This window comes from Rosa rugosa, chromosome 7, assembly GCF_958449725.1.
Source record: "Rosa rugosa chromosome 7, drRosRugo1.1, whole genome shotgun sequence".
Taxonomy (NCBI): Eukaryota; Viridiplantae; Streptophyta; class Magnoliopsida; order Rosales; family Rosaceae; genus Rosa; species Rosa rugosa.
The window spans coordinates 25,883,955-25,954,394 of NC_084826.1; the positions used below are offsets into that span (position 1 = coordinate 25,883,955).

Genomic DNA, 70,440 nt, shown 5'->3' on the forward strand with positions numbered 1-70,440 from the left:
TGTGTGCAAGTGTCCAGGAAAGAAAAATGTGAATATGATTCAGAAATCTGGATCCGCCAAAACTTTTCTTTAGCGGTTAGATTTGTGTTGTCGTTTTCAACTATTCTATTGGATTTTCCTCTACGTACTTTATAGCATTATGTTGCAAGGTTTTGTCGCATTTGCATGTCTGTAATCATTGTTGCATCTCTTTCTCTTCGTTGTATCAATATTTCCTTCTCTGTGGTTGTTTATTGAATCATCTTCTCTCTTTCCGGTAGTTCTATCTTTGTAGATTTCTGTTGAGCTGTTTGACCTAATTTAGATATTCTCTTGGTGCATGATGGCTGATCTACAATCTGCTTGTTTTTCTTTTCCAGATAGTTGGCAGTTCAGCGTGCCTTCCTGGGAAAAGAAGTTTTGTACGTCGGTGGGCTCAGTTCCATGGAAAAAGCTCTTAGATACAAAGAGGTGTATGTATCTTTATGAAAATATTGTTCAATGGAATGATTCTGCAGGTGAAGAGGCATTCCAAAATGCAAAAAACCGTTTTTGGGCAAAGATTAACGGTCTTCCCTGCAACATATCGTTGCCTGATCCTGATATTTATATTGATGAAATAGACTGGAACTCCAGCATTGATCCTGAACTGATTTTGGACTTGGAAAGGGAACCTAAACCCTCCGATGATGAAACCAAAGGAGAGGGTGTTATTGTTGGTCATCCACTCCTTTTGAATCAGTCATTTTCATGCACTGGATGGGGGGATGCTGAGGATGACTTCAAAAAAGATGCCAGCAGAGATGCTGAACACTGGGGTCCTGGAGGGAATGCAGATAATAAAGAAAACCCTTGGGAACCTGTCTCCGATCAGAATAAAGAAGCAGTAGGAGGATGGGGAAGTGGTTGCAATAAGTGGGAGAATAACGATAACACAAGTGATTGGAATACCCATTTTGATGATCCTCATAAGAAAATGGATTGGAAAAGAGCTGATCGAGTTTATTGGGGAAATGTTGATGCAAGGAACAGAGCGAATAATGGTGGTGCAAGTTGGAACAACTCAAGAAATAGGACCTCGAGATTTCAGGGTGATTATTATCAGAAAGATCGAGGGTGGAGGAATGGAGGAAGAAGGAATAGAGATAATGTTGGTTATCAACGCAGTGGAACTTGGAATGATTGTCAGCAAGTCTGAAAGTTCATGTAGTTGGGCGGAAATTCATGGAGTTGGGAGGAACCGGGTCTGTGAGTGTTGGTTGTCTGAGTTTTGATGGTATGTGTGCTAGTGTTTTTTGTATTCTTTTGCTGTCCTCCGTAGGACAGAAAGTAAATAATAAGGTTTATGACCTTGGCAGAGTCGAACCAATTCAATTGGAATTGGTTCAGTTTGTATGTGTAGCATTACTATAAGTCTATAATAATATATGTTGAACAAGACTTGCCTGAGGCCTCTCTAATTGTGGGAGTGCGAGTATGTTAGTAGAGATGTGTTGTATATAATGATCGGAATATGAAACTTCAAGAGGGACCGTGGTAATGTGTTAGGATATGGACCAGATCAGCTTCTATTTGGAATGGTTCCATCAGATCCAGTTTATGATAGACAACTTCATATCTGACAGATTCTTTTTCTTCTTTGTTTTGGGTTTTTGGGTGAGAAACATGACGCAGTTATCTCTGATCACTAAGAACTAGTACATTCACGGACAATTACAGTAGAAAGAAAAGCTGGAAGGACATCAGTCCAAGAGTATTGCCGAGTATGCACTAAAGCTTGAAGTGCAGCCGAGTGAGAAGTCGTATTTGCTTTGCTGCAATGCATGACGGGAAACTTGAGCCTGGGCAAGTTTGTGGACGAGACAAGATCGTCATATATTCTCAGCAGAGAAGTTTGACGTTGTGAAGCATTGTTTCGCGTAGTGTTGGCAAGGTTAAGGAACCTGTCTAAAAAATAACAAGGTTCAAGGAATGTGGCAGTAACTGAGTAGCCTCCCCTCACGGCCTCACTAAGGCCTCAACATTTTCCGAGTTTGCCATATTTGACATCAGTCATAAAGCTCCACCAACAGAAGAACCAGTGGAATCTCAAATTATGAAGCCTATTCCAGCCTCATCGTGTCTTTATCAAATGTACCATCAAAATTAACCTTCAGCCAACCAGGAGGAGGTGTTTTCCAGTCCATCTCCTCTCCAAAGGATTCTTCTTTTACAATGATGAAATTGGAAATTCTTGAGCATGGCAGACGTCACAAACAGATATATATGATTTTAATCACTGAAACCCTTTGATTCTTTCTTTCCAGACACTCCAATTCAAGAATAGTAGTTTTGCAAGTAGAGAAGATAGCTTCTCTTCACCAAAATGAAGCCAACTTGAGAAGATAGAGCAGTAGCTTGGCCTCTTGGGATCAAAACAGACCTGAGATATGAGGGGTCTTCGTGAATTTACAATCATGGCAGCATTTCCGATTTTCTGATACCATATAATACCAGATTAGGATTCTCAATATGAAATTATGGAGTTCTTGTAGCTAGACGATCCAATGTAGGCAAAATATTAAGGAATGCCTTCCATATCGATAGTTTGCATGTTCTTCCCTAAATGAGTAGTATAACCTTGGTAGTGTGTTAGCATTTTAGCCCCAAATGTAACTCTACCGGAGAGAGTTGTTGAGTTGATTGACCCTAGACACTAGAGGCCTAGAGCCCCTAGACAACTGGATACGCCAGGTAAAACACTGAAGGTAACTATTGGACTCAATAGAGCAGAGAAGCCTATAGCACCAAACAGAAGTAAATAGTGATAATGGGTCTCCCTGACTCCCTTGAAGGAATGACATTCGCTTCAGGTTTTCCTTGCAATAAGAAAAGAATATCGAACTATTAGTTTGTAACAAAATTGATTACCATATCAACCCGCAGAGGCAAACCAGAAACGTTGCAAGACTTTTCACAAGAATGACAACTCCATACGATCACACACTTTTACTCAATTCCAAATTAAGAAGCATAAACTATCTTTTTCTTCCTGTTTATTATGAATGAAATGATCCATCTCATTCACTACTAGAATATTTTCTACCATCAATACACCTCCAACAAATGCCCTTTGAAATGGTGAGAATTACTTGGGAAAAATATACTTTAGTCGTATGTTGTGGATTATTCATCTTAGAGCAAGTTCACCCATTGAATCACCAGGTCACCTATTATTCACTGCTTTTTAGTGTTTATTTCCACTCTCTGGGTCATGGGCACAGTTTCCAATAAAACCTAAGTCACCAGGTCAGCTTGCAGGTCACCAGGGTGACCCAGAAAGTGACCCAGGGTGACACAGAGCGACCCAGGGCACGAAATACACTGTGCTCGTGACCCAGAGAATGAAAATATACATAAAAAGCAGTGAATAGTAGGTGACTTGGTGACCCATGGGTGGACTTGCTCTTAGGGATAATCACCACCAATGTGTCCTAATAAATTTATAGTCACATTCTATTTATAGTCCTACAGATGTGACGGGATACATTTGAAAGATAGCAATCTAAATTTTATTTGAAGAATACGGCGGTGTACAAAGTAAACAGTTCATAGTGGCATCATCTTAGGTCTCATTTGGTTTGCAGAAAGGAAATCAATTCCTTAGAAAATCTCATGAGAAAGAAAAACAAACTTTCCACTAGCTTTCCTTCCGCTGTTTGGAAACATTGGGAAAGCAACGGGAAAACATATGTTTGTTCCATTTTAGTATTTGGTTTGTGTAAGGAAATGAAACTAAATTCCATTTATATCCTCATATATTAAAATGTATAATTACACAAATCATAAACTTTCAAAATAAAATTGTCAATAACAATTTTCAACAAGAATATAAATGTATTTTTATTATGTAATTAATGTACATTTAATGTTGGGAAAGTTGAAGGGAAAATGAATCCTTTAATTTGGCCTTGTTTGGTTCACGGAAAGGAAAGTAATTCCTTTGTCTTTCCCATGGGAAGGGAAATGAAATTTCCCAACAACTTTCCATTCCGATGTTTGGTAACGTAAAGAAAGTTATTAGGAAAGTTGTTAAAAAGTTTGTAAATAATGTAATAAAATAATATGTTGTGAGTAATAAATGCAAGGAAAGAAGGGAGGAAAGTGATTCCTTTGAGATTTGGAAGGAACCACTTTCCCCCTTATTTTCCCTTCCGTCAGGAAACGATTTCCTTTCCTTTTGCATCTCAAACGCAGGAAAGGAACAAGTTTCCTTTCCTGATGCTTTCTTTTCGCGAACCAAACGTGGCCTTAGATGAGGAGAGGATTCACTCCCCCATATTTTCCCTCCTTAAAGGAAATTTGTTTCTTTCCTTGTGCACACCAAACATAGGAAAGGCATAAATTTCATTTCTCAATCCCTTGATTCAGCGAAGCAAACGAGGCCTTAGAAGAAAGAGCTTCCAAAGCAGCAAATAAAGCCTTCGAATAAGTAGGTGAGGCTCTTAACATGTATGATGGCTTATTGGATGTAAGTAAGGTTCATCTATCATCTTTGAAGGTTTTGCTTTAGATTAATAACCTCCAAATGATTTTTAATTTGGTTGAAAATTTTCAAAAGTGATGAACTCATGTAAACTTAGAAGCTGAATTGTCCAATTACCGAGATGTGATCAGAAAAGTGTGTTTCATAAATGATCTTTAATGACCCTTAGTGGAAGGGCTCGTGTGTGTGTGTGTGTGTGTATGACCCGTATATATTACAAGTGATCCCTAAGAGTAATTTTGACATTTACTTTATCACTTAATTATACTTCACTTGTAACTACGTAAAAGTAGAGTTCAAGTGGTGATATACATGTTAAAGGTTAAAGTAGAATGCTAAAATCATCACCCTCTTATATAAGGAAATAGCTCAGAAGTCCAAAATACTAAAAAAATTCCAAAAGGTTAAGAAATTTATGAGTTTTTTGATAAATACGCTTTTGTCGGAGCATTTTTGAATTATTTATTATTATATGAATTGTTTATTATTATATGAACGAAGATATGGAAAACAAGTGCAACCAAAAACCTTAAAGAAATCATGTTGAGGAACTCAATTAAATAGGTTTTGGTATGGAGACACATATCCTAGAATACTTTATGGAAGTCGATTGGTAATATACACAGTCGTGTTAAAGACATCAACCCAAAAATTTGAGGGCATGTGTGCGTGAGCTAATAGAGTAAGCCCAATATCAATGATATGTCGATGTTTACGCTCTGCCAATCCATTTGGTTCATGATGTTTAGGACAAGAAAATCTTTGATATATTCCACGAGTAGATAAATAAGTACGGAAAGCATTACTCATATATTCACCACCTTCATTAGTTTGAAGCAATTTAATTGGACGATTGAATAATTTTTCAACATGGGTACGAAAGGTGATAAATAGATTACACACTTCATGCTTATTTTTCATAGAAAATAACCAAGAGTATCTAGAATAATTATCAACAATTCATTAATAAATAATAATTGAAGCCTTGATTGAATAAAGTTGTAGACGACCAAACAGCAAAATGGATTTATTCCAAAGGAAAATGGGAAACAGACTCAGAAAAAGCAAATGAAAGTTTTGTACTTTTCCCTAATGGACATGAATGACAAAAGACATTTTGTTTGAACCTAATACAGGGAAGCTGTACTAGCCAAGACTTTATTCAAAATGGACGACGATGCATGACCAAGATGCGAATGCCAGACTTGAGCGAAAACACGTGTACCAAGAAAAGCAAATCGACTAGATAGTCTCAACCTCGTTTGATGAAGTCGCAATGGATAGAGCCCATTTTTCACTCTTCCCTTAAAAAAATGTCCTCTTGCTTGTGAGATCATTTACACAAAAAGAATCAGGATATAAGATAAAATAACAATTATTAATATCAATGATAAACTTGTTGATGGAAAGTAAGTTGGCAAAAGCAGATGGACAATGAAGAATATCATGCAAGGGAAAGGTGGATGAATTTGTGTGAAGGAGAGAAGAACCAATGTGTTTAATGGAAAGACTAGAATGATTACCAATACCACCAAGACTGTCGATACCATGATATGCCTTAGGAGAAGCAATGTTACCTATATTGGGAGTCACATGAGCATTGACACCACTATCAGCAAGCCAAGTCACACTATTAGCCGAAGAAGGGGTAGTATAAGCAGCCATTGCAGTGAGATGAGATGAGGGTACACGCCCTTCAAAGGCCATATTCATGCGATTGTAACAATTAAGAGCAGAGTGTCCAGGACGTCCAAAAATTTGGCAATGGATGCGATCTCCAGAATGAAAAATGGATTGACCTCTGTTGGAAGTTGGAGCTGTAGGTGCAGGACCAAGAATAGAAGAGGATCCACGTTGACCGAAACTGTTATTAGTGCCACTAGAACTAGGAAGACCACGACCAGCAAATGAGGACCCACGACCAGTAAAACTATTACCTTGAGAACCATAAGAGCCACCGCAACCAGTCCCAAAGAGTGAGGAAGGACCGCTAGGGCCAAGACCGCAAGACCTTGAAGCATGAAGAGCAGAAGCTTGACCACCAAGATCAAGGAAAGGAAGACTGTGTTCAACATAACGGCGCTCGACATTGAGGAGGAGAGCTTTAAGCGAGTCATAGGTTATTGGTGTGTCTCGGGCATATGCAGAGCTGTCGGTGGTTTCATAAAGAGGACCAACATTGTTCATTATTATGCTAACAAGAAAATTAGCAATAGCATTAATTTTGTCAAGAAAATCATAAATTAACAAATTACCACGAACAGTACGGAGAAGATCACTACGCAACTAAAGGATCCTGTTTTGAGACTTAGAGGCATATATAGAGGCCAAGGAATCCCAAGTAGCAGCTGAAAAAGTAGAATGGGCAACGGTCAAAAGCACGGTTGGGGTCAGAGAGCCATTAATCCAACCTAAGACCATCTGATATTTTTCCATCCATCTTTCATAACATGGATTCACCATATACTCCATATCCGTCAACTCGCCTTATTTGTCTGTCAGAAAGCATGGAGGGCAGGTTTCAATACCATCAACAATACCCATAAGCTTGCGGCCTTTGGAAAAGTGGGGAGATTTGAGCAAGCCATAAGGGATAATTGTTTCGGTCTAGCTTGATGTAGAGGGAATGTGAGATATTGGGAGAGGAGTCAGAGGAGGCCATTGGAAAAGGTGAGGTTTGGTATGTTTTCTTTGTGTTTATGTCGTTAGACGTTTTGTGCTCTTGATACCATGAAGAAGATATGATGGAGCGCAAAACCACACAGATCGAATATTTGTGGGCTATGTGATCCCACTGTACAGAGGTAGATAAGGACAAAGGTGAATAAGATGTTGATGAAGAAGATTGTCTCTTATTAGGTTCTTGGTAACATGCAGAGCGAATGGTGTACTGATTGCCAACGTGCTCAAGGAGACACGGTGCTGTAAAGATCGAGAACCCTCACTGCTACTCATCGATCAGCGAGGCATGATCTTGATTGGTGGTTCCAGTAAATGATCTACAGTGGGATTGAGCTTGGTCAACCTTGCTGTTTGGCTGCAAACATGTAGGGCTAGAGTGGTCTTCCCCCAAAATTTGCACCGATGGAGCGAATGACGACCATCTTTGATTTTGGGTCTTCAGCTTTGATAGCGGTGATGGAGTTGCTATTGACTTGAGCGATGGTGACTGCTCCTCAAATTGACTGGGCAATTTAGGCACAACATTAGTCCTTGGTTCCTTTGTTAGGTTTAGACTGGCTATGTCATAACTCATATTGGGCTGTGGGTTGAGCCATTTTCTCATAACCGAAAGTTGCAGAGTGCTCCAACTCTAAGGTGAATTAAGGAGCTGGTAGCTTCTTAGATGCTTATGGAGCTGGTAGCTTCTTAGATGCTTATGGAGCTGGTAGCTTATTATTTTCTAGCCTATACTAAAGAGAGCTCTTTTATAAATCTTTTTTTTTTTTTGGTTACAAAAGGAGCCCAAAGAGGCCCAAAACCGAAAAGCGAGAAAAGCTTAACAACAGCATTCCCAGTCCTTCTAGGCCTAGAAACACCATCAAAATCATCTAAAAAAACCTGAGCGGCATGAAGCTCTTTTATGAATCTTTGTAAAAGTATTTACTAATTATCGTATCACAATTGCGTGCTCGAAATTGAGTATATATGTATGGGAAATTCGTCCAAACAGTGTCTGAACTTTTCCAGACTATTAATTTTCATACCTATACTTTGAAAAATGTCATAATGGTACCTGAAGTTTTGGCCCCGACCCAATTTCCGTACCTAGCAACAGTAAAGTCGTCAACGGCGTTAAATTTTGAGGGGTAAATCTGGAACTTCAGGTATTCTCAAGAGAAAATCTTCCAAACAGTGTCTGAACTTTTCCAGACTATTAATTTTCATACCTATACTTTGAAAAATATCAAAATGGTACCTGACAATTTAAGCCCGACCCAATATTCATACCTAGGAACAGTAAAACGGTTGACTCCGTTGAACAGTACCAGAAAAGTATGCCAATAACTACCGTTGGGTTCAAACATTGCCCCCCAGACCTCGAAGTCAAAGGTCTTCGTCTTACCTCAGTTGAGAGCCGCAGAACTCAGCTACCTACCTCAGTTTTCTATCAGGAGAAAAAATTGAACTCGGGTTCTTTACTCCTAACAGAAGCTTTGGTACTAGAAGATATGTTGGAATTCGCTATTACAGATCGAATCCACAATGTGAGGCGTCAACCACCCAATTATTCCCTCTCAGTGATGGCTTCGCCGGCAACGCGATCTTCTCCAGCATCTTCTCTGCTTCGATTTCAATCAAAAATCCCAAAACCCACAATCCAAAAAATCAAATTCAATTATTTGCAGCTGAAATCAATTTCAATTTTTCTTTTTTTGATGGGTTTGGGAGAAGACAACAGAGAAGAAGGAAAGAAAAGTCGTGATTAGGTAGATGCATGTGGAAATTTTGGTAGCTATAACAGCAAAAATGGTTTGGTTTGCAAGTGTTTGCTCGGTTTTAAGCCTAGTTCACCAGATAATTGGAATCATGGAGATTATTCGGGTGGATGCACAAGGAAATTTCGATGCTTTAGGTTGGAATCCGACGAGTCTGATAGCAAAGGAATCTGAAATTTTGGTAATTCCACTTTGGGTCAAGTCTGGGTCCGATCTCTGTCGAAAATGGAATGGCGAAGCGATTCCGATCTCTGTCAAAACAGGATGTCGTAGTTTGGGCAATCTGCTAGACAGCCTTGACGCGGGACCCTAAGTCAGGTTCTGGGGTGTCGGAGGACGATTCCGAATTCAGGTCATCGATGTAGATGAAGGTCGGGTTCCGATCAAGTATGGGTCTGAGCACGGCTGTTGGCGGTGGTCTGGCATCGTACACCGATCTTCCTGAGTTCTTCTGGATACGGGTATATGAATATTTAGATCTAGGTATACCATGTTGATATTGGTATTTGAATCTCGTATTGGGCATGGTAGTTATTGGCATACTTTTCTGGTACTGTTCAACGGAGTCAACCGTTTTACTGTTCCTAGGTATGAATATTGGGTCGGGCTTAAATCGTCAGGTACCATTTTGATATTTTTCAAAGTATAGGTATGAAAATTAATAGTCTGGAAAAGTTCAGACACTGTTTAGAAGATTTTCCCTTGAGAATACCTGAAGTTCCAGATTTACCCCTCAAAATTTAACGCCCTTGACGACTTTACTGTTGCTAGGTACAGAAATTAGGTCAGGGCCAAAACTTCAGGTACCATTATGACATTTTTTAAAGTATAGGTATGAAAATTAATAGTCTGGAAAAGTTCAGACACTGTTTGGACGAATTTCCCTATATGTATCTAAATTGTCGATTAAAGTAAATAAAAAGTAAAAAAAAGGGTATATACACGGAGCGTCGTTAAAAGCAGGGGAGGGAGCTAAATTTGCCCGCTCTAGTTTCTTCCCCAAAACCTCTCAAATTTCGAAACCAGGGTTTTCAGTTTCCAAAGAAAAGAGATGACGATGGAGGAGGAGGAGGAGAAGCTTCTCTCCTCTATAGCAGCTTCCGAGCCCCCCCAAAACGGCGAAGCAGCAGCCAGGACGACCGACTCCGACTCCGGTTCCGATGACGACGCCGCCGCCGCAACTCAAGGAGCCTCCTCCGCCGGAGTCGAATACCATATATCCGAAGAGCAAAAAGCGGCGCGAGAGCGACAGGAGAGAGCAATGCAGCAGCTCTTGATGAAGCGCCGCGCTTCCGCCCTCGCCGTCCCCACCAACGACAACGCCGTCCGGACTCGTCTCCGGCGCCTCGGCGAGCCCATGACTCTGTTCGGAGAGCGAGAGATGGAAAGGCGGGACCGGCTCAGGTCGATTCTGGCCAAGCTCGATTCGGCGCAGCTGGAGACGCTGATGAAAGCTCACGACGAGGACGAGGCTTCTGCTGCTGGTGCTCAAGGCCCCGACGATTCTGACTTCGATCAAGAAATTCAGTACCCCTTCTTCACTGAAGCGACCAGGCCCAGGGCTTTGCGTGACGCTAGGGTTCAGATTGCTCACTACTCGATTCCCAGGGCGGCGTTGCGGCTTCAACGTGCGAGGAGGAAGGAGGAGGATCCGGATGAGGATATGGATGCCGAGATCAACTGGGCTTTAGAGCAGGCCTCCAATTTGAAGCTTGATTGCAGTGAGATTGGGGATGATAGGCCACTTTCTGGTTGCTCATTCTCACAAGATGGCAAATTGCTCGCCGCCTGGTATGTTTTCGATTATTTCGGTGTTTACATTGCAAATTTAGTTTGTGCTAGGCTTGCTTTTTCTTGCTGCTATTTGATTTTTGATGATTGTTTTACTCTATGTGACTAGGAGGTGAAAGGGCTCTTTTCTAACTAGGTCTGTGTAGCTTTTCGGGGCTTTGCTATTGTTATGTATGTTGTGTTTGTATACCATTGCAGAAGTGGTGGATTGAATTGTTGTGTTGTTTTTGCTTTTCGCAGCGCTCTAAGTCCAGTTGCCAAGCTGTGGAGCATGCCTCAAGTAACAAAGGTTGCCACCTTGAAGGGACATACAGAGCGCTTAACCGATGTTGCATTTTCTCCTGTGCAAAATCATCTCTTGGCAACTGCGTCTGCGGATAGGACTGCGAGGTTGTGGAACAGCGAAGGAGCACACCTGATGACATTCGGGGGACATTTGGACCGTCTTGCCCGCATTGCCTTCCATCCCTCAGGAAAGTACTTGGGTACAACTAGCTTTGACAAGACTTGGAGGCTGTGGGACGTAGAGACTGGTGAAGAGTTGCTTCTTCAAGAAGGTCACAGTAGGAGTGTCTATGCAATAGACTTCCACCTGGATGGCTCATTGGTTGCAACTGCTGGATTGGATGCGCTTGCTCGTGTTTGGGACCTCCGTAGTGGTAGAAGTATTCTTACATTGGAAGGCCATGTCAAAAAAGTAAGACTCTAATTTCATATTTTATTTATGTTATTGATGATCTGATGAGATGGACAATTATGGTCGTGCTTACTTTCCCATGATTCATTCATTTTTTTCCATTGTATTTTTCAGGTTCTTGCACTCAGTTTTTCACCAAATGGTTATTATCTAGCCACTGGGGGTGAAGACAACACTTGTAGGATATGGGATTTAAGGAAAAAGAAATCCATATACATTATTCCAGCACACTCCAATCTCATATCACAGGTCAAATTTGAACCTCAAGAGGGATATTTCTTGGTAACTGGCTCCTATGATATGACAGCAAAGGTATCAACTACTTCTGAGCACCATTATTTCTACATTAACTGAATTGGAGTTATTATAATTGTTTATACCATTTTATTGGTTGCTATATCTACTGAATACCATATTTTATCTTGTGTGCAATTTACCAGATATGGTCAGCCCGAGATTTTAAGCCTGTCAAGACGCTCTCTGGACACGAATCAAAAGTTACTTCCTTGGATGTTTCAGGAGGTAAGTTTTCATCCAATATGGTTTTGCATTTTGTTTTTATTTTTTCTTTTCATTTCTTGCTTTTACCATTTGTATGCATGACTTTTCGTATATCACTAACAAATAGGATAGTTTAAAGCATAATAAGAAAATGAGATGACCCTTGAAACCATAATATGTTGATATACGGGGCTTTAGTAGCTACAGTTTACCTGCCCAAACTCCTCTCACTTGCGTATAGAGATTTGCGCTTTACATTTGTCATCCCTTTCTACCTATGTGCCTCTATTAGGCTGTAGTCATATTTTCTTAAATAAGTAGATATACTCATTACATTAACTTTCTACTGTTTACAATCTGATGTGCTTGTCTTCCTGCTTTGAGTTCACCAAGTTAAATCTCTTTTTTTTTTTTTTGTGCAACTTTAACTAGCCGCTCTGAGTAGGAAAACCTTGGGTCATTTTTTTATTGGATCCTTGAGGCAAGTTCATTTTTTGTTGTTCTTGATCATTTTCCCAACCAGTAGTATTTTGCCAACCAGAAATTCTGCCCTCAATAATGTGAAACTAGACATATGCTATACAGCTATTTTGGCATTACTAAGGTAGAAAAGTCCCAGTAGAGAGGATATGATGCCAGCAACTTCACTATTACCCAGCAGCACTCATCCAATAGAGACAACTTTTTGACTCTTGACAATTATCGACTTTACAAAGAGATTTGAAGTCACCACTTCAATCTGGACTCATGTTTAATGTAGGAACACAATGCATGATGACTTACCACTGGCATAAACCATGACCGAAACTCCACTAACATCGGACAATTCATGTACAGTAGAATACACATCTTCCAATAGATTCACTTGTCTGGTAGTAAACAACCCAACTTTAATTGTCACACCCAATTTCAAAGCCTGTTTTACCCCAAAACTGTTGTCTCTTTTAGTTAGTCATCTATCATGAAGGATAATAAAGACTGGACCATTGAGATAAAAAGTTGTCTCTTCAAGTATGGTTCAATCTTACTCTCAATTCAAATCAGATCATCTGGAATGATTTTGTACTATCTCACTCACATTTACTATCTCATTCACACCTTTAATCCCTTTCTTCATGACTGGACATCTGAATGTGTATAGTTTAAGCTTCCGATGCAGAAATTTGGCCTCGTATATGTTGCTGGTGCCTGTTCCACTTTCATAACCTTTGTATGAGGACATAATGGCCTTGTTAACTATAAAAATAATTGATTGTCAGCATCCTATATTACCAGCATCCTTAATTCCCCGTGTTAACCATGTAAAAGGGGGATATAATAAAAATTAGAAAATCATTTTGTTGACAATTGTACAGTCTCTGGTGTGTCATTGACATATAACATTCGTGTATGCATTACCAAACACAAAGAAAAATAACATTGGCATGTAGTGGGACTTGTTCATCAAATTTTCTTCTCTACTTTATTCAGCTCCTTTGCTTCAAAGCTAGTTTATGGGGTTAACATCTAATCCAATGTATTGTTGTTGATGGCAGATGGACATCACATTGCTAGTGTATCACATGACCGAACTATCAAACTATGGTCGAGCGGTACCAATGAGAAGGACCAGGAAATGGATGTTGATTAGGACAAGCTGAATTTGGAAAGGGGAATCAAGTCTTGGCTGATTTTGTTTGGCGATAAGTGGATTATACAAAAAGTTTTTCCGAGACACGAATGTTGGAGACTTACAATTAGATAATGGCTGTATTCAGAGGTAATCCTTGCTGACTGACGTATTTGTGTAGTTTGAATATATTTTTAGTTGTGGAAGTGACCAGCTGTTTACTACCTGTGGAAGAGCTTTCTTATGTAATGCAAAAGGCTTTGAATTCTTTTCATGTTAGATTACTGCTGAATGGTTAACTAATACTCATCTGTTATAGGCTCGTCGTTGTGATTAATTCCTTATGCATTAGTGGCTCAGTTTATAAACATGATATTTGTGTTAAGCTTAGATGAGAATGAAACTGGGTCAAAGGCAAGCGGAGATACTGTAGAGACTGTGTGAACGGATTATTATTCAAAAGCTTATCATGAGATTTAAAACCCATGTATTACAAGATCGTGGTGTGGTATTCGTAATGAGCAAATCATGGACGTTTTCCTTTCCATGCCTCAAGTTTGCTATGGTTGACAGCTGAACAACATGATGGCATTTCTGTTTTCTTGATTGGGAAACCGAGAAAGATCATACTACTCAAAAGATTTGGCAAGTACAGCTGCTTGTCCCTAGTTTATCTTCCCTGTCATCCTGCTAATTGTTTTAGGAATAACTTCATAAGATCATCGGTTCAGATTCATGATCGATGTCGTGGCATATGCCTCGGATGTGATGTGAAATTCTAAGCAATCCTTGCAAGATTTTGATTTTCAAGTAGTTTGAAAATTCTGTAACAAGTCATAACTGAAGTTGCAAAATCTTCAACTCCATTCTATAGCTAGCCTTCATATTCGTACTGGTGCCAGCTGTGTGTGCAAGAGCCTAGACAATATATCTGTTGCATAACTTATCATACAACTTGGTGACATACGATTTCATGCTTGATATGCGACACAAAATCCAGTCCATGCTGCAATCCACACACTCAAGTTATATGATGAATATTTGACAGTATTACTACAGAAGGAAATGGGATTACAAGTGATCTGATTCAAGGATGAAAGGCATTCAAAAAAACAAAAATATCAATTGTATAATAATTTGGAATCATTACACTCCATGGTACATGGATATTATCTACAATGAAATTTAGCAAAAAAAAAAAGCCTTGAAAAATGATGCAGAAGGATTATCTCTGATATAAATACTGTTGATAGCAGTCTAAAAGTTAATGATTGTTGGAATAGTGAGCAATCGAATTTAGATTTTCTCAGATCCAATCTAACTTATGAAGTTGTAAGCTCAGTTATTAAAATTCCAAATGGCTATGATGACTGTGGTTCTGATATGTGTTGGAGCTAGCAATGACCATTTCACTGTCACATCAGCCTACCTTACAACTGTGAAAGAAGATAATATTGCTGATTCTCCTTCGTCCTTGTTATGGAAGTTGCCCATTTCTCCTAAAGCAGAATACTTCTTTTGGCATGGCAAGGTTCTTACTAATGTTGAAAGTGTCAAAAGAAGACTGACTTCTAATTCCTTATGTCCTTTATGCCATAATGAGGCTAAAACCTTGCTTCATTTCCTAAGAGATTGTATAGGGGCTGAAGGGGTTTTGACTGGTATCATTTGTTTTGACACTATCGCTAGAACTATGCATCTGGACTGGTATGCTTGGGTTTCTGCTAATGCTCACTGCAGGAAAGATTGTTTTGGTTGTCTTCTTCACATGTTGGTTCTTATGGAAGTGAGGAAATAAAGCTGTTTTTGATGAGATATTTCATTTCCCTTTAATCCAAGCAAGATTATAATTGATGGTGCTAAGTAGTAGAACGCTGCCAGCATGGTCAGACTGGTTGGAGTAAGCCTTCTGTGAACTTCTATAAGCTCAATGTGGGTGGTGCTAGAAAATCAAAACGGGGACATCGGTGCTGGTGCTATTTTGAGGAGCCATTCTGGCAACTGGACTTCCGGTTATGTGGATAAATTGGTGAATGGTACTGTGCTTCATGGAGTGGGTTGATATTGGCCACAGACGCATCCTAACAATGTCTGAACATCCTGATTGAACGTGATTCTGAAATTCTAACTTGATACAAAATGGTGTGGATGGCCTGCAATTGCTGCCAATTGTAATGGAACAAGTCCTGCATTGTGAAACATCATGTGTATCGTTAAATCAACCAGGGAATTTTTTTTTTTGGTATCGTTAAATCAACCAGGTTGCTGATGTGCTTTTCTAAGTCTGGATCGGATGCTGAGCTTCGAGTACGGAGCAACTTCATCCGCAAGTTATTACTGCAATTTTAGATGACTTGTGTGAAAGTCCTAGGTTTAGGACTGAACTTTGAAATGTAACTAGAATGGTCGTCAAGTTCTATTGATTCTGCAAAATAAAGTCCGAGTTGGAGAGCAAAATTTACATACCTACGAATATATAATAATAAAGCAAGTTGTCATGCAGATTCAAAAAATCATAGCTAGCAGAAGAAATAAGAAACTGTATTAATTATTTTGCTCACATAGAAACAAGCCACCAGAAGAGTTCATCAAAATAGAAAGATAAAGCCATCATAGATTTATCACATATTACAAGTTGCTCCCTTTAATTCGGATTACCAGAAGTTTCTAGTCCTAGATGCAAAGGAGATAAAGAAGCTAGCTAGGCAGCGTCGCCAATATCACCAACTATCGAATACATGGGTGTAGAGGCCATCACAACGCATTTATCATCCTCTTCATCTCAGCAGACCTCCTGGAATCGGGTTCTTCAATTGCTCTCTCAGTGAGTACGTGCTTGATACGACACATTGACTTCCTCACCTGAATTTCATGATGACAACAACAAGGAATCAACAATGATGATAGAATTTGCAAGAAGAATAAACAAAGGAAACTATTGTTCATGCAAAGGAGATTTTGAAGTACTTCAAAGTATTTTTCTGTTGATACAAATCAGAAAATGGTTAAAAGAGAGGGTCATACTTTGGGAAGGCGCTCAGGATTAGGAAAACGAAGATTCTGTGCGTGAAGCATCTGACGATGAGTCATCAGCATGTTTTTCTCTTTAAGCAGAACAAACCATAGCTTATTGAGATCATCCCAAGACTTCAGACGCAGTTCAGATGCCTTCCAACTTCGACCTAATAGCAATTGAAGCAGCAAGCATTGAAATAGCTGAAATATCTATCACTGAAGCAATACATAATGCATCAAGCAGTGTTGTGGAAATATATTGAACGGCATGACATCAGAGAGTCAATATTAGCAGTTGAAATTATGCAAAATGTCTTGGATAGTTGCAAATAGAATTTCTTCAAGCTCTAGTAAGACCAAATTTTCAAAGCGAGTTATTAAGTTTAATTAAGAATGAGATCATCCAACTAATACAGAGTTTAATTCCTAGTATCGCTGCAACCAAATTCCTTCTATGGAATCACCTGACTTTTGGTAAACCCATATAGCATTGATATAATAATCACTTAACAATATATAGTAATTGATCTTTTCCTATATATTGCAACTTCGATTTTCTTGGAAGTTGGAAATAATAGAAATATTGATCTTTCTCTGCATTTCAGCTCTAATTGGTATAGAGATTCTTATTAAATAACACTGACCAGAAAACATAATAAACGAAAACAGTGACAAAAGAATCCTTGACATCAACAATGATCAGCAGTTCAACTTCAACCCACATGATATACCTTTCTTCTATAGCTCTAATTCTAGATTATACAGATACCATGTAAATTGTGCAGGTCAGCAAAATGCATACTACCAACCTTACAATGTCTGGATCATTTTGCAACCAAACGACTGAAATTGTAATTCTGCATACCACCAATCTTACAGCATTAAGATTCTTTATAGTCGTGAAACAAATGTAACTGAAAATGCAGTTATTTTCTGATGAACAATTCAACCATAATCCGAGTCATCTTAAGCTCTGCATTCATATACCACCTATGTGAAAAGAGAACCTAATTAACCTCTGCCGAGCACTTTGAATTTCTTTAATTGATTCTCACTAAGTATACAATTAATTGACTCTCACTAAGTATACAATCCAATTACCCCAATTCATAAATGCACTGAACAACAGAAAACAAGGAAAACGAAAAGCATTGTACCATATACAACTGGCTTTTCACATTAAAAGCACACTAAAAGCAAAACTGATTTTAATTTATCTTATGGTCCCTGGAACATGAAGCAAAGCTCCGCCACTCTGAAATGCAAGTTCAATGTTATTTTTATAATCATAGTGTTTACATAAATATCAGGGGATTGAAGACTGCATCAAGTGTTGAGAATGCATTTAGTCATGACAGTGATAGTATGCTTTTTTCATTTCAATATTGTCATGCTTACTGGTGAACTCGTTTTTCCATCAAGCTGATGATTAGTTGACCCCTGTTTTCAAATAAATTCATCTAAAAGCTGGTTTTTTTTTTTTTTTTTTGGCAGAAGAACAAACTGGAAAATAAAAGATAAAATGAAACATTAATAATGGGGATTTAGAGATAGGATCATTGCTGGGTAAAGGAAGGCCCTTAGTCTATCAAGGGTTGGTTTAGTTGGGTGAAGAGGCTCTTCTGAATCTAGGTAGGTCCTACCGTCCTATGCTCCAGTCTTATTTGAGAGTTCACTTGAGCATCTCAAACACAATAGTGGCACTGCTTATAAGTTCAAACCTTTCACACACACAGAGAATAAGAATCACATTTATTTACTTTCACAGACTGAAAGTAAAATAACTCTCAAGAGAAGAAAAAGAAGCAGACTTGCAACCCTTTAATAGATTATTCCTGGGTAATCACAGGAGCAGATGATACCAAACCCAGAAGACTGGTCCTCACAAAAGCCGAACTCTTGCATGGCAGAACCAACCGAGCCATTTCAATTCAAAATCCTAAACAAAGCTACTGTAATCCCAATAAAGATTCCAACTTTAACTTGGAGTTGAATACCCAGATGCCTAAAACCCAATAAGATGCCCTTAAAACCTAGATCAAAAAGACGCAGAGAGAAAAAACAGACCCCATTGCTACTTCTTATAAAAATATATGGATAAGAGAAATACTAAACAGAAATTTAAAAAAAAAAAAATGGGTTCAATAAAATATGCAGAAGATTTGAGAGAGAAATTGGATGGCTTCTTGTTTGATTTGAGGCAAATCATAATCTCTTTCCTGGTAATATTACATGGACTGTATAGGATTTGACATGACAACATAATGTTTTCCATCAACGGTTAAAATACAAATTGAACTCTAATTTCATCTATTATGAATGCTCCCCTTTTGTTAAATTAATTTAAACACATACAAGTTGTAACCCATCTCAAGAATGTCAAAACTTCAAAGTGATGTCTAATCTATGTGTTGCCGATGGTATTGACTCGCTTGCAGGAAATGTATGTTTGTGGACGCTTGCTTGTAGAAGTTGGTTCTTTTTTGCCTCATTTATACCAACCAGCAAGGAAGTATCTCAACAGGAAACAGAAGCAGCATGCTAGAGCCTGTTGCATGTAGATAAACATTCATCAAATGAGACGCTTACACAATTAACAGACGAAAAATGCATAATCATGCAGGACAGGATGTTTAGGCTACTGTCGCAAAACCATGATAGAGATGAAGGACAAAATATTGGATTGAGTTCTAGGAAAGAGACCCAAAAGAAACACATTAATCTGACTTTTTCTGAATATTAAGGATAAAAGTTTACATACCAAGACTCTTCCCAATCTACTTTTAATAAGGATCACAGCAACCTAATATCCAGGCCCTAGAAGAATCCTTCAACACATACTAAATCATACACAGACCTCAAAATACTTAAATCTCACGACTGGTCTGACTTCTAAAAAAGACCTAAATCTCACGACTGGTCTCATGACTTCCAAAAAAGACCAAGACAAGCATTCTTAGGCACAATAGGGAGAAATCAACTAAAAATGCCGGTTTAAAGGCTCTAAATAGGACACATATTGCAGTTATTCACATCTGCCTATTCAGACTCAGGATAACATGCCTTGGAATTTGCAGGTTATACGCACAACTAAAAATGAATAAATCACCTGGAAAACGAGAAGATAAACACAAAGTTTCTTCTCTGTCATCCTGCCAAATTGTCTTAGGAACAAGTTTACAAGCGTCCCATCATTTGTCCCAGTCAGCAGTCCAGTTTCAGGATCGAACCTGAAGAATAACAGATATGGAATATATTTATAAAGATTGTTAACAGAAGATGGCTCCAGCAGTTCTGGCAGTTACAAAAAGCTACCTTGGGAGACGATGGCGCGGACATGGAATGATCCCAGCAAGCTGAAAAAGATAACAGCAGATAAGATGCCTCACATGTCATGAACTGTGAGTTAATCCTACCCATGCGTAATTGTTATATGCATAGAGGGGAGAGAGAGAAGAGAGAACTAGATCAAACCTGGGGCAGCGACAAGAGAAAGTTCAAGACTTGAGGGAGAAAGAAAATCAGGAGCGTTTCACTGAACCAGAAAATTCAAAAGGAGAAGGAAAACAAAGGTCAATAATCAGGCAGATAATAATGGAAAGAAAATATATTGGCAAAGGAACATCCTGATTCCACAAAGGTATTAATGTTATTGGTCTAATTGAAAGAATTTTACTTCTGCACTCTTACATATTTTATGTTTAACTAGAAATCATGATCTACGACGAGCTCCACACTTTTCACACCAGTTGCAGCTCAGTTTATAGTCTGATGTTCACTTATAGGCTCTCTAATGTAAGATTCTAAGGGTGCTTGAGGGACCAATTATTTCTTACGAAATACCGGAAACAGCAGCTTTTAGTTGGATAATAAACAATAAAAAGAACTAGTTGTGGGGAATCAATTCAAACACATAGGTTCCAAATACAGCGCAATGAAGAACAAGGAAATTCCACCAGATTCTTCTACATATGCACGAATGTAAGTTCCATGTATACAGAAAATTCTCTGAGTATGAGAATTGTCTATGGAGGAAGCCATAACTAAAGATGCAAAATTATGGTCCCACATGTGTTATCCATATTACAGTGAAATTGAAAGATAAGAGGAACACACCTAAAATGGCCAAGAATCCCAACTACAGCCATAGTCATCCCAGCAAAGTATGTGTAAGTATCTCCAACAAAAGCTGAAGAAGGATACCTGAATTAAGGCAGAAAAAAAATATATATTAAGGTTCAATACTTCCACAAGTCCAAAGCCATGAGCATAAGAAACTCGGTAACTAAATACAGGAAGAAGCATCACCAGTTGTAAGAGAACAATGCCAAGGAGGTTGCCAGTAAGGGTTGGGCAAGATATATAGAGAATGCGTGTGCCATCTTGTACTCAAAATCTACAGATGCTCCAATTTGCATGATATTGTGTATTAAAATCTGCAGATCAGTAAGAGAGGAATGTCGAGGTATGTTATGTTTCTTGTGTCTTTCAACAAAGATTCTTTCTTATCCAAAACATAAATTTTGCAACTGTATCATAAATCCTTATACTTACAGCAGATGCAATTACAACTGTCTGGCCAACTTCAAGACCATTCAATCCAGCATGAATATTAATTGAGTTTGTACAGAAAACCGCCAAAAGTCCCATATATAGTTTATACATCCATCCTTCACATCCAAGCAAAAAAATAGACCAATAAATTAAGTATGTGGTATTCATTCGTTCAAGTGTAACTGTGGCCAATACTAAAAATTAACAATTTTATTGCATATAACATAGTTATCTACCGACATCTTCAATTTATTACAACTATTTTAATTTATAACAGATAGATGCAGAATTTACATGTTTCCCAATGCCTTGCTTGTGGGTTTCATTCCAGTTACTAATATATTCATCTCAGCGAAAGATGAGTGCTAGTGTGTGTCATGTGTCATGTGTCAAGGAAAAGACTAGGAGACCACGCCCATCCTTTGACATGGCAAAACAAATTAATTACAGTCTGCTCAGATTAAGTAGCAACGTTTAAAAACCTTTTATCTCTTAAATCCATTGGTTGCCATACAATCTCACGTTTACTGGATATTCAGTTTGATATGAAATATAAGATGGACATGGCAACAAGAAATCCGGTCGATGCCAAGTTTATTATAATAAAGCTTACATAATCCTAATTAACAGTGTTAATATAACTATAGATGTGACTACAAGTTATCTGATTCCTTGGGCTTCACTATGGCGAACCTAATATGTCCACACACAAATTAATTAACACCTCACATATGGTTACCTTCAGGTGCACAATTTTTTGTCAGACAATTTGTGTTTATGATACTTCATGAGTCTCAATGTCACATCTTTACATCCTTAAGTGCAAAAATAAATAAATAACATAACTGAAATGTCTTTTATCATTTCAGAGAGAGGGAGGGAAGGAGGGGGAGAGAGAGAGAGAGAGAGAGAGAGAGTACATTATTACAATAATGAGTTTATTATTTACTAAATAATTATACCAACATGTTAGGATGAGCATACCTAGATCCCAGACCTCTAGCCCAACATATGGAACAAGAGGCTTCGGTATGATAATAGTTGTATGTCCAGCATAAGCCATCAGCAGAGGTAAAGCTGCAATTGATGGCAGTATTAATTTCCTGCTCTTCACAAATACAAGAAAGCATACAGGAATGAATATTAGTTTGGAGAGCCATCTGCGATTTCACATATATAAAGCATAAAGGAAATCAAATTTGTATTTATAATCTAGAATAATGACCGGATACTCACACTCTCCACGGTACATCAAGAACATCATCTACAAATCCCAGCAATACCATAAGGCATATGGAGGCTAATGCTGCATTGTACTCAACAAGCCACTGCATGATTGAAATATATGACAGTGAGGTCTTCCACGAATAAGACAAATATCCACAACTTACTGACATGAAATTAGAAACACGAAGCCATGATAGGTGATGCAAAAGGAATATAATCCATCAAGTCAAAGAGTTGTTTACCATGTTAGTTCTCTCATTACAGTTATTGACTCATTCTAACTCTAAATTTAAGAGTATTTGTACTCCGAGTCTATCCTTTATTCATTTTCTACTCCACATCTCAGCATTCACATTCCAGTAATCCTCATCACATGGGCATCATCTTCACCATTTGACAGTGTAACACAAAGCAAGGGTCATGTGACTATCCTACAAAATTCTAGATAAAAAATTCAAGCATTTAATGCCTAATGAAGCATTACCTTACAAACACCAGTTTTGCATGACCATAGCCTCTAATTCAATCCATTACTCTAACACAGCCACATGATCATCAAACAGGGCCAGGTCTTCCCTAGGACCATTGCCTAAATGACCTACGACCCCAAAATATGAAACCCCTATCTATTTATTATTAATAGAGGCTACCTTTCCAATTTCTCTCCATTTATCTCTAACATCCTAAACAACCTCCATGAATACTTCTGTAAAACAATATTTTGAGCTGTTTCAATTACTTTTCTCTCCTATGTCATCACAATATTTTCTTTTAGACTTTCCCCTTGGAGAAGCCACTCAGGCATCACCAAAAGCTACGTGTTTCATCTCATAGCAAGAGTTCCAAATATCAAGGGAAAATGCATATTCCTGCAATCAATATAAATGAAAGAACATACTTACATTTGAATCTGCAGTGAAGTTGAAATACTGAAATAATATCGAAAAGACCAAGAAGACAATTCCAACAACAATGCCCAACGACTCTGGCCTGAGAAGCAAAAGCACTAAAATTAAGTGGGAAGTACGAAACATTGTACGAATACAAAATCACAGTAACCCCATAACAGCAATAGAAATCGATCTTTGTTACTAAAATCAATTCTCAAATACAAAAGTTATCAATCACTGTGCTTTATTTGTCGAAAATACTGAATTCCATATTCACAATGCACCATTCTGCTCCTAGACATTCAGAAAATATTTGCACTGGAATAAAAAGAACAAGTCTAGAATGAAAGACTAAATCTTTGAGATTTTGTAAATCATGAAAAGCAAACACTTGACGACTAAGGACACGAAAAGCAATTGCAACACATACCCAATTCAGTAAGTAGAAGAAAGACTCACACTTTAATAGTACCCTGAGGAGTACCCTTTTTGTTAATATCGTAGCCAAACAGATTGCGCCTGAGAACGTATCTAGAAGCCACAGGGATCAACTTAACGGTGACGAAGAACGCCGCGAGGCTGAGGGCGGCATTGATCAGAATCGAATTTCTGAGCTCCTGCTCAATCTTGTAATGGTACAAGACCAGGTAAAAGTAGGGGACGGAGAACAACGCCGTCAGCTTGAGAATCACACCAGACTTGGGTGCTGAGATTGGCGCTTCTTGGGTTTTGGGTGGCTCGCGATCGCTTGGTTTGGTCTGAGTCGAGGAGGACGAGTTTGTTGAAGCTCGCTTCCGAGCGGCCATGGCTCTCTGAACTGTTAACTCTGATCTGAGTTAGAGTAGTGTCTTTGTCTATTGTTTCTTTTGCTTCAAACTTGCGTTTTGACCCCAGAGAAATCAAATCATGACTCTCTCTGGTGTCCACCTTCTCGTCATGCCGACCAATCCCTTGTGGCCAACTCATCACAGTAAGAAAGAAACTATTTATTTACTTTTGGGGGTGACAATATTTACTTTTGGGGGTAATCAATGAAAAGTGTTCTTTTTAATTTTTTATTGATCCCAATATATATTTTTTGGCATAAATGTCAATTTAGTACCATATGTTTTACATCAATATCAATTTACTACCCTAGTTCTTATTTCAACTAATTTGTTATCTTAGGTATTTAAAATTAGTGCAATTTGATATATTGGGTTTTATTTTAGCTAATTTGCTAGTCTAAAACTTTCAAAATTAACTAATTTTCTTTCTAAATTTTCAAAACTAGCCATTTACTATCTCAGGTTTTCAAAAGTAATCAGTGTTTGTACGGAGAAATGGACGAAGTCAAGTTAATTTGACAGAATAGTAGTAAAGTGGCTAAACTTGAAAACCTAAGGTAGTAAATTGGCAAAAATTGAACATAGATTACCAAGACTATGGTAAAGTAAACCTACAGTAGCAAATATTGGCTATTAAACCTAATTTTTTCATTCTCACTCTTGTATTAGGCTCCAAAAAATTCGAATATTCTTATTGGCCCGAACCACCACATTGCACTGTTACGTAGTAATCCGATACCACAAAATAATTAGTCATTGGGAGAAGGTCTTCCGTAGACCGTAGGGCAATTGTGCCACCTAGATGATATGGTTGTCAGTGAATATCCAACATCTTACATTTATGTACTTACAACTATCTCTAACTTCCCGGACAGAAATGCGAAAACTTTTCACACCCACCTCCTAATACAATTGTCAACTCAAATATGACACGACTCGATGCACAGTTTGAAACCTTCATGAAATAAAATTGGTTAAACCTTTACAATTAAAAAGAGGTCATTTGTCAATGGTCAGGATGCAATCTATGAGGATTCGTGTTAGGTCTGGGAATTCCACACTGAGAAACCGATACCGATCCCATCCGATTCGAGCCGAAACCGATTAGGTCGGTATGAAAAGTCGTTTAGCCGGCATCCGGATCCGAACCGTACCGACATCCATGTAAATGGGTCGGTACCAGTATGGGTCAAAAACATATTGTATTGGTTGATCCGACCCGAATTTTCTAACGACTAAAATTCGACACACGACTTGTCGTATCATTTAGCTCTAAATTCCCTATTCCTTCGCGTTTTCACTTTTCAATTCAAACCCCAATCCTAAAAGGCTAAAGCAACTCAGCCTCCATCCCTAAAACAAAGGCTCTCATACTCTCAGTCCTCTCAGTCCAAATCAGACTTCGAGCGTGAAGAAGTTAAGAGCCTCATTTTGACTCCAAGTCGATTAGCAGTACTGTAGTAGCTTCTCACTCTCTCAGTCTCTCAGATTCTTCACTCCGAATCAATGGGAAAACTGCGAGTAAGTCTCTCACTCTCTCAAATTTTTCTGTTTCCATTCATGGCTCGATTAGCAGTAGCTTTTACTTGTTAATTTCTTTACACTTTACAGAGATATGACCAAGTCGCCATTGTTGAGCAATAACTGCAATAATTTGAAATAGCAGTAGCTTTTAGTCTTTTACTTTTTTTTTTTTTTTAAAGAAGCGGAATAAGAGCGAGCTCTTTACTCTTACCCGAATTTATTGATGTAGGAAAAAAGAAGTACAAAGCAAGGGGGGCTATACCAAAATCTTGCCAAAAGAAAAGAACAAAATAGTAGGATCAACAAAAACAGAAGTACAAAAGTAAACAAAGAAACCAAAACTAAATACAAGTTTTGGAGTCTTTTACTTGTTAATTTCTTATGGAGTTGTCTGCTATGAATTTATGATGGAAAGTTTATGTCATAATAGCAGTAGCTTTTAAAGAGTTGTATGTTCTGATGTAATGTTATATCATAGCTGATTGTTGATTAATTAACTTGTTTCAATTTACTTGTAACATTTTGTTGCTTAATTTACTTGTTTAAGTTTATATCATATCTAATTTTTGCTTAATTTACTTGTGTTTATATCTGATTGTTGCTTAATTTACTTGTTTCAGTTAAAAAACAGTAAGAAGAGATCTCAAGTACATAAAGAAGCATATTCTAGTCTAGTTGTGTCTTCAACTGGTACCTCTCCCTCAATCCCTGAGAAAGCTGAAGAAGATGTCACTCAAGCAGGAGCAAGAGCTCCATCTTCGTCTGACAAGGTTAGTAGCAATCCTCGAGCTAATAGAAAACGTAGTTGGGTGTGGGAGAACTTTGTGGAATACAAAGATTTAAAAGTCACTAAAGTGAAGGGTCGGGAAGATATTGGGTGCGTTTGGGGGGGCTTTTTTGCTCCCCTGCTTATAAGCACCTGACCTGTGTGCGTTTGGTAAACCTGCTTTTGCCCAGCTTTTGGCAGAAGCCACTGCTTCTTTTGGTCGAAAAGCCGAAGCCAGCAATCCCATGCTTTTAGAAGCAGGCACTGGCTTTTCCACTGTAGCGGGAGTTACTGTAGTTTAATGAACATTTTGAAATACCGGGTTGTGTCCTCTCTTCCTTTCAGCAATTACACCACACTGCCATCAAACCCTTCTCTTCCATCAAACACTGCTCTTGCATCTCACTGACTGCCTCCTCTCATTCGTGTTCGAAGCCTCAATCCAATCCCCAGATTTTCGTACCAGGCTCTGAAAATCGAAAGCTCTGCAGGTATTAATAACTCCTCCCTTTTCCATTTCAGTTCCTATTTCATCTTGCATTTCTCAATCTATGATTCCCTATCTGGGTTCTTCTTTGATTCGCTTAATTCTTATTTGGGTCATGCTTCTATATTCAAATCCTTGTTTGCAATTGTTATTGAGTAAGCTTGATGGTTTATAAGTTCACAGTTTCAACCAAGAAGCTGATTACTTTGTAGTTAAAGCTAGAATCTTGTTTGTCAAGAGGTGCTCGCCTCTTGTTTCCTTTGTTTGTCTTTTCAATTACTAATTATCTAGCTGCTACTTTTATTCTGTATTGCTATATGACATTGGGTTTCTGGGCTTTGAAGAAGTGCATGTTTGATCTGGGATTTTGGTTGTTTTTTTTTCAAATTTTGCTAGCTACAGATTGCTTGGTTTTCTTTGAGAAGCATACAACAGTAGAGTTTTGAATTGCTTTAGGAGAGTTGTTTCTGGAATTTGAACTCATTAGTGAGCTGCTGAAAATGTAATTGATCTTTAAACTGTTCTACTTGTGTCCATCTCTACTTCTCCAATTAGGGAAAATTGATTGAGGAATCATAAGTGATGTATTGATGAGAAGAAGAATATGACTGGTTTTGTTTGAATTTGTTGATCAAGGTACTGGTATAACTGATCTTTACCTAGAAATAAAACTTTAGGACACACGCATTACCAAAAGAAAGTATGAATGAACTTTGAGTGAAGTTTGAGTTTGAACTTTGAGTATGCTGCTTAAGTGAAGTTTCCATTCTTTGAGTGAACTTTGAGTTTGGCATTCAGGGCTATTGGATTTTTCCTGAGATGGGCTGCTATTGTTTTTTGCTCCTTTTATTTTACTGAAGACGCCCATTTCTGGAACTTGTTGGCTCCGCGTCCACCATTTCTGGATCACTGACTAACCTTGAGTTTCTTGACCTGTCCAAAAACAACTTGAGCCAGTCAATTCCTAGTAGTCTGGGGAACCTAGTGAAACTGCACCACCTGAACTTGAGCAACAATGAGTTGAGCCATGGAACCCCAACTAAGTTGGGTCAGTTGAAGCAGCTGTCTGTGCTAGATTTGAGTCATAATTTTCTTAGTCAAGAGATACCAAAGGAGTTTTGTAATTTGGAAAGCCTGTTGACACTGAATATGTCCCACAATAACCTCTCTGGTATTGTTCCCTAGACTTTTGCTGACCTTCGTGGCTTGGAGTTCGTTGACATATCATACAATCGATTATGGGGTCCGATTCCAGAAAACAAAGCATTTCAAGAAGCTCCTATAGACGCATTGCAAGGGAATCAAGGTCTGTGTGGCAATGCTACAGGTCTACAGCCCTGCACTAAGAATCCTGGCAAAAAGAAGCACAGCTCGAACATTGGTTACAAAGTCGTGTGCTTGGTAATCCCACCTGTGGTAGGAGTACTTATACTTGTTTTCTATGGAATTTATATCACTTACAGAAGAAAAAAGAATTGTCAAAAAACAGATGAAGAGGACTTGCACCTAAAGAATCCACAGTTTAGGCCTACCATGTATGACGTTTCTCAGTTTATAACAATGCAAATCGATCTCTCAGATAGAGTTGGACTAATACAAGGCTCAATATGTGTTTGATTATTTAGTGAGCAGAATCTGAACAAATGTAGTAAAGTTTCTAGATATGTAATTTTGGTAGACTGTGCTAGTATTAATATGTAGACTGGATTTATATTGTTGACTCCCAATGCTTTGGAGAGTCATTATTTGATTTGTCCTCTTCAAAATAATGAAAAAATTAAACGCCACTAGTGCCTTTCAGTACAAGATATATGGTAGGAATTCTCTATTAATATTGGTTTTTCAACAAAGACAATATCACTAGGTGAAATAAAATGGCTTGCATACAAGTTTAAGCAGCCACTGAAGAAAATAAAGCAGAGGACAAGAATCAAAACATTGAAACAAATAAAACCAAATCGTTTCATCCAACTTGACTGAGAAAATCCACATTTTGCAATTTGAGTTTTGTTCCATATCACTTTTTGATGGCAAATTATATATTGTGATGAGAAAGATCAAGCCTTTCCACCATTGAATGGTTCAAACCGCAGCTAATTAATGCCAATCCAAGAACAATAATATGATTTGTTGCCACCATGACACTTCATAATTATATACGGAGACATGCACATCGTGATAGGCATTTTGTTCACGGTAAAGAAAGAGAAGGTGATGGGTCAAGTCGTGGGATAGAGATGGATGATGATGTAGAAGAAGAATATCATGGTCATGGTGCACAAGAAATGGAAATAATAAGAAATAACATTACTCAAAGTTTGATGAGTGCGCGTAATAACGTGAACATTTGAATATGTTATGATATTTTTTGTGGTTACTTGATGCGAACCAGAAACCAATTGTTATTAATGTTACTAATATATTTGTTCAAGTTATTTTTAAAATTATCCAATAGTAATCATATGCTCACCATAATTTATAAAAATTTAAAGTTGACAAAAATGAATAAGGACGTAATAAAGATTAAAAATAATAACAAAAGCATTTGATCAACATTGTATAACAAAAGCATTTGACCAACATTGTATTACCAAACAATCAAGGCAAAATAATCTCTCATGTCCAATTTGGTCATTCCACAAACAAAAAGCACAAGCCAGTTTGAGTTTACCAAACACTTTGCCACTCCTTTTTGCCACTAACAGCACTTAAAAAAAGCCAGTTTACCAAACACTCAACTGCTTTGCTTTTCAGCTACTTTTTCTCAGAAATAAGCAGAAGCCAGCTTTTCTAAAAAGCACAGCCATACCAAACACACCCATTGTAGAAGAATTTAGGAGGGCTAAGTGTAAATATTGTCCTAAAGGTCCTGTAGGAGACTATGCTTGTGATTCCTACAAAAATGGGACTCAGGGATGATTAGGCACATAAACAAATCATGCAAGTATTATCCAGGAAGGAGAGTGATAGATAAAAATCAGAAAGTGCTTGCTGGTGATAAAAGTAAGGGTAATTCAATGAAAATTGTAACATTTAATCCTGATGAAGTTATGAAACTTGTGTTGAAATTTGTGTTGATGAGCTTCCTTTTAGCTTTGTTGAAAAGCAAGGGTTTAGGCATTTTTGTCATGTTGCAGTGCCGATGTTTAAGGTTCCTTGTAGGAAAACTCTTGTGAAACAGTTGCTGTCATTGTATGATAGGACAAAGAAGAAATTGAAAACTGATTTAGCACACTATAGGGTCTGCCTAACTACTGACACTTGGACAAGTGTTCAGAATTTCAACTACATGGTGCTAACAGCACACTTCATCGATGATGAATGGGAAATGCATAAGAGGATAATCAATTTCTGCACTATTTCTAACCATAGTGGGAATTCCATAGGTCTTTTGATTGAGTCTTGTTTGCTTCAATGGGGGATTAACAAGGTTTTAACCATCACAGTAGATAATGCAACAACCAATAAGTGTGCTATTGAGTTTGTTAGGTCCAAACTTAACAAAAGAGAAAAACCAAAATCAACCTTAGAGGGTCAGTACATGCATGTTAGGTGTACAGCCCATATTTGTAATTTGATTGTTGGAAGTGGGCTGAAGAGATTGAATAGAGCAGTGCTAGCCATTAGAAATGCGGTGAAGTTTGTTAGGTCTTCACCAACAAGGTTGGATAGCTTTAAGGCTTGTGTAGAATAGGAACATATCTCTTGCAGAGGCTTGGTTGTTATGGATGTTCCAATGAGGTGGAATTCAACATTTTTAATGTTGGAAGCTGCCTTGAAGTTCAAAGCAGCCTTTGCAAGGATGAAGTTGCAACCGGACAGCGGCTTTTCAGCCTATTTCAAAGAGCCTAAGGAAGAGTATGATGAGGAAGGAAATTTGGTTCCAAGCTAAAGCAGGAGGCCTAGAGTAGGGCCTCCATCTGATGAAAAATGGGATGAGGAGGAAGTATTTGTTCAGTTTCTTAGGGTGTTCTATGAAGTTACTCTAAGAGTTAATGCTAGTAATCATCCCACAATCCATACCACTTTTCATGATATGTTGTCAATCGAAACTGAGATTAGCAAGCTCTTTATAGAACTTGAAATGGCAATAGGTTCGGAAACCGAGAAGGTTTTGACTGATATGGCAGCAAATATGAGGTTCAAATTCATCGAGTATTATGGTTGCTTTAGGGATTTGAATCCTTTGGTGTTTATAGGGCTGATCCTTAATCCTAGATTCAAGCTAAGGCATGTAACTCATTTGTTGACAAAAGAAGGGTTTGAATTGGAAGATGTGCAAAATAAAACAAGGGAGTTACGCGATGTGTTGATGTCCTTATATGAAGAGTATGCACCAAAGGAGGCCCCTGCAAAGAAGAGAGTTCAAAGAAAGGTTGAAAGCTCATCTTCACAAAGCACTGTATCAAGTACTGCCAGTAGAGGAAGACAATCTTGCATCAATGATTGGAGAAAGGTAGTTTCTGAGCTTGATAAGGCTGTGGTTTCACATGAAGTAGACAAATACTTGCTGAACCCTCTTGAATTCACAAATGAGAAGGAAGGGTTTGAGTTCCCAATTCTGTTATGGTAGAAGATCAATAGACCTAAGTACCTTATACTTGCAGCAATAGCCAAAGATGTATTGGCCGTCCAAGTTTCGACAGTTGCATCGGAGTTCGCTTTTAGTACCTGAGGTAGAGTAATCGACGACTTTAGGAGTTCATTGACTCCTAAATATGTCGAAGCATTAATTTGTCTACAAAGTTGGTTGAGGGGGAATGATATCAGATGCATACAAGATGCACCATGCATCAAAGATTATGAGTTCTATGAAAAGTGTGAGAAAGGTAAAGAATTCTAACTTTTTGTGTTTGTGATTTTACATTGCAGTTTTGCAATTATGGTTTTAGATTCTGATATCAGTTTCTTGTGTTTTGTACTTTGGTATGTAGATCATGTAACCTCAGCCTCTTCAAGCTCTTGTCCTCCTCCAAAAGCTAAGGGAAAGAATTGTACCGAAACTGATGATGAAGTTGTTGAAGTCAGTGAAGATGACTCTGAAGAAACTCTGATGAAACAGAAAACAGTTGACGACTTGATGGTGATCATTTCATAAGAACTTGTTTCTGTTTATGTTTTCTTGTTCCTACAGTAAGCATGGACTACTTAAGCTTTCAGTTTTGTGTTTTCAACTTGATCATTTCATATTTTCATGAACTTATTTAGCCGTTTAGGCATTTGGCTTATGAATTTCAATTTGTGTAAGCTACTGAACTGGTTTGAGTGATTTCAATTTGTCACTGAATTTCAAATTATGTAAGGTATTGAATTGTCTAAGACTCTAAGCTATATGCACCTCGGATTTTATCATGTGAGATTTGTTTGGGTTTGTCATTCACTTGTTTTAGTTATTTGTAATTTGGAAGTTCAGTTTTCTGTTTTCATTTGCATTTTGGACTAAAATGTGCATGAAGTAATTTGCTGCTGAACTTCAATTTGTGTAAGCTATTGAAGTATTGAACTGTCTAAGCTATATGAATATATGCACTTATGATTTTATTTGTGAGATTTGTTTGGGACAGGTTATTCACTTGTTTTAGTCTTTTGTAGTTCCAAGTATTATGTTTTCATTTGCATTTTGGACTTAAATGTGCATGAAGTTCAGTAGTTCACTGGATAACTAATTAGGAAGGCAGCCAAATTTGGCTACTGCTGCATTTTTTTAGGTTACTGAAAACTTTGGTTTACAGTACTATTGAAACTGATTGGTACCGAAACTGTACTGAATTGATCGGTTTCGAGACTGATCGGTATCACTGATGAAAATTCGGCATCCCGAACCGAACGGAGCCAACTATAAACTCTGTATCGGTCTCAGTATAGGCCTATTCTCGAGCTGAGCCAAAACGATCCCAAGTCTAATTCATGTACTAGTACTCGAAGGGTAGGTAATATGTCCCCTTCGCTATACAATCATCCTTCTTATATTAATAATAATAACAGGTGTGGGACTGAGTGATCAGTTATTTTATGCTAACAATTTTCCTACTACCGATTTGAATGTCAATTGTAGAATAAGGAAGTAGTATCTCCCGCAGAGGACTTATGGGACTAATTGTAAGACTTTCTGAGTTTTAAAAGTTGATTATGAAGTTGTGAAAACAATTAAAAGTAAATAACAAATAATGAAATTTCTTAAGGGAGAATCAATAAATGAACAAAAGTCAGGGAATGTATCCACCACAAATCAATCATATATGCAAACCATGTTTAACCTAGTCTTATCTATCCATGGTTAAAGATGCTCAAATTAACCCAACGCAATGCCTGAATTAACCTATTGTTTTTCCTTACTTGTATGCTAGGTGAGAGACGCTCTACACCTAACCTATTTACTAAAATGCAACCTAGGTTGGTGCAACTCTAGACTTAACACATAGAAATCATTAAGAATGAGAAAAATGAAACATCAAAAGACATCATGAGTACGACACATCTCAATTAATCTAGGAACCTAATCACTTGCCTTATAGACAATTTACTACTCTAGAACTTTCAACAAAACATTCTTAAAAGGAACAGGCAATGATCATTCATAGAAATAGAATCCTACTCATGCAATCTAAATTGGCCACCAAAGAAAGCACATAAAGAAATCATCAATTTAAAACTGGAAATTAGATTCTCATCCATTGAATGAACAAAAACTAATTAAATGTCATAGCATGGCATACAATTATGATTGGGGCTTCAACAGCCCCCAACTACTAAGAAATTAGTTGCACAAAGTTTGATTTGAAAGCTCACAAAGGGTCATAAGAAAGAAAACAGAGAAATCCTAAAACCAGAGTTGAAAATTGTCGGAATTCGACTAGTTTAAAAATGGATTCGGCTAGTCTAAAATCGCTCTATTTAGATTCTTGTGCTCGGGTTCTTTGCTTGATTCTCGTGCGTAAAAGTCTTCTCGTTTGCTTTGGTAGCCTTTTTATAGTGCTCTTGAGTCCTCTTTCATTCCTTTTTGGTTTTAGATTCCTTGTGATGTAAAGAAAGCCAACTTCTTGATTCTCTACTTGAATTAGGATTTATTCATATCACATAGTCCAATGTGAATAAGCCATGTCATCACCAATATTTGCTAAGTATTTTCTCCTTGATTGTTGCGGTTTCCATGGATTGGGCTCCTTGATCCATCAAGGTCTCCTATCGGGTCTAGACTCCAAGATTTTCCTTATTTACGCATCTTTCCTCCATATTATCTTCTTTTTGTATATTTGCTCCGAAAAACCTAATAAACATAAAAATAAATAAATAAAGAGAAAATATAAGAAACTAACAAAGATTAATATAGGGATTAACCATATAATGTAGCATAAAATGCTCCTATCATTGAGCCTCCCAGTTAGGCTAGGTTCCAAACCCCTTTAAAAAAAGGATTAAATTATGCTTACTACCTTTTACTTTCAAGGGTTCATCAGTTCAGTTCCTGCACTTCTAATTTAATCAGAAAAGTCCTCGCACTCTCCAATTTCATCAAATCGATTCATTTTGTCACTACTCCGTCAATTTTATCTGTTAAGGTGTTGATGTGGCTGAGGAGCTCTGATCTGTCACTTTTGTGGGACCTTCTCACAGGGAAAATTCCCAGTGAGAATTATCGTTTGATCTGGAGCATCCATTTTAATCACCGTTTGATCTCAGCCGTCGGATTTGAGTATATATAAGTTGAACCAGCTTGAGGAGCACCAGATTATAGCCCAGACAAACCTTGGTCTCCTCTTTCTGGCCATCTCCCGACGTCAGACCTGTGTTGGTCGACTCCTCTCGGCGGCGCGAATCGGAGCCTTGTCTTCCTTGCTCCGAACAACCAGCGACGGAGGCAGGAAGAAGCTCAAAAGGTTTTCGGGTTAGCCGGTGGATTTTCCGATTCTGGCCAAATCGTGGTGGAACACTGGTGTCAGAAGATTCCTCTCGACCTCGCTGACCTATCCATGCGTTGGTTTGTCCAGATGATGAGCCAAGTGAGAGAATCGAAAAGGAGAAGCTTTTAGGTTTTTAAAGCAAGTTTTTTGGTTTTTCTGGCAACTCCGTAGGTTTTAAGGACGATCGAGGTATCATAATTATTCCTCCGGTCGAGCTCTACATACTGGTACTCTTTGTTTTCACTTTCAGTTGGAATTTGCAAGAATTGGAATTTTGGGGTTTATTGCTATTTTGGGTTGCGCCCACCCTTACTGCTTTGATGCAGACTGCAGTTCAGAGCTCTCTAACTCTTTTCTTGCAAGTTTAATTTGGTTCATTTTGATGAAGGGAAGGAGATATAGACGATGGGTATGTTGGGAAATTTCCCCGTGAGAAGGTCACACCAAAACTAACACATCACAGCTCATCCGGCCACGTCAGCCCCATAACAGAGAAAATTGACGGAGTAGTGACAGAATGGATCGATTTGATGAAATTGGAGAGTGCGAGGAATTTTCTGATTAAATTAGAAGTGCAGGGACTGAACTGATGAACCCTTGAAAGTACAAGATAGTAAGCCGATTTTTTTTCTTAAAAAAGAAAAAGAAAAAAAGATCATTTGTCAGTGAACTAGCCAATACATGATTAATAAATAAGTGAGTCTAAAGTTAAACTGCCAACTCGCAAATAACTCACTTAACCCTTTTTTTTTTTGAAAGGCTTAACCCATCTATTTAATTAAATAGTTTTAAAAATCAAGAAATTTCACATGCTAGTATGAATTTTTTTTTTTTTTTTTCATATTTTAAAGAGGATTAAATGATTTCACTCCTATCCCCATGGTGACTCGAACCCAGGACCTGGATCCTAGGTAGTGGGTGTTCTAACCACTGAGCTAACACCACATCGTCAAACATGCTAGTATGATTGTTTGCTAGAATTTTTTTATATGGTCATTTCTTGTGTAAGTCTATAAAAAATGTTTTAAAAAAAAAGAACTAAATTCACTTTTCTCCCTCAAACTTTGGGTCGAAAATCTGTTGGTCCCCGATAATTTTTTTTTTTTTTAAATCATGATGGTCCCTGCACTTTAAATTTCCACCATCCGCGTCCAAAATTCAAATTTGGCTCCGAACATGACGTCATAAGTTGAGTTGATACTGACAACATGACCCACAAGAAGGGAAAAATTGACATTTTCAAGCAAAAAGGAAAAAAAAAACTCGCAGGACAATAAACCAGCCCCCCCCCCCCTCTCTCTCTCTCTCTCTTTGAGCCATCAATCATCTCAAACCACCCCCATCTATACCAAAAAGTTTTGTATCTTCAATATATCACCACCCCCGATGCCAAAGGCGCCGGAGGATGATCTGCCGATATATAGGGTATGTTACTGGTATCAATGGATCTTCCTCAAGTGCCTCTGGCATTGGCGTCGCTTCAGGGGTCTCTGCTGAGGGCCTCTCTCTGAGTAAGGGTATCGGCCAAGCTATTGTTGAGGTATAGATTAATACGTGTTTTCTATTTGAGGTCAGGCTATGGTATGTTAATATTTCTCATATATACATCAACTATTTTTATCACTTTGAGGACTCATTTTACCACATTAAGGACTCATTTTATGCATATCATACATTAACACATTATAGAATTTCCCTTCTATTTGTACCATATTTGGTAGTTAATTTACTTAATTGTGATATTGTGAAAAATTCAAAAAATGATTTTTGTTTTTTTTTTTTAACAATTTTTGGAATGGAAGCTGGATTTGCTTTCGGTTCTCCCAAAAAATAACTTTCATTTTTTGAACCCTTTTAAAGAACTCAAAAGAAAAATTCAAAAAATTGAAAAAGAAATTCTTTCTAATTCTAAGAATTTTTAAAGAAAATACTAAATTATTTCTAAATGTTTCAAGGTAATATTGTTCTGTTCTGGTTTCATAAAAAAAAAAAAAAAGGTAATATTGTTCTGTTGCTGATATCTTTTCTGGGCTACATACAAAAAGAAGCAAAAACAGTTTAATATCCTGCCCCAAGTCAGACTAGAATGTAAATTTCCCACACTAAGAATATCTCTAACAAATGAGATTGAGAAATCAGCGTAACCTTGAAAGTGGGGGACGGTGGACTTTATGGGTAAACATGCAGTTCAGTTCAAATACTAAACTGACTAAATGATCTCCACTTTTCATGATTTGTTTTAGATACTAGTTTTCTTCATGTTAAATGTGCAGCTATGCTTGAGAATAAAAGATCTTGCAGAGATCTTTTGTTATGCCTCATTGAACTTTCAAATTGTAATCATAAGTCATAGACTCTTGAAACTTTTTACTAGTGATAACGTTAACTTTTACTGAGGTAGAAAACGTTGTTTCAAATTGCAATGATTGATAGGAGCATTATATGCGACATTTTAAGTGTTAATCTCTTCACATTTGGCTAAATTAATCTCTTAACGTTATCATTTCTAACTTAATTTAGAGTTTTTAGGTACATTTGAGCTTACAACACAGGAAAGAGCTAACAAGAGCTAGAATTGAAAGAAATGAAGGCAAGGAGGAAATGAGGCGTAGAAATGAATCAGAAATGGGGAAATGAGCTTTCCCAATCCTACTAGGAAAAGGCATCTCAGTTGAAGTAGGAATCTTGAGTCAACTAGGAGTCAAGCTCAGAGAAATGACAGAAATGACAAAAGCAGAATCCCAGTTGAATAAGAAAACCTAATCCTGCCAGGAAAAGGAAACATAATGTGACTAGGAGTCCCTATTGAACAAGGAGAGCTCAAGAAAGTTCCGAAAGGTTCAAGAATATTTAGACAAAAGAGTCTTTATTAGACTAGGGAACATGTTGGCATAAGGAGTCCTAACAATACTAGGATACTTGGGGAAGCTAGAAGATCCCGTGGCTTCAAGATGACTCAAGAATGATCATGAATGTTTTGGAAGACTTTGAGAATTTCAGCAAATGAAGAGACCTACTCCATATAGGTTTTCTTTGACGTCAATCAAAGAGTCCTAATCCAATTCAGAAAACCTTTGTTGTCCATTAGAAGATCATCTAGAAAATTCACGGTATCCTTGAATAAAGGAAAGAAAATAAAATGTTGTTATGGAGACTATTTGAAGAGACTACATTTAAATAAAATCCTAAATGCATCTAGACATGATTGTGGCCAAAGGGAGACTCCTAAAAATGTTATAGGGGACGGCAATGAGAATTTTAAGGAAAGAAAGCCTCTGTTTTTGATGCAGAAAAGATGACATGGCATTGTTTCATTGTTTGTTACAATTATGGACCAATTAGATAATTCCAATGAAGCAAAGTGTGTCCTTGAAGCCAAGCTAGGACGTCTACTACAACAAGCCAACTAGCCGTGACGTTCTCCTATATATAGCCAAGCTTAGACGTTGAAAAATCATCTTTCAATCCTAGAATCAAGTAATGCAACCCTTTCCCTTTACTTTCAAAGTTTCGACCTCCTTCCTTTGAAGCTGTGAAGCAAGCTCCATCATCCCCATCAATATCCTTGCCGTAGCCTCCATCCTATTAAAGCTCATCTTGCGTTTTTGAAAATCTTCAAAAGTATAACCACCATGTCCTTTATATGCTTATGTTCTTTAGGTCTATACTTGAAATTATGAGCAGGTATTTGTATCTAGATTAAGATGCTACAGTTCTAGGTCTTAATTCACAAGTAGAAAACTTATGAACTTAGATAAATCAACAATGATTTTTGCATGCTTGTATGGCATTCCAACATGTGTGTTTCAAACTTCCATATGTTCTTAATGCATTAATTGTTTTTTGTTAGTGAGTAGCGTTCTATGACTAGCAATGTATGGAACCTTCAACTGGGACCTTCTTAAGCTCTCATTGTTCAACAAGGACTCCCAGTCATATTAGGTTTCCTTTTACTGGCAGGTTTAGGTTTCCTTTTTCCTAGCAGGATTAGGTTTCCTTGTCCAACTGGGATTCTGCTTCTGTCATTTTAGTCATTTCTCTGAGCTTGGCTCTTAGTTGACTCAGGATTCCTACTTCAACTAGGATTCATTTTCCTAGTAAGATTGGGAATGCTTCATTTCTTCATATCTTTTCATTTATGCGCATCATTTCGTCCTTGCCTTCAATTCCATAATTTCTAGCTCTTGTTAGCTCATTTCCTACGTTTGTAGCTCAAATGTACCTAAAGACACTAAATTAAGTTAGAAATTATAGTGTTAAGGGAATAACTTAGCAAAATATGAGAAGATAAACATTTAAAACGTCGCATATAATGCTCCTATCAATCATTGCAATTTGAAACAACGTTTTCTACCTTAGAAAAAGTTAACATTATCACTGGTAAAATGTGCTTAAGAGTCTATGACTTATGATTATTCATATGTTAGGGTCATATTTGGGAGAGCCACTTTGGGCTCTCGGCTTTTGTAAGCTCCAGAATGATGCCACGGACTACTATAAGTTAAGAACTTGAGGCAGCAGAGAATAGAGTGCTTTTTTATCAAGGAGAGAGATGTAGAAGCACATATGCTAGGTTTTTTTCTCTGACTACACCCAAATGAGTGCACAAGCTAAAACCCCATCGATGTAGTAAAGATAAGTAGGGTATCGTTCTCATCCGGGGATTACAGGAATTTATTCCTGTAAAAGACATTAGAAGAAACAAGATTATATTAACATTATTTACGAAAGTAAAGAGGGATCGAAGAATTTGAATCTAATATAACAACTAAATATGATACAAGTGACACACCAAATCAAATCATAAATCAAATAGATAAATATGGATGGAAGATGTAGAGATGTAATTAACTACTCACTAACACATTAACGAGTTATCAAATCATCAATTACGGATCAAGCATGTCATAGCAGGAAATCAATTATGAACAGAGATGAACGCATACAAAGTCCCTATTACTTCTCTTAGTTAAATTAACTAAATGAACGCAGCATAGTTAACCCTATTAAGCATGCAATTACTAGTGGTAGCTAATCACTAACAAAAACATAATCAACGGATAAAGCACATATGAAAGTTTGATTGATTTAAGCAAAGACAAAAAGTTAGAAAGCTAATATTATCATGCAAAGCTCATATATTGTTGATTTACCTAAGGAACTATAAGTTTTCCACTTTGATTATTAAGACCCAGAACGCTAGCATATCTTAATATGGATTTAATTATATGCTCATCAATCAAAGTATGCATCCAAAGACCAACAAACACATAAATGATGGGATTGAAGCACAAAATCAGCAAATAAGTTATAACATGTAGAAGTAGCAATTTTCAGATTATCAAGAAACCTAAAACGTTAATATGCTTCATGGTATTTGGAAATTAAACATCAAAACATGCTTTCAATCTCATAAGTAATCTAAACATCCAAATCATCATAACAAAAATTGAAAATGTGAATAAAAGGTGTTGTGCCTCTTTAATTTTAATAACCTTACTGTTGTCAGGTTGAGGTTGCTGCTCCTGTAGCTACTCCGGTTGCTGCACTTGTAGCTGCTCCTGTTGCTGCACTGGTTGCAGTATATGATGCTCTCTCACTACAGACTACTGGGGTAAGTTATACCTCACATTAATTTTTTCTTTCTTTTAAAGTTGTTTGTTTGTTTTTTTATATATATAAAAGAAATTCACTAAAATAACACGTGAATTTTGTCTTAAGGCTTCCGCTTCAGATTGCGCTATCACGTGGGCACTTCTTTTCGTAGCTGGTTGTCACTGAAGATTTCCGGCTGTCGTTTTTTAGTATACAGCAGATGAGGACTATCATATTTTACCACAGCCATATCTTGAGGATAGAGGTATATATTACTACAATATTTACGTTATGCATCTGAACGCTTTTATTCATCAATTGATAAGGTTTTGTTGGTTAATAATTTCATTTATCAGTGTTTCGAGTCTTGGAATTCAATTTTTCATTGCTTTTGTTTTGAATGTCACTTTGTATAGGAACAACCGTTTTCAGTTTATGCTATGATTCCTTGGATTGTTTTGACTGATCAAAGATTAAATACTGTCTGTCTATTATCCAAGTGCTAGACTTTATGTGACATACAAATTTGTCCACATCCACACACAGTAACTTGTTCAAAGTTGGGTATTTCAATTTCTTATAGGGACAAATATTATAAAGAACCTGTTCTTAGAGGTCACTTTTGTACTGCCATATATCCATGAGTTATAGGTTACACCATTCATTTTATTTTCAAGAGCACCTTAGGTGGCGTTCGGTAACGTTTTCAAGTCATCTTTTTCATTTTATAAAATGAAAATGGCTTGAAAATGCGTTCGTTGGTCTGTTTTCAAAAATACAGAAAATAAAAATTGAAAATGATTTTTTATTTCACTCGTAAAACAGGAAAACGACAAATAGACGTTTTCACATTTTCATTCTCATATTTTAGAAAACATGGAGATATATGTATACATTTTCATTGTTTTTTGTATTTTCATACTGTAGTACCGGACTCGTTTTTGCTGTTCTCGTTTTTGAAAATTGTTTTCGAAATAAACTACCGGACACATTTTCGGATCTCAAAAATCCAATCTTGTTTTCTCGTTTTCATTTTCAAAATCGGTTTTTGAAAAATCATTTTTAAAAACGTTACCGGACAGGCCCTTAAGAGTTCAAAATAGATCAGCCATTTGTTTTCGTTTTGCTAATAGAACTATAGAAGAGTGACTATTTCAACATTTTAAAGTATAGTAGTCATCCAATCCTACTAATTATGAATTAGTAATCAATACTTCATAATATTTGGAAAGTCTTGAATTGTTTGATGTTTTCAATGTCAGGGTTATGATTGGAAGAGCCACACTGTACTGGCTTCTTTTGTGAGCTCTAGGATGATGCCAAGGACAGCAATACGCCAAGAACTTGAGGCCGCGAGGAATCGAGTGCTATTCGATCAGGGGGAGAGATGTAGAAGCACATATGCTAGCCTTTTTCTTACGCTGCTGAAGACAGTTGTCCAACTGTGGGTTGAGCTAGAGGTACAAAATTTCACTTTGTCAAGAGTGCTCTCTATTAGGAGGGAGAGTTTGAAGACCTGGGAGAAGATATATGCACCAGTACTCATGCCTGCACCACGGTTGGAAGATGTATAATCACCAAGATGTACTGCCAATATAAACCCAAAAATATAAAGCTTCTATTGGAAAAAAAACACACCCATAGATATTGAGTATATGTCAATAATTAATAGTTTTTTCTCATTTTTTTTTGATATATCTACTTTGCTCTTCTGATTGTGGAGAGTTAAATTAAGTATCTTCCTTCCTTAATCTTATCATCAATTTGAATTTGAAATATTAAGCTAAAAAATCAATTTGTTTTAACTATATCATAATCAATTACATCCTTAATTTCATCCTTGCTTTCATATTGTGATTATTGACTTGAGTATATATTTCTATATATATGCTCATTACAACTATGAGAAATTCTACTATCTTACTGTAGAACCATGTAGGACTGCCACATGGTATGCCGCCCCAATCAAAACTCCCCACGTGGATTGTTTTTACAACTCATATCAGCTGTATTCAATTGCAGTAAATCAAAACAACGTGAAACGAAAAAAAAAAAACTCTTAAACGTCCCGTTAACTACTGCCGTTGACTAAGAAATTCTTCTATCCTAATATAGAACCATGTAGGACTGCCACATGGTATGCCGCCCCAATCAAAACTCCCCATGTGGATTGTTTTTACAACTCATATCAGCTGTATTCAATTGCAGTAAATCAAAACAACGTGAAACGAAAAAAAAAAAAAAAACTCTTAAACGTCCCGTTAACTACTACCGTTGACTGAAACGAGAAATTCATCCTCTCGTCATCTTCATCTTCACATATGACACTTTTGGTTAAAATATATATATATATATATATAATAATAATAATAATAATAAATAAATAAATAAATTTCATGTGGCAGTCCTACATGGTTCTACTGTTGGATAGAAAAATTTCTCTACAATAGTATTTCATTTCCAACACAAATTTTAGTTATTGTTTTCCTTATATGTAGGTATTTTCTTTCTGAATAGAATTTCAATTTTCTTTTCCTTGACGGGAAAAATTATTGTTTCAACAGATGGAAAGAGATTTTGAGTCAAACACTAAGAGAAAATATTTTTTTTTGCTTGAAAGAAATGGCGAAGGACAAGTGGGCATGATACTTCTCGTTTGCGTCTCTGTGGGACAACTAAAAAAATGTTATGAAAGAAAAGAAAAGGGTTGAAGATGGGGTCAGGAAATGGGCAAAATTAGCTTTTGTTATTGTGTTTGCACTCCTAGGCTCACATTCAGTGCCTCTCTACATACTCGAAAAATATCTAATTGTAAGGTATGTATCTTGTTCTTGGATTACTTTTCTTCTTCTTTTTAGGTATATTGTCATATTAATCCCATGATAGTTTTCACTCTCAACTACTACATTTCTAATTTACCTACTAAATAGTTATATGTACGTGAGGCTAGAATACCATAAACCTTCAAGCTAAAAAAAAGGCGTATCTTCTACGATCATAGGTACAATATAGTAGAAAACCTAACAAAGAGGATGATACAAAAAAACAATTTTGATTCTAATATAGAGGTGTCATACAAAAAGAAACAAAAAAAATAAACCTCCTATATATCAGATACATACTTGAAATCAAATTAACTAGAAAAAGTGTTCTAATGATCAGGTACCTTATTATATAGGTATAGTATAGAGACTTTCAACCTAATAAACATGGTCAACTTGCGATGATAGAATACCTGAAAGAGGTTGATGTGAAAAATGATTCTAATAAATAGGTTGATATGAAAATTTCTAAAAGTCCAGTCAACTAAACATATGTGTCTAATCTTTAGGTTGTGTATTGAAAAAAAAAATCTATTAGTTGGGTTAAAAACTTTAAACCTCTACCTTTAAGTTAGGTTGAAAGTAATACAAAAAGTTACCTTTAGAATAGAAAGTTTAAATTATCAAAAAGTAAATATCAAATTCACTTAAATCTATATAACCTTTGAATTCAGAAAATTATATAAAGAAAAACTCGATAATTCTAGCAATCATGATGAATTTAATGAAAACTATGATAATAATGGGACAAATAAAAAACATCTACAATTAAAGTATTTAAAAATGACGTTAATCTTACTAGTTGACTTATGTTTGTCAGATTTAAATTATGGCAATTTGTGTAATTCTTTAAAAAATAAAATATAATATTTTATCCTAGTTGACAATAATTGGGTGTAGATTGAAAAGAAATAATAGGTGGGTTTTTTTTTCCATTAGATTTTTTAGGAAGTGAGCTTCTATTCATACCTCCAAAATTAGTATCTAGACCTCCTCCCTTAATAAACCTCCAACTTACTTTTACAAATAACCAATATGCTATCTACACCTCCCTAATTTTCCCATAATACCCATCATCCAATAATATCAATAAAAACCTTTTTTTTTTAGAGTGTTCTATTCATAATTTCATATACCTCCAAAATCGGTAGTTGGACCTCCATCAATTTTTGAACATTTCACAATATTATCTTATTCTTGATATAATTAAGCTAAAAAAAACTCTCAATTGGTAGCTCTCTCTCTCTCTCTCTCTCTCTCTCTATATATATATATATATATATATATATATATATATATCTCCCCCGTTTCATTTTGTTGTATTTTGTAGGCATATGAATCTTTAGAGGCCAAGAGCAGTTCATTGCTTCAACTTCCTAAGATTCCCTCATTCCATAGATTTGCTCGATGGGAACAGTACGCTCCAATGGATGAGTATGATTTTAAGAGAAAGTGGTTTGTTGGTGTTTTTGTTAGAGAATATTGCATATCTGAAATTGACTCGAGGAACTGCAAAGTAAGAAACTGGTCTGTTGATATCTCCGCTGCTTGGTAATGATGAAGACCATAACAAAAATAAAAGGGAAAAAATGGCATGAGGATGACCATTTGTTGATTTCATACCTCTAAAAGGGAAAAGATTTTGTTTAATTTTTTTTTCTTCTCTTTTGTGTCTTTATTGGTAATTTGACATGAGTTGACAAAGTCAATTATCACTTGAAAAAAGAAAGTGGTCCAAATACCAATTTTGGAGATATGAATAGAAGCTCCCTTTTAGGAATTGGGTGTATAATGAATTGTCCCATCAAATATTTGACGCGACTCTCATTTTGGATGGTTAAGACCATCTCCAATGGTTATGTCATTTGCCAGATGGACACGCCAACAACTACTTTTGACATGTTATTTTCCTCCAACCCTTATGTCAAATCTGACATGGAAATAACATATTCACTTGGTCTGTCAAATTTGACAGAGGCAACCTAAATTTTTTTTATTGTTTCTCTCTCCTTCTCCCTCTTTCCTTCTCTTCTCTCTCTCTCTTTCCAGGCTCTCCCTCTCTCTATCGACCAAGCCTTCTTTTTCGACAGTTTAGGTGTAGGTTGTTGTAGAGGTTTTGTGCGGTAATTTGTTTCTTCTATCGAAAAAAAAAAAACACAAGGGTCCGTTAACACACCAAGCTTCATGCCTCTTTTATCTCATTCTTTTGCTTACCAAGAAGCAGTTCTGGTTCAAGAAATAGCAGATATGACTCCAGATTTGATAGTATCAGAAGGCTAACCTACATAGAAAAAGAAGCAAAAACAGTTAAATATCCTACCCCAAGTAAGACTTGGATGCAAATTCCCACACTAGGAAAAGTCAAAAGGTGAATATTTCTAATAAAATGAGATTAAGATTTCAGCATAGCCTAGAAAAAGGGGGACAATGGACATTATATGTAAACAGTTCAAATACTGAGCTGACTAACTGATCTCTACTTCTCGTGAGTTGTTTAGATACTGGTTTTCCTCATGTTAAATGTGCAGCTATGCTGAGAAGAAAAGGTCTTGCAAAGATCTTCTGTTATACCACATTGAACTTTCAAAGAGACAAAACAAGATTAATAAAGTTAAAGAGAAGCAGATACTTGCAGCCAGACCAGGAAGTCAGCTAGCTTTATTTAATTGTATATATATTTTTTATTTTTCATGCAATTGCTGCATTAAATACTAGGGGAAAGAAGAAACTTAACAGGAGAAAGATGATGGATATATACTTCTAGTTGAATTTCTATTCCTTTTGTATTCAAGAACATTTTCAAATTTGCAGGCATTTCATGGTGCATCACGCACCTCTGGATCTGGATCACGCGCCTCTGGATCTGGATCGGCATCACGCGCCTCTGGATCTGGATCACGCGCCTCTTCTTCACGCGCCATCCCTCCGACTAAGGCTGCGGACCAAACTTTTGTTGAGGTAAGATTAATACGTGTTTTGTTTCAGATATTAGCGAGATGAATTGTTGTTGGCAATTATCTATGATATAGAATGAATCCGTAGTTTTTCGATATCATCAATATGTAATTCATCCCATTGGATTTTCAATTATGTATGATATAGAATGAATCCGTAGTTTTCGATATCACCAATTATGTATGATAGAATGAATCCGTAGTTTTCGATATCATCAATATGTAATTCATCCCATTGGAGTTTCAATATCCTAATGTTATGCCTCTTTAATTTTAGTGATCTTATTATTGCCAGGTATCTGGATCACGCGCCTCACTGCCATCTGGATCACAGTCCATCTCTCGGACTAAGGTTGCAGGCCAAACTTTTCTTGAGGTAAGATTAATACGTGTTTTGTTTCAGATATTAGCGAGATGAATTGTTGTTGGCAATTATGTATGATATAGAATGAATCCGCAGTTTTTCGATATCATCAATATGTAATTTCATCCCATTGGATTTTCAATTATGTATGATATAGAATGAATCCGTAGTTTTCGATATCACCAATTATGTATGATAGAATGAATCCGTAGTTTTTCGATATCATCAATATATAATTCATCCCATTGGATTTTCAATTATGTAATGAATCCATAGTTTTCGATATCACCAATTATGTATGATAGAATGAATCCGTAGTTCATCCCATTGGAGTTTCAATATCCTAATGTTATGCCTCTTTAATTTTAGTGATCTTATTATTGTCAGATATCTGGATCACGCGCCTCACTGCCATCTGGATCACGTGCCTCAGGATCTGGATCACGCGCCATCTCTCGGACTAAGGTTGCAGGCCAAACTTTTCTTGAGGTAAGATTAATACGTGTTTTGTTTCAGATATTAGCGAGATGAATTGTTGTTGGCAATTATGTATGATATAGAATGAATCCGCAGTTTTTCGATATCATCAATATGTAATTTCATCCCATTGGATTTTCAATTATGTATGATATAGAATGAATCCGTAGTTTTCGATATCACCAATTATGTATGATAGAATGAATCCGTAGTTTTTCGATATCATCAATATATAATTCATCCCATTGGATTTTCAATTATGTATGATATAGAATGAATCCGTAGTTTTCGATATCACCAATTATGTATGATAGGATATCACCAATTATGTATGATAGAATGAATCCGTAGTTTTTCGATATCATCAATATGTAATTCATCCCATTGGATTTTCAATTATGTATGATATGGAATGAATCCGTAGTTTTCGATATCACCCCAATTATGTATGATAGAATGAATCCGTAGTTTTCGATATCATCAATATGTAATTCATCCCATTGGATTTTCAATATCCTATTGTTATGCCTCTTTAATTTTAGTGATCTTATTATTGTCAGGTTGAGGTTGCCGCTCCTCCGGTCACCGCCCCTCCGGCCGCATATGATCCTCTCGCTCTCTCACTAGAGACAACTGGGGTAAGTTTCACATTAATCTTTTTTTTTTTCTTTAAAGTTGTTTTTGTTTTATTGATATATATATATATATATATATAAGAAATTCACTAAATTAACACGCGTCTTTTGTCTTAAAGCTTCCGCTTCAGATTGCACCGTCCCGTGGGCACTTTTTTTCACAGCTGGTTGTCGCTGAAGATTTCCGGCTGTCATTTCTGAGCATACAGCAGATGAAGACCATCGTATTTTACTACAGCCATATCTTGAGGATAGAGGTATTTATCTGAACACTTATATTCATCAATTGATTAGGTTTTGTTGGTTAATAATTTCAAAATTATAGGAGTTTAGAGTTTGGTTTTCTGTTTTTGGTTTATTTCTGCATGTTTGTGTCGCGCTTGACATTAAGGTCCAAAAGATTAACTTTTGATGCTTAATGTATTACTTATGGAACATGGATAGACATCTAAGCTGTGACTAGCCCTAGGCTTGTAGTTTTTAATTTTCAGCTGTCTGTGGATTGTTGTATAGCCTGTTCTCTGACTAGAAGGCAGACCAGTTGTTCTAAAACTATAGTTCTTTTATATGATGGTTATTTTCTTTGATTTTCATATTACATTTCTTGAGGATAACCACCTCCTTGAGTTGGTAAAGTGTAAATGGTTAAAAATAGTCTCCTGATGATCAAAATTTAATTCCCCAGTGTCCGACCTAGATTTTCTCCTCCTACCCTTAGGAGTACTAGTCTTCGCTCTACTGCTTGTTGGAGTCGCAGATTTATTATCCTTCACATCTTGACTGCAGCAACCTGCCACAGCATCATCTGTCCCTAGTGATTCATTCTTTTGAGCTCCATCGTGATCAGCATCTCTGATACTGGTCTCTGCTTGGTTAGGTTGTTTTCTCATAGCTCGAGGCACAGCCAGACCTGCTTTCACACAATGGCGAGTGTTTTAAAACCATTTGCTTACCTGCTTAGCCATGACTCCAAATTCTTGGGCCAGTCTTGCCTCCGTACTTAGGTCTGGGTATTGATTCTCCTTGAAGGAGGTATAGAGTTACTGAGTTACAGCTTCCCTGAGTCATCTATATGTTGATGTTCTAGCTTGCTCATGAGAGCTTTTAAGCGATTCATTTGGTGAACTGCTGTTCTCTTTAGCACGTGACTTTCGTCAAGGTGTTCTTCTAGGAGTATGCTTATTCTTATCGGGATCATTTTTTATATCTTTGGTGGTTACTTCATTCTTCATGGGTGGGGGTTTTTCTTTTAGTGACCCGGGAGAGACGTGTCCAGTGCCTTTCTTTTCCCTGGTGCAGCAGTTTCATTATTATCTTCATTGTCACTTGTAGGAGTATTTCCATATTCCTCATCATGCGGCTTTTTGTAGTCCAGCCTATCTATATGCCTTTTCCCAGAAACAGCTGTTGAACTATCTTGGCCAGGATCTGACTAATAAAGATGATAGCTTGTCTTTTATAGAATGCCTCTTCTGCCCACGTTTAGAATTTTTTTCACCAGAGCCTCTAAGAAGCTTACTTCCAACAAAGATGGCTGTGGCCCTTCACCATTTTCAAAAGAATTACCATTCTCATCAAGTACAGCTGCGAGATCCTTAGAGTCAGATGTAAAATCAGAGCTTGAACTGTCCTGCTTAAGATCCTCTGTTGTATCATATGACATTGATTATTATTATTATTTTTTATCAGTGTTTTGAGTCTTGGTATTCAATTTTTCATTGCTTTTGTTTTGAATGTCACTTTGTATAGGAACAACTGTTTCAGTTTATGCTCTATTCCTTGGATTGGTTTTGACTGATCAAAGATTAAATACTGTTTGTCTCTTATCCAAGTACTAAGTCTTTCCTTGTTTGATGGTTTCAATGTCAGGGTTATGATTCGAAGAGCCACGCTGTGCTGTCTTCCTTTGTGAGCTGTAGGATGATGCCGAGGATGACGATACAGCAGGAACTTGAGGCTGCACGGAATCGGGTGAGGTTCGATCAAGGGGAGAGATGTAGGGGGACATATGCAGGCCTTTTTCTGACATTGCTGAGGACAGTCGCCCAATTGTGGGTTGAGTTGGAGGCACAGCATTTCAGTTTGTCGAGGGTGCTATCTATCAGGAAGGAGAGTTTGAAGATGTACTGCCAAATATTTGACGCGAGTCTCCTTTAGGATGGTTGACCACCTAGCAAAATATTTCTCGGAGTAGACATTGCATGAGGTTCTCCTAGCAACATAAAGAGAAAAGAAACATAAGGTTCAATGTGTATGTGAGGATACTGGCATGGAGAAAGCTATGGACAACTCTCAGTAGAGCAAACCGAAGTGGATAATTACTCAAAACCACGAGAAACCTGACATTAATTAAAACAGCTCTTACTTATTGCTATGAACCTCAATCAGTACTTATTTTGTTGGATCCCCAAAAGCTTAACATTTTAATATCCTGCGGTTATCAAAACTTACAAAGTGGCAGTCTGATTTCTGAGCAGCAATTAGTGGTGCGGCAATCCCAAAACTTAAAGAGACAAACCTTCTATAGGTGCATTTTCCGGAATTGCAGGTTGTACACCTTCTATAGCTAGTCAGTGACAAACAAGTCCAGTATCAAGTGGTGCTTTTGGTAAAGGAGCTTCCGATCACCTAAATCAAACAAAATATCGAGCATTTACTATAGAACGTACAAAACCAAGTAGAAAGTGCTATTAGTTTACTCACTAGTTCTTGCATCTTCAAAATCCACATCCTTGTCATCGATGTAAGACAAATCCCTATGTCCAACTGCTTTTTTGAAACGCAAGGGGCCTCCAGACACAAAACCATTTAGTGGTTGGTGAAAGAAAAAAAAAAAGCGATTAAAGAGAAATTACATAAGATGAATGCAGTGGCCTATGCAAAAGACCCTTGATAGATATAAGATGCAAAGCATCGCCAGTGAGCTGGTTCTAGTTGAGACCCTAAAGTGAACACAACGTACCTACACAAACATGCTTGCACAAAGCTCTAATTTCTTCAACCAAACGACATTTTGGACCAAAAACATCTAATCTAACTTCATTTGACAAGATTGCATTTTCATTTCGTAGATAAGTAAGTAGGTGTTCTCCTTGGAATAATATGGGAAAACAAACACTGATTCAAGTAAATGAAGTCCAGATTCAAAACTCAAACGGTCTATTTCCTCTAAAGTGAGAAACTTGTGAATTTACTTTAATTTCATAAAATCTGGGCTCTCTGTCAAATCTAAGGGTCATAAAATCGACACATCAATCTTCCACCAATTTTTTGTTTTTCATCTATACCTGAAAAAAAACAATCTGGGAAAGAGTTTGGGATTTCTTGTCTCTGCGTCAAGTTGTTTTAATGTGCAGGGGTCCCTTCTTCATTTTAACTTTGACCTGATTCGATTTATTCAAACACGTAATTTTCAGATTATGGGAAACTCAGACTCAAAGATTGTAGCAGAACTTCGATATCAGCAGTTTGATTCTTTTGTTTTTGACTAGTTGGACAGGCTTATAGTGGAGTTTGATAGATGCACGTAAGGTGTTCGATGAATTGACAAGCTTAATTTTTGCATTGAAATTAAATTTGGTGCAGGTGAACATGGAGTATGGTCTTGACCATTCTATAGGGGAACCTGAAGCTCTAATGCAAGCTGCACAAGAAGTGGCTGAGGGGAAGCAATTGAAAGTTTCATCATATAATGGTAATAGAATCATTTCCAGACTGATTCATTTTGGATGCTATAAGAAACTCAAGTGCTCAAGCCTTCTATCCCGTGGTCTGTAGAAAGTCTGAAACTCAATTTATGGCAAATTAAGGGCTTTCTTTACCCTGAAGAAGACAGAGAAAACGAAGACTGAACTGATTGGCGGGGCTGATGTCTACATGACTGTTTTTCTCCAACACCGTGTCAATGGACAAGTTCTCATCAAAGCTGCAAGAAGCGTTGTGGAGTCTCATAAATCCAAGAGTGGCAACATTTCAGAAGCAGCTCCAGTTATTTAGTGCAGCTGCTCTTTCATTGCCTATTATAGGTTATCTTTAGCTATGAATTATACGAGACAAAAGTAGCTGATTGCCTGCAGTTGCAGTTTGAAGTCCAAACATGGGAAATCTGAACCTTCAGCCCTCTGTTTAGTTTTTGTTTTATTCTTTTTCTGTCAAATTCTTGTTCAGCTGGATTAGGCAGTCTGACGTCCCCTTTAGCTTTAGTTAGTGTCTAGCATTTCCTTTTCGAAATTGATTCTCACAAGCATTGAGCATTGGCAATCCTTTGTTCTTCATAGAAAATGAGCAATTGCCTAAGTCCATCGTAGAAGTCTAGCTTACACTGCTCCAGATAGTTGTTCACTACATCAATCCATAAACGGGATATAATGAAATGTTAAAACTGAAAGGCATGCCTTGACATCAAATGAAATTTCTGAATTTAATACTCTTTCAAACTTCAATACCGCACATAAACAAACTTGAGTGCAACAATACTTCCTCTAGATTCATGAAACTTTTTATTCTCAAAAAAAAAAAAATAAATAAAAAAAAAATAATGAAACTTTTAATAGCAACCACCACACAAATATATAATGACCAATTTGATTGATTTTTTACAGCAGAAAATGGAAGACAATGGCAATCACAACTTACTAAAAGTAATAAAGAACTGACTACGTCAGTCAGTACGTCAAATATAGTATAGTAGATTACAGGTGAAGGATAATACAAAATTTCACCTCGAACCTTGGAGTTCTGATTTGAAGCCATTCACAATGCGCAAAGTTGGTTTTCATGTCATCGTCCTACCCACCTACAGCTTAATTACAAGGCCTATAGGACAATGATCACTACCAATAATATGAGGCAAAATGTACGAGTCATGAACCTTGTCAGCTACAGATTCTGAGACTAGGAAGTAGTCAAGCCGCCACCCTAGATGAAAATCGCAATGACAATATAAAATGTAAAGATGGTAACAAATAAGATAAACCACTTAATATATTTACAGTTGGTTGACATGTCAATTAAGTTTTGATATATAAACCATTGCAAGGAACATCACCTGCAAATGCACTTATACGCAAACATATACAAGAATGCAAAAAATAAGTACGCAAATCATACGTCCACAGATTTTGTGGTCAGGACTGGAAAAACAACACTTGATAGAGAACTATATTAGTTTTACTGAAAATAGGAGTAGCTAATATTAGTTGAAATGAGAATTCTAACTGAAATAATCAAGCTAAGAATACAGATATTACAGTACCTCTGTTAAATTTGCGTCCACCATGTCGATAGCCCCAGTAAGTATAGCCAACAACACCAGGGTGTTGCCTTCTAAATGTATCCACTAATCCTCTGGATAAAAAGTTTGTCCTGAAGGATTGCCGTTCTTCATCTGTAAACCCAGCACTTCTTCTATTTCCCTATAGATGTATTAAGTAAAAGGAACAATATATCAAACTGAGATTGTATGCAAAACCATTGGAGAGGCATAATGCTCCAATTTGCTTATTTTATCGCCCTCATTTTTTCCTTGAAAAAGGTTAAAAGCCATTGCAGGATAAAAAGCCACAATTCAAGATATGGATCATGTGAGACCAGTATAGGACTTGCTAGTATTATGCTGACAAAGAACACTTGGGATTCTAAATTGGCCAGGTTCAATAGTACAGATTTCCTTCTGAAACTTTAAACTAGAACTTTGGCTGAGCTCAATGTATTTGACCGGAGTATAAATGATAAGGGTGAAATCATTTATTAATTTCGTCATATAAATGTTGGTTGAGATTTTCATGGTTTTGCTGTGACAGAGTACTGATCCTAATAACCAATCACTCAAATTTAAAAAAAAAAAATTAAGAAAGTTTGGGATTATGGAAAAACTTTGACACAGGAAAGGTTATAAGATTACACCAACCCTAACATCTTTGTTGCCTCTAGCAAGTGTAAGTGACACATTGCATATAAAAAGTGAACAATGTTACAAAATAGGGTTTTTAGTATTAGCGAGAGTATGTAGGTAAAAGTTCATGGATTGACACAATGTGCAGGAAAAGCTTGGGAAATCAATATTCTTAGTGTTCTGAGGTGACGTCCTATGAATACAACAGGGATACTCTTCCTCAGGCGATCAACCAGGAAGCCAAAAAGATTTATTCACAACAAAATCTGGATAACTTACAGCTGGGTTATAAATGTCTATCTCTTGATGCGCACAGTTCAAATCACCAGTTAAAATTACTGGCTTTGACTTTTCCAGCTCCTGGATATAAATTGAAAGAACCATAAGCACCATACCACCTCATCAAAACCATATAAAATTGTTTCATTTAAGAAAAGGATATTCGAAGAAAGAGCATTTTTTTTCTCCAATAAAAGAAAAAGTAAAACACTTGAAAGAACACAAAATTCAATATGGTGGTTTTGTCATTCAAGGTTACAAGCATTTAGTATATAAATTGTAAATGTTACTACTTAGAGGAGATATGATGATCAACACTACCCCAAAGAGAAAGCAATTTTCTAAAATTTGAAATGAAATATTAAGGTCGAATTTTGTAATAAGATATAGAATATGAAACACAAGAATACTGGTGTATTTAAAAAGCCTTGAGAAAAAAGAATTAAGTTCATCTTATGGACGCCATACTTCAAGAGGTAAAGCAATTAAAACCATACTTACTTTCATGTAATTACTGAGAGATGGATCCCATTCTGTAATCCTGTATGTCTGGAACCGAAAAAGAAAACAATGTTAGCCCAGAAGGCATCCCCCAAATACTATTGCCTGGAATCAGGCTGCAGTATGCTTGACATTACATACCAGTCTCCTCAAACCATCTCCAGAATTAGGAACATATCCACTTATCAGGTAAAATGAATCAAACTCTACTGTTACAATCCGCCCCTCGCTATCATGATCTGACATGCCAAGTCCATAGCTAACTGAAAGTGGCTTTACCTGTTAGACAAAGGCCAATAGTAACTACCAGATTAACAAGAAAAACCAAAATAGAAGGCTTAAATTTCAAATAATGATGTCTACGTAATGAACTGGCACATTTCATTCATAACTCCCTGTAATAACTGGAGCAGCAAACTGAGCTAATCTTGATTATTAACTCTGTTGCTGAACTATAGTAGGACTTTCAGAAACCATTCGCGTCATATTTTCTTCAAGATAATCTTGAGGTAGCCAGAACAAGATTTCATGTATAATTAAACTCATCATATATCAAACCTTTTAATGATAAAAGATGACAGAATCTGTATTTTTGTAAAAATCTTCATGGAAATAAATAGGTGACCAGGGTTTAAGTTACATTAAACAGCCACAACACTCTGCAACACAGGAATAAATGAAGAGAGTAGTGGTAATTAAATGCTAGATGTTCCAGAGATATCAAATTAGCTCGTAAATAAGGAATACAATACATACTCGGGAGATAATCGCAGTTCCCGAGTAACCGAGCTTGGAAACACTACATGTCCAGAAGCTATTCTCATAGCCGTCTATGAGAGACCTCTTCACATCTTCAACATCCTTCTCCTGTACCCAAAGTTAATAAATAAGAGAATGCATAAAATAGAAACTGCAACAGAAAAGGAGAAGAAAAAGGTCATAGAAATAATGGACACTAAACAATAGCAAAACCTTTTTGGCCAATAAACAATAGCAGATTTGGTTTCATACTAGCAGTTACATATCTGAGACCACTAATGGCTTAGAAACTGTCCTTTTAGTTAATTTCAGAACACAAGGTTTATACTTATACAATTTAGCTTGATAGCCTCGATTAGAAAGTAATATTCTGAGTTATTACTGATATTTCAAATTCAGATACTCCGTTATTTAGAATGGACAAATGTTTGAAAATAAAAATATGGGGCAAACACTAACTTCTCAGCCACAAACATACAAACTATTGTCCAAATTTCCTAACAATTTAAATAGAAATTCTTGCTAGTGCTTAGCATGCATAGATATCGCAGTTTGTAGCAATCCAGTACATGCCATTAATACTTTCTACTTTTGAATTCAAGGTCCTATGAATGCCAGTATGGAAGAAACCTCCATTCATGTGATGTACAGAAAAGACACTAAGGAAAATTCTACACCTTCATTTCCTCACAAGTACCCAATTCTACTACTATGCAAAGCTTCTTGAAAATGAATTTTAGGGCTTGCATAGGCCCATAATGTTTAGAAGAAACATATTATACATACATATATATATATACACACACACACATACACACATATATGTATGTGTGTGTGTCACTCAACACTCATCATGCTAAAGGGCATAAAATTTCACAAGCCAAATTGTGGAACGAATTTGTCTATAATGAACAATTATTTAACCTTTAAGAAGCAAATAAACAAATTAAAAAAAAAAACAAAAGAAAGAAATGCATGCCTGCAATTTGGTCTCCTGCAGACATAATACATCAAAATCTTCTCTTTCAGCAAGTTGCAAAGCAGAGAATCCCTCTAACTTCAATAATGCCCTTAAACCATTGACATTCCACGACATAAGCTTCATAAATTTAGTCTCCCTAGTAAGCTGTGAGGGCCTCATGGTTTTAGGATTATAAGGAATCCAATCTTTCTGAGGTTTCTTGTGCGCAAGAACCGTCCATGGTTCAGCTACCTTATCGTCGGTTTTGACGGTAATACTCGCAGCTTTTGAAGATACTTTCCTCCTTGTCCTTGAGAGGTTTCCAACTAGATAGACAACAGTACAAGTACAACCAGTCTAGCTGGATAAGCATATGAAAATACACTCAATTAAGAGAAACTGGTGAAGCATTTTACAGTACCTGAAACTTCATCTGATTCAATTGATAGCTTCTCTTTCTTTACAACCTTATCATCACCATCGACAGTTTTACTCTTAGATGATGACGTTCGCTTATTCCGTTGACGTAATTGAACATCGGAAACAGTGTTGAGATTCTGAACTTGGTCTTCATTAGATAAAGGTTCGGTCTCGGTTTTGGCTGATACAGTTTCAACACAAATGGTGGAGGATACTTGCTGTTCTATTACCTGGGAACTTTCACCTGGAAATGCAAAGAAAATCTAAACATTCAAACTGGAGAAGAACAAGACCAAAAAAAAAAAAAAGTCTAAAATCAATTGTTGTTATTTCATTCCAGTTTTCTAGTTCAGAGCAGCACATGAAAGAAATAGATACCATCTATCTTATTTTCCAGAAAGCACTTCAATGAAGACACAAGCTCGCATTTTCGACCTTTGGCAGAGGCCCCAATATTCCTGACAGGCAAGTCGAGTTTGAAACCATTGTAAAACACTAATCTTTACTACCATTACATGATAAACAACACCATGTACCTATAAATGGTTAATCAATCGATCAAGTCTTAAGAGTTGAATGTTACCTCAGTGTTGTCCTGAGTTGTTCAACTGTCATTGCCTCAATCTTAGAGAGGTCACCTTTCAAACTCTCAATCTCCTAAAAAAGTAGGTTAATCAACCAATCAATCAAAAACCCAATGAAAAGTTACCGACAACAAAAGCATTAGAGATCGAGGTACCTTGATAACAGTGGGGTTTGCTCCCATTGCTGCTTTGAGCGCGGGCTTCTTTGTTGAACTCGAAATGGGTCTCGCTGTTGTTGCTTTTACTCTAAGAACTCCACTTCTAAGATTCCTGGGAGCAACTGTAAAGCTATCAATGTCGGTCAGTCATTGCAACTGTAACTGAAAATGACTATGGAAACAGAAACACGAGGAATCAAAGATATGTGAAACCTGGTGAGATTGAGGAAACTCTTGAACCCTAATTGCAGTGATTGGATTTGATTCATTGCCTGATAGCAACAGCAACGGAAGAAGCGGCAAACACCGAGCACCGGGACATGGTATGATGCTATTGCTAACCAAAACAAAAACAATTAAGATGAAGATATTTTTTTTTTTTTTTTTTGGGCTTCGGATTTCGGAATGTTGGAAAAACACCGTGCAAAATCGTAACACGTGGAGAGCACAGCCCCTTTTATCGGAAGTAGAGGCGGCAAACAGGCCGCGCCGGCCTATTCGTGTTTCGTGTCGTGTTTGGATCGATCTATTTATTATCGTGTCGGGCTCGTACTAATCCATTTACTTAAACATTAAGTCCGGTCCAGTCTATGGCCCGAGCTTATATCGTGCCGGGCCAATAAACAGGTCGCGCTCATGTCATCCCATTATAAAGCACGATTTTAAAATTTTAATTTGAGTAAATAAAAATGATTTTATTGAACTATTTAGAAATTTGAAATAAATAAAGTTCTACAACATTTTTCTTAATTTTAGTTTTTTTTTTAAGATTAGTTTTCTAATAATTTTTATATTGCACTATAAGAAAGAAAGGAAAAAATAACTCAAAAGTTTTTTTTTTTTTTTAGTATATTATTGTGAGAGCTAACCCTTCGTGTTTTTGCAACTACGTTCGTCCGGCGGTGCGCGACTTCTAGGCGGGCCTCTGGCTTTGCGGATGCCTGTGACTGCTGCCGGACAGGTCATTCGATGGTTGGGTTCATGATCACATTTCTTAGAGTGTTTCTTATTTGGAATCTTGGCAGGATGGGCTGCGGCGGTGTTTTCTGTGCGACTACCTGAAGCACAAAAGTCGGACTATTCTAATCTAGAGGTTGCGGCGCTTGGAAGACGAGATCTTGCAGCGCTTGGAGGACAAGATTCTTGGTCTGCATCTTTCATGCGACGGTGGTCGGCAGTAGCAACATCTGGGATCGATGCGGGTCGACAGCAACGTGTGTGGTAGTGGCGTGGCGTGGCAGCTGATCGTATGTTGTGGCCTCTGGATGTAGGAGTTTGGTGCACTGGGCCTGGTTTGGGCCGACCTGCTAAGGTTTTGAGGACATTCTTTGGGCTGCTCTCTTTTGGGCTTGAGTGAATGGGGCATGTGTTTTGTTTTAGGCCTACTCTATGTTAGTAATTAGTTTACTTTCAATAATTCCCTAAGGTTTTTTAGGGACCAATGCACTTGTGCTTCTAGCAGATCATTTGGAGTAGTACCGAAAGAAGATTCATGCTATTTCGATGTATTCAATGTCAAATGAGTGTCCTAGTTTCTACATACCACTGTGGGTACTAGCACAACCTCTTGCCTACCCCTAATTGATAGCAGGAGTACATATGTCTAGTCAGCTTAGGAGTTTATATGGATTTTGTGGGCTCATTTTTGATAACATGTCACCATGTGATAGAATGAGTGGGTCTTACTATTACAAATCTATTAAAAATAAAGCATGTCCAGTCAGCTTAGGATTCAAATTTGCTCACCACTTTTATTTTGTGGTGATATCACCACCCTATTAAAACTTACCACGTCATATAGAATTAATTGAAATTATTTTTTAATAAAACATCATGATTAACCATAATTGTGTTTTATAACACATGACAGTTTTGTATTGAATGGTGCTATCACCACCAAAGTATTGGTGGTGAGCAAGTATGGATTTTGTGGGCTCCTCTTTGATAACATGTCACCTTGTGATTGAATGAGTGGGTCATACTATTAAAAATTTATTAAAAACAAAGTTTTCTAACAAACGACCCTATTACTCGAATTCATAACCTCTAGAATAAAACTCGCACAACAAACCACCATGCTAATCTTGCATTATTATAAATTATCCTCAGTTTTTATCTTTATATCATGTTCCTTGAATTTTCTCTTCGTCAAACTATATCTCTTAATTTTTTTTTTTGGATCAGATAAATAACTCAAATGCTATAACTAGTTTTTCATTAGTCAAACTCACAACCTTCCACTTACGAAGATGAGATTATGTCACTAGACCAAATGGTACTGGGCATATCTCTTAAAATTTCAAACAAAAATTCATTAACCATTTTTTATTTTATGATTAGATCAAAAGGAGAAATAAAATATTTTTTTTGAAAGGAAAATATTTAATTTTTTAGCAATAGATAAAATATTCATTAACTTAGGTTTGTTTTCGGCTCAATTAAAACTCGAATTTATCTTCATCAAAAGTACTTAGAAACAAAACAAAATAAAAAAATTAATGATGCAATTTTTGAAGTACTCGAGTCTATTCAAGGGATATAGTAGTAATATAAAAACTAAGGTTAACCGAATATCATAAATAAATATTTTTTATTTGGTTTTATAAGGAATATAGTCTAAATATAAAATCTGAGTAAAAATTAAAATATTGTGAGGTTAGTGGTGGTGGTTTGTTGTTTGACTTGTATCATTGTATGTAAGAGGTTGTGGGTTCAAGTTAAGGTTGGGTTATTTGTTAAAAATCATTTTATTTGATATATTTCTAATAGTGGGACCCACTCCTAAACTGACTACGCATGCCACCTCAACATCATATCATAAAACATATGCCCCACATGAGCCACATCAATGAGTTAACTGACTTACTTAACGGAAGACTATTAGATCAAAATTGAAAGTGCATAGGTGTTTTTTATTAAATTAGAAGGGGTCTTTCTAAATGTACCCAGCAAATTTCTATGTAGACCCAGCAAATTTATTTGTTTATAAATATTTTTAATTAAACCACCTAATTTCCCAAACTGCCTTTATCTTGTACCCAGCAAAGAAGAACCACCAATAGAAGAGAGGAAGATGTTGCTGGGTGTGTTTTCTGGGAACTTCTGAAATTGAAGAAAAACCACCAATAGAAGAGAATTACATATGGCCAAGGGAATAGGATTTGGAAGTTATATTCCTCAGTAATATACTTCTCGTAGTTTTATATGAATTGAATAACTTAATTCTAAACAACTTTGATGTTCAGAGCAAAACAACAAATCATTGGATAAGGGCAACGCACGATGTTACAAATGGAAATTGTTTGATGATATGCCGTCATATCTTCCAAGTCCTTGGGATTATTTTGCTACATATAAAGGCATGGATAAAGTTGATGATAACTGGGGAAAACAATTGGTGATGGCCGATCAAATTGATACTGTCAATGGCAATGGTAGCAGTGATCCGATGGAGACCACAACAGCTGAATATGAAAGCAATAAGGAAGCACTTCTTCTTGAGGACACTGGAGAAGTTGAAAGATATGGTGGATGTGTTTTCTCAAGTAACGTAGTATGCTGGTCCTATATTAAATGTCCTTAGTGCTATGTCAATAACATATTTAGGGCATCTTAGCTATTTTAGTTGACATATGTCTTTGCACTCCTCAGGCTTGCGGCAAACTGGCCACCGACAATGCAAATAGTCAGGCTCATATCTCAGGATCACATGAATAACAAGTAAGTGATTTTGGTTCAGTGAAACTTTCCCTCTTGTATTTTATCTATATATATCATCCAGTCGAGGTGTTTGTCTCTGAGTTTTCCTGATTATTCCGAGTTATTATATTATTTTAGGCAATATGTGGGAAGGGCAGACTTTCTAGTATTTCGGGCAATGAATCAGCATGGATTTCTTGGGCAGTTGCAAGAAAAGAAGTTTGTAAGCTCTCTCTCTCTCTGTGATGGTTCCTTTCTGTTAACCCCAGTGAACATATTCCAATGTGAGTGTACATGAAATTTTGAGCTTTTCATTACATTCTGGACCTTTTCTTCTCTTTTTCTGTTTTTCTCAGAGCTGAAAATGATAATTTGAAGAGAGAGAGAACAGAAGCATTGGAGGATAAATTGAAGGCAGAGAGACAAAAAGTAAGATGAGGGTATTTTAGAGAATTTAGCTGGGTTTAACTAAATATTATTTGATATAAATAATTTGCTGGGTACATTTAGAAAGACCCAATTAGAAGTTCAGAGACTGAATTGATTTTAGACCCAAACCACATAATAGTAATCAGTATTTAGCCCATATTTAAAAAAAATATTTATGTCAATAAACAAGGATATAATGTTTTATTTCACTAGTTTAACAACATTAATGAAATAGCATTGGTGGAATTGTCATGAGATTTTGAATAAAGAGGTAGAATGTTTAAATCGATCTTAGAGAACATCGTAGCCTCTCTAAGCTTATCAAACAAGTCATCAATTGTAGGCAAGGGATACCTATTCTTCATGGTCACCTTGTTCAACTACCAATAATCCACACCAGGGCTGGTTCTGAGATAATGTGGCCTGAGGCAAAAAAAAAAAAATGTGGCCTCACTTGAATTTCACATTTTAGCAATCAAATAATTTTTTTTTAAAATCTTTTTGGGCATAGTTTTTAATGCTTTATTATTCTTATATATATCTTTATAGATATAAGACCTGTTATCTTGAAAAAATAATTAAAGACAGTAGAAGACAGGAGAGGGGGGAAAAAGAAGAAGTAAAAGGAAGAAATAAAGAAAAATAAACAGCTAGGGATTCGAGTTAAGGGGATTCAAACCTATGAAGTCTCAGCGCATTTGCATGTCAAGGTAGCTTTTCCGCTATGCCACTTTGGCACACGGGGTTGTGTCTCACAAATAATATATATATATATATATATATATATATATATATATATATATATATATATATATAATAAGTGAGACAATTATATCAACCGAAGGCCTCCGACGGCCGTTGGCTTGAGGCAACCGCCTCACTGGACAACCCTCAGGGCCGGCCTTGATCCACACACAACCAAAGTGAACTATCTTTCTTCTTTACAAACAACACCGGTGTGCCCCAAGGAGAAGTACTGGGTCTAATGAATCCCTGATCAAGTAAACCCTCAATCTGAACGTTCAACTCCTGAAGTTCAGTTGGTGTCATCGGATAAGGTGCTTTTGATACAGGCAGTAGCTGGTATCACATCGATAGCAAACTCCACTATCCTCCTTGGAGGTAACCCCAGTATCTCCTGGAACACATCAATATACTCATAAACAACTAAAATCTGTGCAATAATTATAGCACTATTCACAGACTCTATATCTGCTAAGACTCCTGCCCTTATAGCAGTATCCGACCTCAGACACCGATAACGAAACATCGGTTGTCCAGGGATATGGAAAGACACTACCAACTCAAAATAATCAATCATAGCATGATTTGGCCTCAGCCAATCTACACCCAAAATCACATCGTACGTGTGGTCTGGAATCACAATCAAGACTGCAGAGAACTCTCTACCACAAATCACAATAGGACATGCATCACAAATCATACTAAGCTCAAGAGAAACACCGAGAGGCGATGTAACACACAAAGATCTAGCAAGATGCATAGGAGTCAAACCCAACCCGTCTATCACAGAACTAGATATGAAAGAATGAGTCGCTCCCATATCAAATAATACTCTAGCCAAGTAGTTAAAAACAGATAAGGTACATTCCACTCTTGTACCTCGTTGACTGATAGCAAACACCCTAGCCTGCCCAGAAGGCAACTGTCGCAGCTGGGTCCCCTGCCCACCATCCTGAGATTGGGTACACTCTCTGGCGAAATGCCCTGCCTGTACGTCTACATGTAAAGCATACCCTGCTTCTGGGCTTCGTGCACGCTCTAGAAGCATGGCCCAACTCACCGCAATTGTAACATCTTAGAGGCACCGTCTACCTGATAGGTGCAGTCCTAACAGGTGCAATTGCCACCCTAGCTGGAGCCTGCTAATAAGTCTGCTGTCTCTTCCAAGACCCACCCTGATGACTCATCAAACTACTACTCCTAGCAACCGCCTTCCCCTTTCCCTGAGAATCTCTCGAGACCATCATCTCACTCTCATGAATCCTAGCCTCCTGCTCATGAGCCATAGTAGGCAGTCGAAGGGCGGACAATAGTCCTGATCTCATGCTTCAGTCCCCGCAGGAACTTTTGAGCCTAGGCTGCTGCATTCATCGGCCTAACGAACCGGTACAACTGGGAGAACCGTGCCACATAGTCTCTAACGCTCATATGCCCCTGAGCTAGAGCAATGAACTCAAGCTCCAACTGCTCCCTCACCGAAGCTGGAAAGTACTTGTCCCGGAAGAGTTCCACAAAATCCTCCCAAGTTAAGGTGGACAGATCTCCAACTGTCTGTGTAGCGCTCCACCACACTCGTGCCTCACCCTGAAGAAGAACGTGGCTATATTCCTCTTCTTCATCTCAGTACAAATGATCATCTCAAATTAAGTCTCCTTGTTCTCGATCCAATGATCGGCCAACATGTGATCTGTACCTCCCTGGAATGGAACCGCTCCTAGTCTAGTAACCTCTCTAGCCAGCCTAGATAGGCGGGTGGCATCAACAACCTCAACAGTAAGAGGAACAGGCTGCACAACATGCGGTACCTCCACCTCCTCTTCCTCATAGAACTCCTCCACATGAGGGATCCTTCCTCTACCTCTAGCTCTGCCCCCTCCTTGGGGCCTACCTTGACCTCTAGCTCTGCCTCTCAAATGATCCATCACCTAAGAAGCATAGCAATACTTGGTTAATACTTGTATAAAACTTAAACACAAGTATAAATTAAATACAAAGACCGCATTAACCAAGACACTAACACAAGGAGGGTATACAAAGCTCCTATACTTCACCTACAGAGTCAACCTATGCTCTGACGACCTAACGTTCAAGACGACACTAAACACTCCCACATACCCAATGACTACATCAATACTGAAGAGTATATGATGGGGATTCGCTGCAGACGGGTCATCACTCGAGTAGTACTGATTATCACCAAATATGTACCTTATGCTCTGATACCAAACTATCACGCCCGAAATTTTGAATAAATGAAATTCAAATCCAAAACGCGATAACTCAACAATCGCTCAAATGCTTAGAATTTTTTTTCATTTAAACTAAGCACCAAAATAATTTGAGTCCATAAATGTCAATACAGACTCAATCACTAGAGTCAAATATTATATCACCAAGTATTTACATAAACTCGAAAGCATCAAAGTAAAATGCAAACGCTCATTAAGAGCATACTACAAACAACAGTACAATAACAAAATAGGTTCTGAACCTAACACTGCTGCAACTACACGCTGAGGTCTCAACCCTTGTTATCCTGACCAATAGGAATAACCCCTACCCCATGGAATAGTGCACCAGGTTGCAACAACAAACCCGATAAGTTTTTTAAGCTCGTATAAGTAAACTCAAATAAAATGACTCAAACAACATAGGCTTAACAATTTCTCAACTCAAGAATAAATTAAAGCAACCAAAATCAACTCCGCAAATTATCAAGAACCCATGTCCCTCATGCACAATAAAAGAAAGAAAAACCTGAACTCTCTTTTAAAAACGTGTACTCATGAATCGCAAGTAACACCCTGGTTGCCCCCATGACATACGATGGCAGACAGACTAGAGCTTTAACTGAATCGTAACCAATCACCGACCAAAGGCTTGGTATCCCGATATTCTCGCCTCTGTCACTACTGTGACTCCAAATCCTCTTACCGAAAACATTTAAAAATTTCACATGACTCAACATGTTGCCCCATAACTCAAAGTACTCCTTCAACATAATATAATCAACAATTGCATGATATATTGCATTCCCGAAAAGAGTAAATGCTCAAAACAATAACCTGAATAAAATCACAATTATTATATTTCTCACAATGCCACACCATCAAGATAGATATTTCACGTAAATATATATATATACATAGTCATCCACTCAGGAATGCCACTAATACCAACTATAGTTCACAATCGCAAAACTCGAGAAAATCATTTTTATAATGAAATCTCATTTTAACTTACCTATGAACCGTAGACGATCAAGTTCATAAAACAATTTAACAATTTTGCAATTAAACATAAACGATAAAGAAAACTTTGTTCATAAATTAACCTTGTGAGATTTACTCACCTCTTAATCCAACTGTGTCTTCTCTTATAGCCAAGATAAAGTACAGAACACTCTCCGTCAATCACCTAAGTAAAATAAGGTCTCAACTTAGTACACGATTAAAATGAAAGAGTTACAGTTCGAACCGAGCACTTGAACCAAAAATAGAGGATTTCGTCAATCGAGATAAAAATTCCTCTGATACCTCCCAAGGTCTCCAGAACACTTCTGGGATCAATTTTTCAAAATTATACGACGATCCAATGGTCGGATCCTCACAGATCGCAAACTGAGAAAATCGAAACTACGTTACCCTAGCATGCTTCAAATGATCACAACATGACCCATAATATATCAACATGCTCGTATCGACGAGTATGACACAACAAGGAAAACAGAAGCATAAAAAGTGGTCGGACGCGCCGCCACGCTCCTTCCACAGGCGGCGGCGCGTGGAGCCGACAACCCCTGAATTGGGTCATGAAACCTATGTCAAAATCTTCACAACAACAAGTCCAACAACTTTCATAACTACAACAAAGTCAGATTAATTCTACGCCATTTGGCTAGAATAATTTACTGATACGCTCAAAGCAAGCGCATAATTTAACCCTATAAGATGTCATCGTTAGTATATAGTAAATAGGGATCGTTCTATTCCGGGGATTGATGGTACACCTGTCATTGTCAAACAAATAAAGAATTAAAATAAAACAAAGTATATTATTTACAAAAATAAAATAAAGTTATACAAATTTACGAAATAAAGGGGGGTTTTTAGAATTGGGTTTTGAAAATTAAAAGAATTAAAACAAATAAAACTATACAAACACAAGTACAAGAATGAAATGAAAGACACAAAGATCAAAATCAAAGTCATTGATAAATTCGATTCAATTCCTACAATTGTTCATCTAAGTCATGAGAAAGAATTGATCATGTGAAACATTCAAAGCAAATGATTTCCCATTTTTTACTTTCCATCACTAATTAACCTAAGTGAAAGCACAAAGATTAATCCTATCAAACATGCAATCAAATTCTAGAAAGCTAGATCATCAACACATGTTTAACGCATGAAGAACATAAGAAAGGTTATTAATTCAAGTGTACAACTTAGTATGAAAAAGTTCATCTAATTGTAATCCCTTTTAATTAAATTCGGTTTTTGCCCAAAACCTTTACTCTTTTGATTTAAGATCACAAAACGATTAGGTGAATCATGTTATTAAATCTAGCAACAATTATATATAAACCCTATATGTTTCGAACCACATAAGATAAATACATAAAAGATTTCAATCAAACAAATTTAATTAAACAATCTCACAAAAGCAACCAAGAATCACAATATAGGAATCTGAAAATCTCATTCAATCATATAAAATTTGAAATTAAGAACTTTGTTCTAACATCAACGTCAACTAGAACATAACCAACGAAAATCAAAACAAAGTTACAAAGAAGAGGTCGAAGTACACCGTGGATGGATGATTGACGTTGTTGGTTTCTTGAATCTCGAAAGCAAGCTCCAAGGGTGGTGATGGATGGTTAATGCTCACGGCTCCTTCTTCTCTTCTTTGGCCTTGCTTGAAATCCGTGGGATGCACTAGAGGATGGAGAGAGGGAGAGAGAGCTTCACGGCAACTATATGATTTTTTTTCTGAATTGTAAAGTGTGGAGTGGAACCTCCTTGACGTCAAGAATAGAGGGGATTATATAGGGAACGGCAAACTTGGTCTCCAAGCCGTTTGTTCCTTCTTTATTTTCCATGGAATTAATTTAATAATTTCACATAGCCTCCTCCAATGATAGCTTGCCAAGTAAGCCCTGTGATGTGGTCCAACCAATCAAAACTCTCTAAAATAACTCCCTAATATTTAGTTGCCGAAATAGACAAAATATTTTCTGATTTTATACTTTAATTTCGGCCAAAACTCTTTAGAGAAAGTAGGGAATGTATCTAGACGCCTTTTGAGCTTTTTCTTGTTGTCCACACTTCTTCCTTCCTTAAACTTCTCCCTATTTCTTCTCTTGGCGTCATCTCCTTGATTTCCTCTTCATTTTCACGTTGCTTCCCCTTTATCTCTCTCCCTTTTCACGGCAAACAAAGCAATTATCTCCTCCAAGAATATCTCCTTCCTTAAATGTCTCCCTTGAAAATCTCTTGGCGTAATCTTTTATTCTCCTCTTTATTTTCACGCTAACTCTCTCTCTTTGAACGGAAACAATAGGGTTTCACTCCAACTTTATCTCTTTGACGTCACAAAACCCTAGCTCCTTTGGGCTTTTATCCATTTTTTGCCGAAATCCAATTTTTATGAAGGTTCTTGGGCTTTCTTGCGTCATCTCCTTGCCATGTCATCCTCTAAGGTCTTCAAGAAGCTTCTCTCACGCCATGACACTTCACTTTTCTGATTTCCCTTCTTGGTTGACTGAAACGTCTTGTTTTGACAGGGTTTCCTCTTCTGGACAGGATTTCCTGGTTGAAACAGGAAAGCTTCTTTTCTTCATTTCTGCTCATTTATGCACCCCTTTGTATCTCATCTTGTCTCCCTCCAACGTTGGCTAGCTCCTCTTTCCATTTATGAGCTCATTTCAGCTCATTTATTCCAAGGACCTGAAAATAGAAATTATTAGTACAAGTAGAAACTTTCTAAAAACAAGAAATGGAAACTTTCCTAAACTAAAATGGAAACTTGCTAGAAATGGAAAATAGAAACTTTCCTAACTACATGGATTTATTTAAGGAAATAACTAAGTAAATACGAGGAAATAACAGTTAAAACGTCGCATTAAAATGCTCATATCATTTACCTCGAAAAGTCAAGAAATCGGAGAAAACCCTAGAATCCGATTTCGTTCGATTCTCATTCGTCGCTGCAAATCGTTTCAAGCCACTTGGAGGGATTGATCAGCGTCTTATGGGCTTCAAAACATGACCGGTGGCACGACCAAAGGTGGTCAGAACACAGAGAAATCACGACGGGTCCAAAATCGCACCGGCACGTTGCTGCGTAGTCCAAGCGGCGATTCGCCTTGCACCACCACCACAGATCAAAGGAGAAGGAAGAGGAGATTCGAATGGGACCAGTAGTAGCCGAATTGGTGGCCGGACGGTGGAGATATGGCCGGAAAACCAAATCTGGGTCTGGTCAGCGACGAAGAGAGAGAGCTCGGGGTTTCCAAAAATAGAAACCTAGGGTTTTTTTTGGCATTTTTCTGAATTTTTTTTTCTTCTATTTATACAAAATTTCTAAAATTGAAAACTTCTTCCCCTGACCATAACTTCTTCATACGAACTCCGATTTTTGAGTTCCATATTTTCACGAACTCGTATCGACGTACTCTACGATTTCCATGAAGGAAGTTTTCACAAAATCATAATATATAAAAAGTTGACCCTTGAATTGAAGCATTCTGAGCAAATAATTGTCCGAAATAATTTCTATTTCACAATTAACATAAGAACAAGGCACCAAAACAATAATTTGTACCAATTGGGACTTTTATTAATTTCAAGAAATTTACCATAAATTAACACGAAAATCCAAGTTAGTACACTTTCAATCCCTCAATTTTTCTCTTCTATAAAAATTCATTTCTCGAAATGCTTGATCACATAGGAAGATAGACTTCTGACAAGGCTAGGCTACATCATTATGATTTAGAAAACATTTGTGTTTCAAATGAAAAATCATCCAAGCCAGGCGGAGATAATGGTGCAACTGCCAAAGGGTGCGAAGTATTGGCTCTGAATTCCAGGAATTTTCTTGCAGTTGCTTGGGAATCAAATGTTTTACCAATCTTCCTCGAAGTAATTGCTCCATATGTGGTTTCCCTAGAGGAGTTGCTACTCTCAACAGACAACAAGAATTGATCTTTTGAGAGAGTTACTTTTACAGCTGATGCAATTACGGAGCTGAAAACACCAGATTCCCTCAAACCTTGTATGATGATCTGCAATAGAAAGAACTCAATAGATTTCAGGACTGTGAGCTTATAAACATGATATATACATACCTAAATATTGATCAAACCAAGAAAGACAAGGCAAGACAGTTGTACAACACTACCATTGGTGCATAAATCCGAGTCAAGATGCCCTTTCTCAATAGTTTTAAGTTTAGTGCTTTGTCAGTCCACACAATGCGTTCTCGGTACCTAAGCCAACAAAATTTGAGTTTTAGTTGAGGAAGCTTATATATTTATTATATAAGGACCTGACTAAGGATTACTTGCAACTTTTTGTTTAGAGAAATACTATTCCATGAGTGGAATGACAATTAATGGTAATCAAAAGCTAAAAAATAGATGACGATTTTTTCCAGTCATGTAAACCCTAAAGTTCCAATACAGTCACTAAAAAGGTAATACCACAATATGTTAAAGAAATCTTCTGATAATCATCATTACCAGCTAAGCATTTCGTCCTGTGTTGCCGTTGAAGCAATTATGAATGCCTGTAGCAGAAAAAGGAAGAGAGGTGTAAGTAGTATAAATAAAGCTAACAACTTAGGGGACAACAAGCACTGTGCTGCAATGCATAGTTGGAACATTTCACATGCGCCGAAGGGGTTTATCTTGGGCCTAGGAAGCCTTTGGGTTCCCTTTGACAAAGTCAAAAAAAAAAATACTTAGGGGACAATAACCTAATTCACAAGGAAAACTGAAATAAAATATATGGTCTCAGCTCAAAGACTTGCTGGAATATTCGAAGCTACTACAATGTCGACACCAACTGATCTTCAAAACATACCCCGCTACTATGTCCACAAAAAGTATACAAACATGTCAAACATATATCAAGAGTAAAATAGCTAGTTATCATGTCAAGTTGACATGATGAATAACTAGAGCATAACATATGAGACCAAATAAAATAAATTGGCATATCCAGCTGAACTGGAGTACCTTCATAACAAAGGAATAATCCAGAAATAAGAACTCACAACTCTGTCAAATTCCAACATAAAGCATCTTTTAACATCCTCCTTCGTAGGTTTGCAACCACACCGATCACGTCTAGAGGTCAAATCTGAAAATTTGGGATATGTATAATGCAGAATAGCAGCCTCCTCCAATTTAATCTCACTGTAGAAT

At 37.0% G+C, this 70,440-nt stretch overlaps 8 protein-coding genes across 11 annotated transcripts in view; 4 read left to right on the forward strand and 4 right to left on the reverse strand.

Annotated features, from left to right (window-relative positions):
* The window catches only part of LOC133721740 (uncharacterized), a 3,370-nt gene extending 1,772 nt beyond the window's left edge, over nt 1–1,598 (forward strand). Inside the window, exon 2 of the mRNA XM_062148431.1 lies at nt 360–1,598. Within this exon, the coding sequence (XP_062004415.1) occupies nt 360–1,177 (818 nt within the window). The 3' untranslated portion in view covers nt 1,178–1,598. The remainder of the gene's footprint in view (nt 1–359) is intronic.
* Nucleotides 1,599–9,893: 8,295 nt separating this feature from the next.
* Nucleotides 9,894–13,878, forward strand: LOC133721578 (U4/U6 small nuclear ribonucleoprotein PRP4-like protein). Its single transcript, XM_062148233.1, has 5 exons — nt 9,894–10,734; nt 10,975–11,431; nt 11,546–11,743; nt 11,872–11,953; nt 13,468–13,878. Exons 1-5 carry the CDS (start codon nt 9,995–9,997, stop codon nt 13,560–13,562), a joined length of 1,572 nt encoding a protein of 523 aa, XP_062004217.1. The 5' UTR covers nt 9,894–9,994; the 3' UTR covers nt 13,563–13,878.
* Nucleotides 13,879–18,717: 4,839 nt separating this feature from the next.
* On the reverse strand, nt 18,718–24,106 carry LOC133723321 (uncharacterized). Its single transcript, XM_062150135.1, has 11 exons — nt 23,687–24,106; nt 23,240–23,327; nt 22,347–22,438; nt 22,095–22,213; nt 21,111–21,226; nt 20,865–20,992; nt 20,673–20,759; nt 20,031–20,091; nt 19,872–19,912; nt 19,666–19,786; nt 18,718–19,104 (listed from the first exon to the last, which is right to left on the reverse strand). Exons 1-11 carry the CDS (start codon nt 24,031–24,033, stop codon nt 19,045–19,047), a joined length of 1,260 nt encoding a protein of 419 aa, XP_062006119.1. The 5' UTR covers nt 24,034–24,106; the 3' UTR covers nt 18,718–19,044.
* Nucleotides 24,107–25,470: 1,364 nt separating this feature from the next.
* On the forward strand, nt 25,471–28,595 carry LOC133719728 (uncharacterized). 2 transcript variants are annotated; one of them, XM_062145894.1, is made up of 4 exons: nt 25,471–25,575; nt 26,199–26,348; nt 26,690–26,835; nt 27,789–28,595. In XM_062145894.1, exons 1-4 carry the CDS (start codon nt 25,561–25,563, stop codon nt 27,814–27,816), a joined length of 339 nt encoding a protein of 112 aa, XP_062001878.1. In that variant the 5' UTR covers nt 25,471–25,560; the 3' UTR covers nt 27,817–28,595. The 2 variants fall into 2 exon arrangements, with proteins under 2 accessions (XP_062001878.1, XP_062001877.1); XM_062145893.1 differs by having other exon boundaries at nt 28,017–28,595.
* Nucleotides 28,596–44,575: 15,980 nt separating this feature from the next.
* On the forward strand, nt 44,576–50,401 carry LOC133723114 (uncharacterized). The gene is made up of 8 exons (XM_062149943.1): nt 44,576–44,700; nt 45,678–45,759; nt 45,961–46,107; nt 46,399–46,479; nt 46,855–46,956; nt 47,505–47,582; nt 47,699–47,836; nt 49,449–50,401. The coding sequence occupies exons 1-8, from the start codon at nt 44,576–44,578 to the stop codon at nt 49,734–49,736; spliced, it is 1,041 nt and encodes a 346-aa protein (XP_062005927.1). The 3' UTR covers nt 49,737–50,401.
* Nucleotides 50,402–52,110: 1,709 nt separating this feature from the next.
* On the reverse strand, nt 52,111–57,533 carry LOC133723587 (DNA-(apurinic or apyrimidinic site) endonuclease, chloroplastic). 3 transcript variants are annotated; one of them, XM_062150451.1, is made up of 12 exons: nt 57,348–57,533; nt 57,132–57,246; nt 56,976–57,049; nt 56,771–56,850; nt 56,394–56,636; nt 55,991–56,298; nt 55,009–55,119; nt 54,394–54,531; nt 54,253–54,300; nt 53,752–53,832; nt 52,834–52,993; nt 52,111–52,496 (listed from the first exon to the last, which is right to left on the reverse strand). In XM_062150451.1, the coding sequence occupies exons 1-12, from the start codon at nt 57,401–57,403 to the stop codon at nt 52,375–52,377; spliced, it is 1,536 nt and encodes a 511-aa protein (XP_062006435.1). In that variant the 5' UTR covers nt 57,404–57,533; the 3' UTR covers nt 52,111–52,374. The 3 variants fall into 3 exon arrangements, with proteins under 3 accessions (XP_062006435.1, XP_062006434.1, XP_062006436.1); XM_062150450.1 differs by having other exon boundaries at nt 57,132–57,264; nt 57,348–57,530; XM_062150452.1 differs by having other exon boundaries at nt 57,132–57,256; nt 57,348–57,507.
* A 4,765-nt stretch (nt 57,534–62,298) lies between these two features.
* Nucleotides 62,299–63,292, reverse strand: LOC133723115 (uncharacterized). The gene is made up of 2 exons (XM_062149944.1): nt 63,181–63,292; nt 62,299–63,044 (listed from the first exon to the last, which is right to left on the reverse strand). The coding sequence occupies exons 1-2, from the start codon at nt 63,290–63,292 to the stop codon at nt 62,299–62,301; spliced, it is 858 nt and encodes a 285-aa protein (XP_062005928.1).
* A 5,553-nt stretch (nt 63,293–68,845) lies between these two features.
* The window catches only part of LOC133719938 (glycosyltransferase-like At2g41451), a 6,605-nt gene continuing 5,010 nt past the window's right edge, over nt 68,846–70,440 (reverse strand). The window contains exons 8-11 of the mRNA XM_062146127.1: nt 70,290–70,431; nt 69,754–69,800; nt 69,414–69,501; nt 68,846–69,297 (exon numbers count right to left, since the gene is read on the reverse strand). Coding sequence (XP_062002111.1) covers nt 68,998–69,297; nt 69,414–69,501; nt 69,754–69,800; nt 70,290–70,431 — 577 coding nt within the window. The 3' untranslated portion in view covers nt 68,846–68,997. The remainder of the gene's footprint in view (nt 69,298–69,413; nt 69,502–69,753; nt 69,801–70,289; nt 70,432–70,440) is intronic.

Coding starts and splice junctions, on each gene's coding strand:
- LOC133723587 (XM_062150450.1), bottom strand. CDS start 57,403: ATGAATCAAATCCAATCACTGCAATTAGGGTTCAAGAGTTTCCTCAAT. Junction 54,532..55,008: donor GAACTGCGATTATCTCCCGA/GTATGTATTGTA, acceptor TTTGTCTAACAG/GTAAAGCCACTTTCAGTTAG. Junction 54,301..54,393: donor GAGATGGTTTGAGGAGACTG/GTATGTAATGTC, acceptor TTTCGGTTCCAG/ACATACAGGATTACAGAATG.
- LOC133721578 (XM_062148233.1), top strand. CDS start 9,995: ATGACGATGGAGGAGGAGGAGGAGAAGCTTCTCTCCTCTATAGCAGCT. Junction 11,744..11,871: donor CCTATGATATGACAGCAAAG/GTATCAACTACT, acceptor GCAATTTACCAG/ATATGGTCAGCCCGAGATTT. Junction 11,954..13,467: donor TTCCTTGGATGTTTCAGGAG/GTAAGTTTTCAT, acceptor TGTTGATGGCAG/ATGGACATCACATTGCTAGT.
- LOC133723115 (XM_062149944.1), bottom strand. CDS start 63,292: ATGGCTCATGAGCAGGAGGCTAGGATTCATGAGAGTGAGATGATGGTC. Junction 63,045..63,180: donor TAGTTTGATGAGTCATCAGG/GTGGGTCTTGGA, acceptor CCATGCTTCTAG/AGCGTGCACGAAGCCCAGAA.
- LOC133723321 (XM_062150135.1), bottom strand. CDS start 24,033: ATGGCCGCTCGGAAGCGAGCTTCAACAAACTCGTCCTCCTCGACTCAG. Junction 20,993..21,110: donor CAGTTGTAATTGCATCTGCT/GTAAGTATAAGG, acceptor ACTGATCTGCAG/ATTTTAATACACAATATCAT. Junction 19,787..19,871: donor CCGCGCCATCGTCTCCCAAG/GTAGCTTTTTGT, acceptor GTTATTCTTCAG/GTTCGATCCTGAAACTGGAC.
- LOC133723114 (XM_062149943.1), top strand. CDS start 44,576: ATGGATGAGTATGATTTTAAGAGAAAGTGGTTTGTTGGTGTTTTTGTT. Junction 44,701..45,677: donor GTTGATATCTCCGCTGCTTG/GTAATGATGAAG, acceptor TTAAATGTGCAG/CTATGCTGAGAAGAAAAGGT. Junction 46,957..47,504: donor CAGGCCAAACTTTTCTTGAG/GTAAGATTAATA, acceptor TATTATTGTCAG/GTTGAGGTTGCCGCTCCTCC.
- LOC133719728 (XM_062145893.1), top strand. Junction 26,349..26,689: donor CTCCATCTTCGTCTGACAAG/GTTAGTAGCAAT, acceptor TCTTCCTTTCAG/CAATTACACCACACTGCCAT. Junction 26,836..28,016: donor GAAAATCGAAAGCTCTGCAG/GTATTAATAACT, acceptor ATTGTTCCCTAG/ACTTTTGCTGACCTTCGTGG.